Source organism: Chrysemys picta, chromosome 11 (assembly GCF_011386835.1).
Source record: "Chrysemys picta bellii isolate R12L10 chromosome 11, ASM1138683v2, whole genome shotgun sequence".
Lineage (NCBI taxonomy): Eukaryota > Metazoa > Chordata > Testudines > Emydidae > Chrysemys > Chrysemys picta.
Genome location: NC_088801.1, coordinates 72,186,537 through 72,258,303, shown reverse-complemented (window position 1 = coordinate 72,258,303; position 71,767 = coordinate 72,186,537). Strand labels below are relative to the sequence as shown.

The following is a 71,767-nucleotide window of genomic DNA, read 5'->3' as shown; positions in this document are numbered from 1 at the left end:
TCATGGCAAAAATTCATACAGAACCCCTTTTAGCAAACAGCTTAAAACTCAGCACCAGTCAACAGCTGGTCACAAGCCATCTAGCTGGCTATATAGCTTTAAATCCCCCATGGAGCAATACATTTCTCTCCTTAGATAGACTTTGTTTTTAAAATAGGATGGGCACCCTCAGCTGAAACAACTGGGCATTCCCTTTAAGCACGACAGCTACTGCAAGCAGTAGTGTATCATTCATTCATTCCAGGGCTTCATAGATTTTGTTGGTCTGATTTGTGGTGTGTGATAATGACCCACATATGGACTGAATCCGAAGCGGGTGGGGGGGGGGGGGGAGGTGCAACCTGAAAAGCAGTTCTCCCAGGAGGCTCACCTTACCGATCCACCATTCAGCAAGATGTATTGGCCTGTGATTTCCTACCGCAGTTTCCCAACCACAAACAGATGCCTCAGCATCCAGTGCTTCCTGAAGTAGTACCCCCCCAACACACACACTTTGTTTTGTTTTTAAGGATCCATAGACAGGAGCAAATTCAAGCTCAGTTTCACAGGGGCCAGCCCTGTTGCATCAAGCGCCACCGCAAATACTCCGATGTAAAAGGAAAGGCAATTCCCTCCCAAGCTCAGCTGCTGGCTGATCTGATCGTCGGGGGGCAAACAGCAGCCGCTTCACCCAGACGCCAGCCTCACCCACCTCCTAGTCCTGCCAGCGAGTTAAAAGCAGTAGCGACCCCAATGAAAGGCGCTGGGGGGCCGAGCGCCCGTCCGGACACAGGCGCCCATTGGGGGCGCCTAGGGAGGCCGGCCCGGCAATGTTTCAGGCTAGCGGGGTTTGGGCCCGGCCGTTATCGTTTCTTCCTCTGCTTGAGGGACTTCCTGCGCTTGAGGATCATCTCGTAGAGCTTGTCCATGCCCTCGGTGAGCCCCTCGCCGATGATGGCGCAGGCGGGCTGGACGTGGTAGGTGGTGGAGGGGGCGAGCTCATGCAGCGCCAGCTGCTTCTCCAGCTCGGCCACGGGCAGGGACTTGGGCAGGTCCTGCTTGTTGGCGATGACCAGCAAGGGGGTGCCTTGGTTCTCGGCGAACTTGGTCACCTTGTGCAGCTCGGTCTTGGCCTCCTCCAGCCGGTCCACGTCCACCGAGTCCACCACGTAGATGATGCCGTCGGTGCAGCGGCTGTAGGACTTCCAGAGCGGCCGCAGCTTCTCCTGGCCGCCCACGTCCCAGAAGTGGCAGCTGATGCCCTTGGCCGTGCCGTTGCTCAGCCGGATCTTCTCGGTGTTGAAGCCGATGGTGGGCACCGTGTTGACGAACTCGTTGAACTTGAGCCGGTAGAGGACGGTGGTCTTGCCGGCCGAGTCCAAGCCCAGCATGACGATGTGCAGGGACTGGAAAGCGGAGATGTTGGAGGAGATGTTCCCCATGGCCCTCCGCCGCCGGCGCAGCGGGAACCTGGCCAAGCCACGGGAGGGGTTTCAAATCGGGGGCTTTTTTTACAGCGCGCCCATCCCCGTCGCGTCGGGGCGCTAGCGCTGCAGCAGTCTCCCAGGGCGCGCTCTCGGCAGCCGCCCCGCGCGGCGCGGTGTCCCCGCCAGGGGCAGCCCAGGGGCCGGGGCTGCAATCAGCGCAGCCAGGGCGCGATCAGCCCGGGGTCCGCGCTAGCCGGGCTGGGAGCCTGCGGGGCCATCAACCACTCAGCCGCCGCCTCTGGGCTGGGTCCGGCCGGGTCCCCTCCTTCCCCTGCTCCGCGGGCGGACCCTTCCCGTGGGGGCGGCCGGGAGACACGCAGCCCCCAGCCCCGGATCAAGTCCTCCGAGCGGCGCCCGCCCCGCTCATTCCGGGGCTCCCTGTCCCTGGCCAGGCGCGCTGCCAGTCCGCTCGCTCCGGCTCCCCCTTCGGCTCTGAGCGAGAAAAGCAGCCGCAGTTCAATCCATCAAACCCCGCCCCCGACACACCCCGGCGCCGGCTAGGGAGGCGCCTTAAAAGGGCAACGACACGCCCCTCCGCCGCCACCTCTCCCTCCCCCCCCCCCCCGCGCCTGAATGTCTGGGGCCCGCCTCCCCGCCTCAGCTCCATGGGGCTGGATCGGCGCGACCGACACGCTGCTCGGGGAAACGGGAAACCCCGCCCCCTAAGCGGAGCTATTGAGCCGGGGCTGGTCTTGTGCTGAGCCTGGCGCTCCCCTGGAAATGGTGCCCCCCGCGATTCCCAGCGCGCCAGCCGGAGTGCCCCGGTGAAGGCGAAGCTGTACTACCAGCTAGTCCCCAAGGGACCCGTCTGATGAAGTCTGACCTTCTGCCTAGCACAGGCTGGAAAATCGCCCTAGTAACTTATCAGTCGGTACCATCGGCGCTCAAACCGTCTGCCCCAGGGACAACAGTCCAGCCCCTGTGAGCAGAGAGCCCATCCCCGTCTTGTATCAAGTCGTGTCCCCTCTACAACTTCCTTCAGTCCTTTCTCTGATCCGTTTTAACCGTGTGTCTTTGAACCTGGCTGAACGCTGATTATCAAATGTGCTGGTGCTTTATAATGTAATAGCATATTAGAGGCAGTCTTATGTTACAGGGCTTTTGCTGAGACAGGCAAGACCAATACAAAAAAGACTCAGGGACTGCTCGGGAGAAGATACTAACCTAGATGGTTGCCTTTCTTACCCATCTGCTCTTTACTAAAAAACAACAACCTTTTATAGCCACAGATGCTTTCTGCTGTGTTTTGATTGGCTTGTCACTTAATGGCCATTCCGTGTGTAGGGTGACCAGATGTCCAGTTTTTATAGGAACAATCCCGATATTTGGGTTTTTTCCTTATATAGGCTCCTATTACCCCCCACCCCGTCCCGATTTTTCACACTTGCTACCTGGTCAGCCTACGTCTGTTCAATCTGAGCCCTCCCTTAAGACTGCCCGACTTCTGAATTGCTTATGGATTGCTTTTATTCACCAGATTCCTGTCCCTGTGTGACGCTCATCACGCCCCTTCACCTTTCACTGGAAGGCAGCCTGGTCTGGTGGAATTAGTGCAAGGCTGGAGGTCCCAAATTCTAATCCCGTCTCTGCAACTGATCTGTGACACTGGCTGAGTTGCTTTACTGTTCCCTGGCTGTAAAGGGGAACAATAATAATTAGTCAATATCTGTGCAGGGCTCTATAACGCCCTATAAAATGCTGCATATTGGTGTGTTACACACCCATCCCTATGCAGGCAAACGCCGAAGGGAATCAGTGGGAGTTTTTCTTGGAAAAACCCCTATAACTCCTTGCTTGTTAGTTAAACAAAAGGCATTACATGGAGCTTCCCTTTCTCCTTAGTATTTCTCCCTAGGCTATGAGGTGTGTAGTTCCTGAAGAGTTTTGTCCTTGTTTGCACACACAGTTTGGAAGCCTGATCATCCCTTTGTACCTGTTCTCACTGGAGTCAACTGGAATTTCGCCATTAACCTGAATGGGAGCAGCAGTGCGGCCTTCATTCAGATGCTTTTAAACTTTCTCTTTCTCTTGGCTGAGTAGGCCTGGTCAGGGCTCCTTCCGGAGTGACTCAAGGGCCATTGCTGAGGAATTTGTGGCACCCCAGAGGCTGAATATATCAGATCCAGCCACCACCAGCCAGGGGAATCTCTTCTACACTCAGGCCTCTTAGATGGCAAACAAACCCCAGCAGCCTGCAAAGCATTTTCTATCACTCTGGTCCCCATTCAGCAGGGTCCTTAACATAGTGAAGTAAATGGGGCTAGTCCAGAGCACCTCAAAGTGTGGAATGTGCCCCCATAGGGGGGCATGGAGGACCATCCGGTGGGGCCTGGTCCAGCCTCCACACGGGCGGGGAGGGAGCGCCACCCAGCCCCTCCCTGCCCCCAGCTCTGCTCCGGTCCCGCCTCCAGCTGCGTCCCTGGCAACCGGCCCCGCATCTGGCCCCGTCCCCAGCCTTGATGCAGCTCCTCTCCCAGCCCCGTGACAACCCCCAACCTCAGCCACTGGCCGCAGCTCTCTTCCCAGCCCAGGGCCAAGGCTGGGGGCAAGGCCAGGAGCGGAGCTACACCTGATTGCTGGCCCCCACCAGAGGGGGGCGGTGTCGCAGACAGGGGTAAGGGGGGACATGACTTTCAAAAACTTGGGGACCGCTGGGCAAATCACATGCTTCGAGAACCTTGTTGAATCAGTGCCTATAACTGGCTCCAGGACTAGCCTTACGCACAGGTGCAGCAAGCTGTGGCTGGGAATCTGATTCTGTGTGAGTCACCATGTCCCAGGCAAGCGCTGAATCAGAGGAGAGCAGGGACAGCCCAGCCAAGGCTGCACAACCTGCAGCCATGGGGCGATTACCAGGCACACGCTATGTTGGCATTGTTGACGCTTCAGGGCTGTGTGCTGTGGTTTGGTGCTGGCTAGGAGCTCTGCTGTGCAGAGCGGAGTGCCTGAAGAATCAGGGGCTTCCCCCTTTTAACCCCTAATGCATAATGCAGTGTTCTGCCTCCTCCTTGGCCCCAAATCCCTTCTCCGGGAGCAGCGTGGATACTCACCCCAGTCTGCTTTCAGAACCTTGAGACAACTCATGAGACTGAGGCCGGGAATGAACATGTCAGTTCCTTACCATACCCATGCATCTGATATCAGAGGTTGGCCTAGTTCTGGTTTGGGAGTATGGGTGACAGATACCACAGCAGGTTTAGAGATGGTGGTAAATGTATAGACAGAAGCCCCTTGGTTATCAGCTCATAGACCTGATGGCTATTGCATTCATGGTTTCATGAGAGAGTAGCAGCTAAATATTATTTTCCAGCACTTGGGTAATAGGTGAGACCTTAGTTCACTAGAAACCCTGGGCCAATCCCTCAGCTGCTGTAAATTGATGTAGCTTGAATACAATCAGTGGAGCTAAGTGGACATATAAAAATCCCTTCTTTCCATGATCTTATGCAAATGACACAACGGATTCGTGCCAGACAAAAGTAATTGTAGGGATTGTTTTCTACCCACTAAGTAAAATACCATTAAAAAACCCCAGGAATCATGAAAACAACTAGCTGCTGTTGTATGTCTGGCTGCTCCACACAACTCTATTAACAAAATAAATCTGATTTCTTAAAGTCAGTAAAAAAGCACATCTCATATAGAGGGGACACGCTTTTCAGACAATAGTGCAAGGACACATAAGGAGACACTAACGCTCTTGTCTAGCCCCTCCTCACCAAGCCATTGGAGAGAAGAAAGGCCCAGCTCTCAGAGGCAAGGGAGCCACATGATGCATTTGCAATCCTGCCCTGACATGTAGAGCAGCTCAAACTATGTTGTCTCCTATTTACACAGTTTTGATCCACTGTGATCCATACTGGGAACTTGACCCTGATTTTTAGTTCAGCACATCTAATTTACCAGGCTGTAATAAAGATATCATTCAAAAAAACAGCTGTTTAAAAACGGTAATAGTAGCTAATAGGAGCTTTGAAGATGCCTCCATTTTTGGTTGGGAAATAAAAGAACTACCGATCTGATCACCAGTGGCAGGGCTGTATAACGGACAGGCAGTGTGCTCTAGTGGGTGGAGCACTGGACTGGGACTCAGGAGCACTCAGTTCTGGTCCCAGTTCTTCCACTGACCCACCAGGCAAGTCACCGCCCCTCTGTTTCCCCTCACACCCTTTTCCTGCTTAGATTGCAAGCTCTTCAGGACAGCCCTTAGCACAATGGAGCCCCTCTTCGATTTGGGGCCTTTGCGTATGTGATGGAGTGGGCACCCCACACCAGCCCGGATAGGGCTAACAGCAGCCTGAGAGGCCAGTTAGGTCACCTGGGAGAGGGAGGGCCAGGGTTAGCTGAGAGTGAAGCCCGGCCAGGGATGGGCTGGGACAGCTCTATAAAGCCAGGAAGCTGTGTGGGGAATGGGACTAAAGGGGAGGGAGGTTATGGTCACTCTGTGGAAGGCTGTCAGGGACAAGGAGAGAGTCCAAGGGATGAGTAAGCCCTGTGATCCTGCCCTAGAGTAAGGAGTCTGGTAAGAGGCAAAGAGGGGGGTGAAGTAGTCACAGGGAGCAGAGTTTGCTCCTGTGGTAAACCCAGAAACAGGCTGAGAGGGGCTGAGTAGGAAGGAGCCCAGCCCAGGGACACAGCAACAGGGAATGGGGACTGAGTTGACCTGGATTGAAGGCTATAGGGTCCCTGGGCACAGGAGTGCCACCAGCTTTTCTGCCGTCCTAGGCGGCGGAAGGTCCCGCCCCAAATTGCCGCCCCCCACAGAGGCGGCGGAAGGTCCCACTGCCGAAATACCGCCGCGGTCGCCGCCCCCCAAATTGTAGCGCCCTAGGCAACCGCCTAGGTCACCTAATGGGTTGCGCCGGCCCTGCCTGGGCAGGAACCCAGTGCAGCAGGTGGACCTGGGTTCCCCTGCCAGCCACTGGTAGGGTGGCCCAGAGCCTGAGCTGGGACTGAGCACTCCCTGGGGAAGGCATTTGGATAGTGGTCCTGTCAGGCTTCCCCACCCCGGAAAGGGTGCACTAAATGGGGCCCTGGCCCGAGGGCCAAGTTCCAAGAAGAAGAGATTATTGCAGAGGGCAGAAGGGGGGCACCCCATATTGTAAGGCCTACTTTCCCAGCCAGATCTAGACACAAGGAGGTACCCTCGTGGTGAGTGGGAACCCTGTTACAATGTGCTCTTGTAATATTACTGCTAATTATTGTATTCTCTTCCCTTGCAAGCAGGCGCTGTGGCAACTTACCCTAGCAGAGGACTTTTTGTCGTGTTACTTCTCTCAAATGGTTGAATGATTATTCAAATCCTACCTCTGCACATTAGCACTCCCCTTGCAGCCCAATCAGTGTTCAATTAGCTCACATAAACAACCGGCTGATTTTGAATTCCTGCTGTAGGGGCTCATGGAAGCCATCCCACTTATGTATTTACCTTTCTCCTCCCACTGAAAAGCACCACAAAAGGAAATGCACCACCAATTAAAATAAATATAAATACTAAAGGGCCTTAGCAAGATCCCAGCACTCCAGTAATGGTTAATGGGGGTAGCAAGTGTAACTATGGGGCTCATCGAAGAGGTGCTATCTCTATTATTGTTTAAAAGCAGGTTTTAGAAGACACAACATCTGTTTGGCTAGTCAGACGGTTATTCTTGCAAATCCAAACCGCTCAAGTCCCTTCCATTCAGCCTCCCAAGTCGTCATTGTTACACCAGAGCACCCTCTGCTGTGCCTGGGTGGAATAGACCAGAGCTGACACGTGGGCCCCAGACAGTGAGGTGGATTTTAAAGCTGGTGCGGTGCACAGTGGCTGGGGAAAGGACACTTTGGGGTGGGTTTTTTGCTTTATTTCAAAGCGCTACTGCAGCGCACAAAGGGGAAGTGATCAGCTGCACACCATTTCAGACTCAATGGTCCAGATCCTCAGAGACATTTCAGTGCTTAACTCCCAAAGTATTTAAGGTGAGATTTTCAAAAGAACCCAAATGACTTAGGCTCCTAAGTCTTATTACAAGTTAGTGGGACTTAGGCTGTCAAAGATATGAGTTGCCTGAAGATGCAGGCGACTTGCAATCAAGGCTTAGGCACATTTGTAAATCTCAATTCATAGAATCATAGAATATCAGGGGACCTCAGGAGGTATCTAGTCCAACCCCCTGCTCAAGGCAGGACCAACCCCAACTAAATCATCCCAGCCAGGGCTTTGTCAAGCTGGGCCTTAAAAACCTCTAAGGAAGGAGATTCCACCACCTCCCTAGGTAACCCATTCTAGTGCTTCACCACCCTCCTAGTGAAATAGTGTTTCCTAATATCCAACCTAGACCTCTCCCACTGCAACCTGAGACCATTACTCCTTGTTCTGTCATTTGCCAGTAGGGCCGCCGACAGCGAAGGGGGGCAAAAGGAGCAGCAACATTAAAGTGCTGCCGCAGCACTGCTTTAACGTTGGCTGCGTACAGGCCGGTACCAGCGGCTACTTTTTACCGGTAGCCGTACTGCCTACTTTCGCCCCTGAGTAGGCCTCATGCATAAACTCTTCTGAGCCTGCATTTCCCATTTGGGATTTAATCCAGGCCCTTTGAGTATGGGTAGGACAGGTTTGGAGGGGCCGGAAGCTATAACCAGAGGGGGTTGCTACCAGCCCTTCCATCTGCAGCATTCGTGGAGACGAGGAACCCCAAGCTCCTGGATGTTGCTCATTGGTAACAAGACACAACACAGAAAGGTGATTATCTGAATTCAAAATCCTCCTGAGAGGAGGCCGTTGTGCCATCTATGCAGGGCTTGAGACCCAGATATAGGCAGAAGACACATTTGTTTAGCAACTAAATCCCTGATTCTGCAGGAGATGCTGTCATTGAAAACAGGAAATCCCAAAGTAAGTCACCTTTGGGGTACAGGCCTGGCTAATGAGGCAGTTCCGACCAGAGGCAGATTAAGATTTACTATATTGGGGGCCCTGGGCACAAAGAACATTTGGGCCCCCCCACACACATACCCTGCCACATGGCCCCGCCCCCTGCCTGACCAGAAGCTGGGTGGTGGTAAGAGCTGCCCAAGGAACCTGGGCTGCTGTGGGGAGCCCTTGAGCCTCCACTTGGTCTGAGGGGCACCCCGGCACCTCGCCCAGGGCAGGTGGAGGGTCTGGGGCTCCGCACAGCTGCCCGGGCTACCTGGGCAGCTCTTACTACAGCCTAGGGGTGACCATATGTCCCGTTTTGGCTGGGACAGCCCCTTTTTTAAACCCTGCCCCAGATGTCCTGACTCTTTTGGTGAAACTGGGCATTTGTCCTGTTTGCTCTTGCCAATTGATCATCAGCTGGCAAGAGCAAACGGGACAAATGTCCACTTTTGTGAAAAAGGGGCTGGGGGCTGAGCAGTGGGGCTCAGGGGGCGAGCGGGGGAGGAGGAGAGGCTCGGGCCAGGTCATTGCAGGGGGGTGGTGGTGGAGGCAGGCCCAGTCTGACAGGTGGGCCACCTGGGTGACTTCCAAGGGATGCCATGTGGTAGTGCAGAGGTGGGCACTGCTGGTGTAAAGTCAGAAACTGCTCCTGACTGGCAGGGGAGCACTGTGGGGGTGGGGGTGCCCAGATTCCTCCCAGTGGATGCAACGTGGGCCCCCGTAGGTGGATGTGAGCGGGGGAGTGAGGAGCAACACCAAGTGCTCTGTGCATCCAGATCACTTTCCCATCTGGGCTGGGCTGTGAGGCGAGCATCAGGAGCTGCTGCTCTCTTCTCTCCCCCTATGTAGTCCAGGTGGGGAAAGTGACCTGAATGCCGGGAGCCCTGACATCGCTCTTTGCTCCAACCCTCACAGCCCCCTAGGGGTGCATGAGGAGGAGCAGCGTTTGAGGGGGGGACGAGCAGGAATGCCAGCTGCTCCATGCACCCCAGTCAGTTTTCCCACGTGTGCATAGGAGGGGGGTGCAGGGGTTAGGGACGAAGGGGGAACAGTGCAGGGGTTGGGATGCAGGAGGGGGCACAGTGCAGGGGTTAGGGACAAAGGGGGAACAGTGCAGGGGTTAGGGGCTCAGGGGACACAGTGCAGGACTCGGGTGAAGGGGGGATGGGGAGGCTGGGGAGCCCATGGGGGCCAAGGGCAATGGGGGGGCGCCCTGTCCACGGCTAGGGGGAGGGGGCAACAAAATACAAGTTCGCCCAGTGTACTGTTTTCCCTAAGGCCGGCCCTGGGCAGGGGAGAGGGGCTCGGGTGAGGTCCATGTGTTGGGGGGTATGAGGAGAGGGGTTTGGGTGAGCAGCTCAGCCAGCTCTGCATGGGGGGGAATATACTCCCCCTACTATGGCTGGGCTCCAGCTTCTTGCCTGGCCTGGAGGTGGGACCTCAGAGGGAAGAGGAGGAGCAGGGCAGCGGGCCCCTGACAGGTGGGGGGGGGGCAGGGGAGAGGAGGAGAGAGGGCATGGGCGGAGTCCTGGTGATCCTGTGGGAGGGGGACCCCCAAATTGGCCAGAGCCCCTGGGCATGGGCCCCATTGGCCTTTGTGGTAATCTGCCACTGGCGCAAGCCCAATGTCCTTCTCATTGCTCCTGGGTGATCTGGCTCCATATATCCCAACAGTTCGGGGAGGCTGAATGCAGGTTTTTGGATCAGCGCCCTCACTGACCCAAAGCCAACGCTAAGGCAGAGTGTCATAGTAGCAGTAAGTAACTTCATTTCCTGGCCTGCTTGTATCAAAACTGGGAGCAAAGTGGCTCTAGAGAAGATAGCTATTAACGCAAGGATGGGAAGGTCAAATGGAGAGATAATGCATGGAAGCCCCAGAGATGTGACAGTGGGCAGTGGAACAGGAGTTGCGGTTCTCAGGGCCACTACCATTGAAGTTAGTGGAATGGGACCAGCCTAAGCTGTCAGTCTAGTACCTAGCAAGTAGGCTCCATGTAATCAAACCACCACCCTAGCAGCTGGCACCTCTGTGGACACCCTCAGCAGACAGGAGGAAAATTCCTCAGCCATGTAAAGTGCTCTTCCCCCTGAGGGGAGGTCCTGCCTAGTCAGGCTGAAGGACATTTCCAGTGGTGTGACTGGCAAGAAAGTGTCACTGTCCGGGGCTGCCAGTCCAGTCCTCTTCCCAAGCACTAACGTTTGCTATATGCAGACATCTGACTTCCCATTTTGGCTCGTGATGCTATCACAAGTCTTGTGACACTTGGAGGTTTTTCTTAAGGGCTCAGCTCCTGGAGTGACATGATTACATGTGTCTCTCAGCTGTCACTAATAAAAAAAGAAACTTTCTAGCCTTCTTGGTGGCAGAGAAAAGGTTGCAAATGTGCTCTCTAAAGACTCAAATATCAGAAAGACCCGCAACCGAAAAACACCGCAATTTATATATATTAAAAAAAAAAAATCTCATGCTTTTTAAGCCAATTTTGTGATGTTTGAAGGCCTGACTCGTCACTTTTTGAAAGTGAGGGCTTGGCAATACTGGCAACAGCAAAGATTGTGGAAAATAAGGGAGCCTGGAAGGGTAGTTGTGGAGTGGGTTTAGAGATGGGGTAACAAGGACCACTGGAGTTTTCCAAGTGGTCTCGGAGTTCCTGTTGGAGGTCAGGTCTCAGAAGAAGGGGAGAGAGGGAGTGTTAAGGTCTGCATTGAAAGCCTTAGCCAGTGTAGTATTGTTGAGTGGAAGAGTGATTTTTTTTCTCTCTTTTCCTCTCCCCCCAATATTTCTCTACTGGTAAAAGCCCCAGCGTGGCCTCAGTTACACTGGCATTAAGTGCTCTCTTGATATAGCTTATTTTATTCAGGGAACTGGTATATGCTAATCTACAGATGTGGGGGTTGTTTTTTGTTTTTTGTCAGTATAAGCTGCGCCTACCTGTGGAGGGATTGGCAAACCTCCTCTAATATAGACTAGGCCTGAATGGATTTGGGAAGGGTAGAAAGGGATCTGGGGGAAGAAAGCAGAACCTGTGTGGGTTTCATCTGTTCTCAGAGTTTGGATAACCATTGGGAGGAATGTTGGAGCCAGCTTCTCTGAACGGATCTCCCCTTCTTCCCATGGTCACTGATCACTAATTATAACACCCTTGATTCTTGTAGGAGTTCATTCCTGTTCCACACTGAAAAGATGGCTACCTGACAGCAGCAGCACCTGTGAAGCTGGAAAACAAAAGCTCATGATTTTCATATTTATTTGCACTGGAGATCCTCTGAGATTCCCAATGTGCCCCTCTGGCGCGATCCTGTTCAGCAGCAGGCAGCACCACAACTGAGTTAAGAGTCCTTATGAAAATAGCCAGTTAAGCATGGCTGATGTCCGACGTGTAATTCAGTCAAAGGTGGTCAACGTATGCCTCTTGTCTTGGATATCGGCCTTCAAGGTCTCTTTGTGATCCCCAAATGGGGACAGAATGAAGTGAGTTGCATTGTATGCTACGGGGAAAGCCTTGTTATGTTTGACACTGTATTTGTTTCTGGTATCATTCCTGAGCAGAAAACAGTGCAATGGTTAGTCTTAATCTGATCTTATATCTCTTCTTTCCTGCATTTGCGAAATACATATCAACGGTTCATGACAGCAAGAATATAAAGCCCTGGAGAAATAATTTTGCTGCTGAAGACAGCGACTGTTGAGACCTGTTAACAACCCTCACTGCAGACTGTTACTAAGCTTAGACCTTTATCATTTCTCATCTTCATATTTCATACTGAGTGTGTGTTGCTGCTCTGCTTGGAGATAGGATTACCTGCTAACACATGCCATCATGAACAAGAAATTGCAGACATAGCTCAAAAAAACTTGCCTTTAGGCTATTGGAAGTGACACTGGTGTAACACTGATGGAATTCACTCGGTGGTGCTATTCCAAATAGTGCTGAGTTCTGTGTATCTGACTGTAGGAGCAAGAACTTGAAGAAATACTTGTTGTCCACTGTGATGCAGTATTCTTTAGCTGTTGAGCACAGAATTATAGCTAACCCCAAGCATTCAAAACTCATGTTATAAGTTCAGAATAACACAAGATTGGTTAGGAACTACTTAGATCTAAAAATACAATACATTTGTGGGAGGGGTTTGTATTTGCCTTCTAGTTTTTGGACCATTATTACAGTGCACTGGTGTCATGTTTCAAGCTTTTTTCTGCAACTTTGAGGGTTAGAAATGTATTTTCTTGTCTAAATGAAAGTGGAGAGTTTCATGTTTAACCACTTGACTCCAGGGGCTGGAGCTTTGAAAAAAACACCAAATATGTGTTGACAACAGAGTATCATCAGTAAAATCTATTTTGTTTTACGCTCTTACCAAAAATTATTCTTAGATGTGGCTGCTGCCTAAAGATCACACCCAAGCAAGTGTCATTCATGTTACTCGGGGACACCCTGTAGTGGCCAACCCATGTAAAGAGGTTTGCGTCTATTGTTAAGCTTCAACTCAGTGGAAAGGTCCATGTGTTTAGATCCAGAGTTCTCAGTTCAATCTCTCCATACAACCCACCCAAAGGTGTAATTTCATAAGCAAACTAAATGTTACACGGTGTGAAAACATTCCTTGGTTTCATATGCCTTGTATCTCCCTAAATTTCAAAACTGCTGGTGCTCAGAGCTAATTGAATAACTCGACCTTTATTTATTTATTTGCGCAGTGTTGTAACTGTGTTGGTCCCAGGATATTAAAGAGACAAGGTGAGTGAAGTAATATCTCTTACTGGACCAACTTGTGTTGGCGCGAGACAAGCTTTCGAGCTTACACAGAGCTCTTCCTCGGGTCTGTGAATCACTTTTCTGATTAACTTAGCCTCATTTTCTGCTTGTGGAAGAATCATGACAAATGTGATTCCCTCACATTTATTCTTTGTTCAATGTTTATCAATGAATTGTGGTGTGACTCATAGACATGTAGGGCAAGAAGGGATCTCCAGAAGTCATCAAGTCCAGCCACCTTCACTGAGGAAGGACCCAGTAAACCTAGACCATCCCTGACAGGTGGTCTAACTGGTTCTTAAAAATCTCCAGTGATGGGGATTCCACAGCCTCCCTATTCCAGAGCTTAATTACCCTTAGAGTTAGAAAGATTTTCCTCATAACTACTCTAAATCTCCCTTTCAGCTCAGTACATCTTGTCCTACCTGCAGTGGACATGGAGAACAGTTGATCACAGTCCTCTCTAACATACATGAAGACGGTTATAAGGGCTGTTATCAGGTCCTCCCCTCAGTTATCTAGTCTCAAGACTAAATATGCTGAATATTTTTAACCTTTCCTCAGAGGTCAGGTTTTGTAAATCTTTATCGCTTTTGTTGCTCTCCTCTGGACTCTCTCCAATTTATCCACATCTTTCCTAATGTCTAGTGCCTAGAATTGGACACAGTTGTCCAGCTGAGGCCTCACCAGTGCTGAATAGAGCAGGGCAGTTACCTCCCATGTTTTACATCCAACATTCCTGTCAATACACCCCAGAACAATATTAGCCTTTGTCACAACTGCATCACATTGTTGACTCTCATTAAATTTGTGATCCATTATAACCTCCCGATCCTTTTCAGCCATACTATGGCCTAGCCATGCATCCCCCTTTTGTAGTTGTTCATTCGATTTTTTTTCCTTCCTATGTGACGTGTTTTGCACTTGTCTTTATTGAATTTCATCTTGTTGATTTTGCATCAATTCTCCAATTTGTCAAGATCATTTTGAATTCTAATCCTGACCTCCAGAATTTTCTGAATGCTATGTAGACCTACCCTAAAGGGCTGAGTGCTCAGGCTGAAGTCAGCTCATTTACAAATTCAAACCACTATTCCCGGCATTATGATGATTTATTTAAATTACAATAGCATCAGTGGCACCAGTTGTAGATCAAGAGCCCATTTTTCTGGGGGCTGTACGAACAGCAAACGTAGTCCCTTCCCTGAAGAGCTTACAGACTATAAATAAATTAAATTAATGGAGCTATCCTATCTCCTAGAACTGGAAGGGACCTTGAAAGGTTATTGAGTCCAGCCCCCTGCCTTCACTAGCTGGACCAAGTACTGATTTTGCCCCAGATCCCTAAGTGGCCCCCTCAAGGGATTGAACTCACAACCCTGGGTTTAGCAGGCCAATGCTCAAACCACTGAACTATCCCTCCCCAAACTGCTGCATTGTTCATCCATCTCAACTGATGGCAGCCTAGCAGCCTGATCCAAAGCCCACTGAGTTTGATGGAAACTCCCATTGGCTCAATTTTTTTCTTCTCTCTCTCCCCTCCCCCCCCCTCCCCCAGGCAGCAATCTGGTGTGTCGCACTTCAGTCACTATCTTGAATATCTCTGCTCTATAAATGCACCCAGGAGAGAAGGGGTTTCTGTTAATGTCTCTCCTTTATTGTGAACTTGTAAGGATTTCTGTTCATCAGGCCACCCAGATTCCATCTCCACGGTCTCCTTTCCAAGATACTTGAATAGCTCCAAACCTCCTCCAGGCTGCTGCAGTGGGTCCCATCCCTTGGGCTCTCAAATAGTCCAGGATCCACTTTTCTATCTTATACTGTACTCCTGTTTGTCGTTATTTCTGCGCTCCTGGAGCAGTTTGGGATCAAGTGAATTTTGGAATACACTGCAAGGAATGGTGGGAGTTTGATCCCTGTTCCTGTAATTTTTCTGGCCTCCAGGAGATATCCCACATTTCCCTGAATACAGTTTGCCTGGGGCACCACCACCTAATGCAATTAACTAACATCAATGTAACTTAGGGCCGCGTGGAGTGTGTGCATGGCTCAAGTATGGTGCCTCTTACAGCGGAACCACAATGGTGTGAACATGCATAATTGGAGGGGGGTTCATTGGTTCATTGCTAATTAATTTGGGTTACCCTGCTGGCACTTCCATGTGTAGACAAACTCATAGTGAAAGTGTCTGTTTAAAAACTCTCCCATCCCCTGTTTTATTCGCGATCCTTTAATTTAGTCTCATTTGGGCCATCACGAACTCAAGAAAACCCGGGACGGGAAGGCATACACTAGGAAGTAGTGGGGATTTTCCTGTTCAAGCTGCCCATATCTCTTGGTGGGGAGAAAGAGACTGGGGGGAATTGCATGTTCTGATACCTTGTTTAGTTGCTGCTGATCTGCAGAAGAAAAGGAATGTCTGCAGAGAGAGGAAAGATAATTAGATGTCACAGTGTGGACAAAATGATTCCAAAGCAGCTCTGATTGCTTTTGGGTCTCTAGGGCAGGAGTAGTTGTTTTTTCTATTTAATTAGAACTAGTTCTCAGAGCCCAAGAGAGAGAGAGAACAATCTGGCTTTTTGCCTTTATCCAGTCTAGTGACTTTCATTTCAGCTGATAGTGTCTTGCTTGTAAACTCCCTTTTGCTCACTTTCCTGGTTGGCACTTGCAGTTTCTTTTCCCTTGCTGATTTACAAAAGGCCTGATAGAGAGGGAAGGTGCCCTGGTGCCAGGGCACTAGCCTATAACCTGAAACAGCCACGTTCAATTCCCTGATCCACCACTGGTGTGACCTTGAGCAGGTTACTTGGTCCCAGATCTTAAAAGGTGTTTAGGCTCCTAATTTCCATTGAACTTAGCTCTCGTGTGTTGCCTTCTCATCTGTAAAATGGATATGATAGCCCTGCCTCACCGGGATGTTGTGAGGGGAAATACATTAAAGCCCCTGGGCTGCTTTGAGATATAGTGCTGAGACATACTACATAAGAGCTGGGTATTATTCTCATTGACACCATGGCCCCTGGACAGGACAGGATTAGAATTCAAAATTATTTTGACAAAATGGTCTCAAAGAAATAGGATGAACTTCAATAAGTACTTCGCATTTGTCCTACTCTTAGGAAGGAATAATAAATTGTACAAAAACAAAATGGAAAACAATTGCCTAGGGAGCAGTACTGAAGAAAAGGATCTGGTGGTCATAGTGAATAACAGACTAAACATGAGCCAACAAAGTAGTACTGTTGCAAAAAAAGCAAACATCATTCTGGGATATATTAGCAGGAGTGTTGTAAGCAAGACACAAGAAGTAATTCTTCTGTTCTACTCAGCACCAATAAGGCATCAGCTGGAGTACTGTGTCTAGTTCTGGGCACCACACTTCAGGAAAGATGTGGATAAGCTGGAAAAAAGTTCAGAGGAGATCAACAAAAATGATTCAAGGTCTAGAAAACATGACCTATAAAGAAAGACTGAAAAAATTGGGCTTGTTTAGTCTGGAGAAGAGGAGACTGAGGACAGGGAGGTGGGAGAAAGAAGTCTTCAGGTACACAAAAGGTTGGTATAAAGAGGAGGATGATAAATTTAGACAAACACCTGTCAGGGATGGTCTAAATAATACTTAATCTTGCCTCAGTGCAGGGGGCTGGACTAGATGACCTTCCAATCCTACATTTCTATTATTACCCTAGCAGTGCTAAGGGGCCTTGGTGTTTCTTTTTGGCCACTCTTTTCAGTGTTACCATCGTGCTCTCCCACTCTCGGGTGGCTGGAATTAATGTACTTGCAGGATTCCAAGTGAGGACATGGCCCAGTGGCTTGAATGAGATCTGTATATGAATTACTGTTTTTTCTTTATGGTGTCTTGAGGGTTTATTCTTCCCTCATTCCATGCTCATAAATCTCCTCTTCTTCTTTCTTTTCCTTTATGCCACTTTTCCTGGTGAGGGTCATGGCGGCAGCATGGAGAGTAGGGAGAACCAAACCTTCTTTTCCTCCGCAACAGGTTCCACCTTCTGGGGAATTCTCCAGCATTTCCACACCAGATGGGAGATATAATCCCTCCAGCCTGTTCTGGGTCAGCCTTGGGGCTTACGCCCAGTGGGACATACCCGGTAGAGTTCCAATGGAAGCCTCCCAGGGGGCATCCTTATCAGGTGCCCGAACCACCTCATCTGGCTCCTCTCGATCCGGAGGAGTAGTGGGTCTACTCCGAGGCCCTCCTGAAAAGCCGAGCTCCTCACCCTGTCTTGGTGAGTAAGCCCAGCCACCCTGCAGAGAAACCTCATTTTCGCTTCCTGTACCTGTGATCTCATCCTTTTGTTCATTACCCAAAGTTCATGACCATGGGTGAGGATGGAGACATAGAGCGACCTGTAAACTGGGAGCTTTGTCCGAGAACTCAGCTCCTGCTTCACCACCATGGATCGATACAGTGCCCGGATCACTGCCACCGTCACACCAATCCGCTGGTTGATCTCACACTCCCGCTTGCCATCACTCGTGAACAAGACCCCTAGATACTTGAACCAAGGGCAGCTGCTCCCCCTAACCTGGAGAGAGCAGTCCCCTTTCTTCCAGGAGAGGGCCATGATCTCTGATTTGGAGGTGCTGATTCTCATACCAGCTGCTTCACATTCAATATTCAACAGCGAAATGTTCAAGTGCGCGTTGGAGATCGCAGTCTGAAGAAGCAAGAAGGACATCATCATCGCAAACAGCAGAGATGCCACCTCCGAGTCTCTGTACCGGATACACTCCACAGCTCGGCTGCGCCTTGATATCCTGTCCATGAAAATCATGAACAGGAGTGGGGACAGGACGCACCCTTGGCAGAGTCCAACGCCGACCTTGAACGAACTCAACGTAATGCCAAGAATCCGAACACAACTCTCACTCCGAGAATACGGGGACCGGATAGCACACACAAGTGGCACTGGCACCTCAGACTCCCGCAGCACTTCCCACAAACATGGTCAGATGCTTTCTCCAGGTCTACAAACAAAGGTGGACCGGATTAGCAAACTCCCATGACCCCTCGAGTATTTGCAAGAGAGCAAAGAGGTGGTCCGTTGTTCCACATCCGGGACGGAATCAGCATTGTTCCTTCTGAATCCGAGGTTCAACTAACAGGCATAATCTCCTCTCCAGCACCCTCCAGCCTCCCCAGCACATAGGCGTTGCTGGGGAGGCTGAGGAGTGTGATCCCCCTATAGTTGGAACACACCCTTTGGTCTCCTTTCTCACCTGGACTAGGGGTACTGTGACCTACCCCTGTGGGTGGTGTCAGGCAAGTGTCTGGTGGTTGGGGCACTCATGTAACCCGGCCGGGCCCAGCCCGAAAGGCGATGTGGCCCCGTCTCTTGGACTCACCACCTGGGAGACGAAGGCTGAGGGTCAGGGGCGATGCTAGAATGGCAGCAGGAGGGACGGACCATGACAGACTGGCCCTCTGCAATGGAAATGCCTCATAAATCTCATTACTGCTAATAGCAAGTTGTGTGTGCTTACAGGAGGCGGGAAGAGCTGGGAGCAGATGCCGCTTGTGCTGGAGGTTGCTAGAGCTGCTCAATTCTTCAGCGTCTCTCCTCTTTCAGTCCCTCTCTGCCCTTCCACGCTCACAGAGACGGTACATCCCGAGCTTGTTCCTGAGAGGTGCCCAGCGCCAGGAGCTTCCATTACCTTGAAGTGGCCTGTTCTACCTTTGGGTGAACCGAGAAAAACACAGGGGTGGGAGCAGTTGTTAAAGGGAGGATGGCAGGGACAGGAGCGGGAGGTCTCACTGCAGCAGCTGAGGGGGTGGGGAGCATTGCTTAACCAAGCCAAGGAGCTTTCTGTGCTTTTAGCAGAGATGGGGCAGGGGCATGCTCCCCCACTTTAACTCCTGACTGGTCCTCTCCTATGCTCCACCACATAGCAAGCATAACCCACATCAACACAATGGTGCCAAGAACAATGGGGCCGTGATATAAACTGGGGCTTTTAGTATGCTATAATAATAATACCTAGCTCTTTACATCAGTAGATCTCAAAGAACTTTACAATGGAGGTCATCATCATTAACCCCATATTGCATATGGGGGAAACTGAGGCAGGGAGAGAAGGGATTTGCCCAAGATCACCTAGCAGGCTAGTGGTAGACATGGAAATAAAAATCTCCTGAGTCAGAATTCAGTCCTCTATTCACTAAACCACTACTGAAATATGGATCATAATAATATGCTCATCTTGTTCACACCCTCTTCTTTCACCACTAAAACAGCCCAAACAGCTTTGCTCTGCTTTAGAACTTCGATAAGAAGACTTCATTTGGTAAGTAGGTAAGAGAAATATTTTTGACAGCTAAACAACTGAAGGTAGAATCTTTCCCATTGTTTAAATTGATTTGATAGATCGATCCCAGGGGCTGTTCTAAGAAATGGCACTACAACTCCATGCATCTGAAGAAGTTAGGTTTTTTACCCACGAAAGCTTGTGCCCAAATAAATCTGTTAGTCTTTAAGGTGCCACCGGACTCCTTGTTGTTTTTGGAAGGAACAGAGATATTCCCAAATGTTCTGCTTGTCAATTACACAGCACTCATGGTCAGCTATCCATAAACAAGTCATTAAGACCACACTGACTAACAAGCACAGGAGTAATCTCAAATCTCAGCTGAAATACAGAGTTCATCGAACCTGTCCAGATGGAAATTTAAGGGGAGAGCCAATTTTTTTCGGAAGCTATTTCTTCTCCCCTCCCCACCACCGATGCTTCAAGGTTAGGCAGACACGGTTAAAGCAAACATTAGCATTTAAATGTGCGTCTGACAAAAGGAACAGTGGGCCCCAACTCTTCACTAGAGAAGCAAGAAGAGCGCTGCTACCATAGTAACTGTTTTCAGACGTGGCAATTATTTTCTCCCCCCCAACTAATCTTGCGCTTAAAAGTATTTTTCATTTTCCTAGTGGAACGCAGATGAACAGAAAACACACACCCAATAGCAGTGGCTGAAGCCAATGAAAAGGATTTTTTTTTCCAGCCCCATGTGGTCACAAATTATCCTTAATGGTGACACTTAATCTGCATTCGCTTAGCGTTTTATCATGCAGGAAATAAGTGTTGGAGAAGCAGCTTTCAGACCCTGCATCAATATGTGGCGAGTTATGTGGCTTTGGGATAAATAGGTTTGTAAGTAGCCGCATGATCTCTCGCTCTCTTTCACGGGCACCCCGTTTTCCTTTGTTTCTTACTCGCATCACTCTTCTGCTTGCCTTTCTTTCCAAACTAAAAAGAGAAACATCACAACGTTAACAAGAAAGAGCTGTAGTCGTGATTGCTCCATGTCTTGTGGATTGCTGCTCTGAATTGAATTGATAATATCCTGGCCAAATGACACTCTGAATGCATTTAATAGGTGCTAATAAGTCTCAGAAGTCTGATCTCTAGGCCATGTCAACATTAGAAAAGGTTTGCCAGGCCAGCTATCTCCGCCAATCCCCCTAGTGTACATGCCGCTTATATCAGCAGAAGAGTTGGCATAGCCAAAGGGGCCATGCACCCCCAACTTTGACATCAGCAGTAACCCTCAGCCAGCGTTGTAAAACAGAAGGGTTTATTAGTCCTCTGGAACACAGCACAGAACGGTTCTGAGCACAGAAAGTAGGAACATTCAGCAAAGACCATCTTGGGAGAGATCCAGAGCCCTGCCCCCCTCCGAGTCCCAAACCGGGAGACTGACCAGCTTCCAGCAGTCCACCCTCAGGCACGCGCAGTTGCCCCTCCTCCATCCTTTGTCTCTTTCCGTGGGCAAACTGGTCACCTGGCCTCCACCTCTCTCTTTGTTCTCCAATTCCTTCGGCTGGCTCTTGCAGAGAATGGGCCCCAGCCATTAGTTGCCAGGCTACAGAGTGTCTGGCCATTGTCTGGGCCCAGGCAGCAAGACAGCAGTCACACCTGCCTATAGGGGTCCATGCAATGATCACACACCCATGTCCCACCACCTAGATACTTGTGCAACACATAGGGGAAACTGAGGCACACACATTATTCATACAAAACATTAATACAATTCCCAGTTTGTCACAATAAGAACCTATTGACTTTAGTATTTAAGTCATATGTATATATGTTTAAAAGAAGAGGAGCTAGACTGAATCCTTGTGGGAGTCTATTACACAGACACCTAAACTGGCTGATTTGGTCTTCGGCTTGCAAGGTGAAGATCTGATGTGCTATCATTTCCATAATGAACTGCACCATGGGCTTACAAAGAATCATCTGCAACAACTTGATGTTTGGCCCCACATGCCAGACAATGTCATAGAGAATATCAGGGTTGGAAGGGACCTCAGGAGATCATCTAGTCTAACCCCTGCTCAAAGGAGGGCCAATCCCCAATTAAATCATCCGACAGATTTTTGCCCCATATTCCTCTCAAGGATTGAGCTCACAACCCTGGGTTTAGCAGGCCAATGCTCAAACCACTGAGCTATCCCTGCCCCAGGCCCACTAGAATGGCACCAACTTCCTTGCCCTTCTCTATGGTATCTTCAATGTCTTGTGTTAGGTGGATGATTTAATCTTGGGTACGCTGTCCTCATCTGAAGTCAGCCTGAACAAAGGCCAGTTGCAGTTCAAGAACTTCATTGATGCGCATCAGAATTGTGTATGTGACACAAATAAAAGAGATGAGGCAGTAGCTCTTAGAATCTTCCAGTGGCTTTCCTGGTTTTGGAATGGTACAAGCTTGGCCGTGCACCAGATTTTTGAGATGCAGTTGTCCTGGAAACATTGGTTGAGGAACCAAAAATTCCCAGCTTTTGGGCCCATGTGAAGTAAGATGTATGTGAAGTAAGAAGTGAATGTAATCCAGGCCTGGGCCCTTTCCTAAACGTTGTGGCCTAGCCAAGTTCTTTGAAAAAGAAGCCATCACGTTTGAAGCCATCCTAGGAGCCTGCCACCTCTCTGTAATCTCAGTTGTGACTCTACGTCTGAAAGACTTACCCAAGTTCTGTGTCTGGCCATTAGTCACAACCAGCTAGGGTGTTTTAAAACCTGACCTAGTTCCCTAGGCCATGGTGAGACTCCTCAACACATTGCCTGGACAAAGTGCTTTAAACTTGGCTTGGTGGGGTCCTGTGAAACAGGACACTTTGTGCTCCATGTCCATTCAGGTCCCGATTCAGCAAAGTAATTAAGAATATGCTTCACATTAAACTCATCAGCAATCACATCCTTTCTCTGCATAGCGTTTGAGCCCAATACTTCATTTTCAGTGAAGCCAATAGGATTACTTACATGCTTCAAGTTAAGCATGTGCTTAAGGGCCAGCTTTTCAAAGGTATTTAGGTGCCTAAAAATAGAGTTAGTCACCTAGTGAAATTTCCAAGAGTGCCTACCAGCTTGCACACCTAACTTCCATTGATTTCAACGCCCATGGGAATTAGGCACCTAACGCGTGTAGGTGCATTTGGAAAGCCCACTAGGCAGCTCTGCATATTTTTTAAACATCCTTTCCATGCCAATGTTGGTGTGCAAGTGTCACGGAGTCCCCGGGTGATGCTCTGGAACTGCTCCCCGCAAAGCCAGTCAGGACTTTGGGGAGCCTCCTCTCCCATGGAGCAGACTGTCTTCAGGGCAAGAAGCTTACACGGCTTCACCTCCTGGGGCTGACCTTGGAGCATTTAGCACATGCCCCTCCGTGTGCGTCCCATAGCGAGTCTGCCCAGGCGGGGTCCTGGGGAAGCCAGAGGGTCCTGTACGCACCCCCAACTTCGCAGTCAGACGTGACTCTCAGCCAGCCAGTAAAACAGAGGTTTATTAGATGACAGGAACACGGTCTAAAACAGAGCTTGTAGGTACAGAGAACGGGATCCCTCAGCTGGGTCCATTCTGGGGCCCAGCGAGCCAGACAACCCCGTCTGCCCTCACTTCCCGTCCCCAGCCAGCTCCAAAATGAAACCCCCTCCAGCCCCTCCTTTCTGGCCTTTGTCTCTTTCCCGGGCCAGGAGGTCACCTGATCTTTTTGTTCACCTTTAGCTATCCCCTTGCAAGGGGGGAAGGGCCCTGGCCATTTGTTGCTACGAGACAGATTGTCGGCCATTTATGCACACTGGAGACTTAAGAAATGCATAGGGGAAACTGAGGCACCCACACAATATTCAGAGGAAACATTAAGAACAGTCCCACTTTGTCACAGCAAGGTGGAAAGCAGTCCATCTACCCAAGCTATACCATTGTTTGTGTTGCTAATACATTATCCAGTCCATGGCGATGCCAAACAGTGGAGATAAAATTTAGCCCTGTTTTGTGCTAGTGTCCACAGTGCAGCACTCTCTTGTTTGGGTTTTCATCCTTACAAAGCACTTGACTTCACCTTGATGATGTTGATGACTCTAGCTGGGATTCCATAGGACTGTAGAATATTCCATGATGTATGAATGTGCAGGCTGTCAAATGCCTCTTGAAATTGGCAAGCTCCACTCTTCATCATTCTGTACATTCTTCAGCGTTGGTCCTTAGTGTGACTATGTGATCTACACAGGCTTTCTTGAATCAGAATCCAGTCTGTTCACCTTTAGGCGCCTCAATAAAAAGTCTGACCCTAAGTGCTTTAGTAAATCAGGGTCTCTGTCACTTGGTCCTTCTGCTATAATTACAGTTAAGTGCAGGAGGCTAGTTTAGGCAGTGCCAGCGTGAGAGAGACCCTTTACAGACAGGTAGGTCCTTGTAAAAGATGGTGGTTTTCATGCAATGGAAAAGCAACCTTCTGTCAGTAACCTTATTGTTCCCTCTCTCTTTTCACAATCTTCCTTCAGCTTCCAGTGGTTCTACCTTGGCAGCATCCCCCGGCATTGGCAGTTGCAGTTTTGAGAGCCACATTTTTGGTGGAGCAAAGAAACCCTGTAAAGAAATGCCCCCCCCGCCCCGTTCCTTTTGTTGTTCTTGAATTAGGATAGAAGGAAAACAGGAGTGCTCCAGCTCCCTTCTCTATCCTAGTCATTAATCTGTACTTTTTCCTCATGGCCCCTCTTCATCTCCTCTAAGACAAATGTCTCGCTCTTTTCACTTTCTCTCAATATGAGTGTTTTCCAGGGCCCTTTCCCACCTTTTCCCCACTGCAGGCCAGAATGTGGGCCTGTGTCACCAAAGAGGTCCCTTTGTCTAAGCCAGGAAAGGCTATATTGTGTATCCACAGCCCCCAGTCCCCTCTCCTTTTCCGCAGGAAATGATGGTGCTGACAGTGCCTTATAGGAGCCCTTTGTCCATGACAGGCACTGGAACATTCAACAGAGCTGTGTGGGAATTTCACAGAGCAAACCGAAGGGCTTTGGCATTTTCTCACACACACAAAAAGCAGAGGTAATATCCATTATCTCCTCAAAACAAACAAAAAATGGATGTTTGTGCTTTGTTTTCTTGCTTTTTGGAATACTTTAAACAGGGGCCCCCTATCAATGAGCTCATTAAAGAGCCTGGAAAAAGCAGCCGCACAATATGCCCTTGGAGCTTTTTAAGCAATGCCTGGACTCACAAGCCACGGGGAAAGAGGATCTCTAGTGCTCGCAACAACAAAGCCCTGGTCAATATAGCGCCTAGGTCGATGTAGTTAGGGTGACGTGGTGTCTGTGTAGACGCTACATTACTTACTGCACCTGTTGGCTGACAGCCCCGGGCGAGGGCACCAGTTGAGAGCCTGGTGCGGGGCTAACGGCTCTGGCTGTGACCCTGGTGTGGGGCTGTCAGCCCACCACACTGCCCCTCTGAAGTCAGTGCAAGTGCTCCAGGTGAGGATATGCACCGCCGGCAGAAGGAGGGTAGGGTGGACATGAAAAACCTCATTAAATACTGTGGTGGCTGGACTTCTACCCTAACTTAGGTTCACATAGGCCTTGCGATGCTGAGTGCAGCAACACCTACATCCTTTAAAAATCTGTGCCTTTAAACCCCATCTATCATCAGAAGATAATGACATTCTGTTTTCTCCATAGCTTTGGGGCAGGGACTATCTCTTGCTATATGTATGCACAACACCTAACACAATGGAGCCCTTATGTCGGCTGCGGCCTTTCCACCATGATTTAAATATTATTAATCCATCTGGAACCTCAGGATATCCCAAACCCTGCCTGTATAGTGAGAAGCAGATATCTAAGCTATGGCATTCCTAATGCACTCCTCACTGTAGTATCTAGATGTCAGATGTATTCTTTGCTCATCTCACAGCTCAGCCCTATTTAATAATTTCCGATGCCTGGAGACCAAATCAAGGCCTTCCATTGGTCAGGCCACCTTTCAGTTGATCCACAGACTGAGTCAGAGCTGCAGCTGTGTGGAAATGAAAAATTCCTCCAAAACTATGGAGATTCAGTGGCCAAAGGAGAAATTTTGCAGAAGAAAAATCTTGGCAAATGCTGTGAAATAATTTGGCTTTGCCAAGACATTGAGGCAAAGCAAAACCCAGAAGCCCATCACAGATAACACTGAAAGACAAGAAGACACAAGATTCTTGATTTGCTAGGTTGGGTTGTTCAGAAAAGCTTCATGTTTTGGTATTATATTTGCATCGCTGCTCTAACTGGGTCTGGCACTTTTTTTTTTCTCCTCAGCTCCTGAAATTCCATGGGAGGAACAAAACATTTGCTTGACGTGAGCAGGCACAGACAAAAGAACAGAGCTCTGCCTTTGTTCATGTAATTTGCCAAGGTGAAAGTTGTCAATCTGCAATGAAGTTTGCTGCAACCTACTGCTGGAGCTGACTGCACAGTGATAAGGAGCCAGATGTGCAAACTGGGGCAGCTATGTTAGATGCCCAGTGCCACATATGATATGTCAAATTTAGCACTCACCTCCCTCAAATTGGAATAGCTAGCAGCCAGCTGCCAACGTGAGTGTCCCAACTGCCGGCCTCAATGCCCGGGCTTCAGAAATTAAAACCTATGTGTACAAACTTAAGGTAAAATGCTCCAGGAATTCCCTCTCGTGAGACTTTTAGCATTTAAGGGTGGAATTTTCAGTGCCCTAACTCTGCTACATATCCTTTGAAAAACCATCCCTAAGCGACCAATTGGCAAATCTTTGTGCATACCAGTCTGTGTGGGCAGAAAGGCTACAAGTCAGCTTTCAACGGCACTTGTCTGGTGCTATTCCTGTAGTATCTGATAATCTTCAATGTATTTACCACCACAACACCCATCAGAGGCAGGGCATTGTGATTATTCCATTTTACAGATGGGAAGCTGAAACAAGGAGAGGTTAAGTGACTTGCCCAAGGTGGCACAGGAATTCGCATACAGCAGGGCATTGAACTCACATCTCCCACAAGCTGGGGTAGCACCCTCTTTGTTGGGCCATGTGGCCTCTCTGTGTTATATCAGATGGTACCCCAGAGGGCTATGTTACAGTGAGCTGTCACTATCAGGAGCAACACTTCCAAGGGGAGTACCTTGTTTGATGATAGTCAAGAAGGCGTAAGGGTTAGGTCAGGTTAAAAGACCTATCAAAGATATCCCATAAACACATGGAGGTAGATCTTCAAAAGAGCTCAGGGCTAGATTTTCAAGTGCCCAGCACTCACTCACTATCTGAGCTAGAAAAGAGGGCTCCACACCCAGTGTGTTGGATTCTTCTGGAAATCTAGCCTGTTACTTAAGGCTCTAAAAGATCTGAGCTCTTTGGAAACGTGGCTATGCTTGTACAGGCCGAGCATGCTTGCAGATTCTGGCCTCCATTCTGTGCTCTATCCCATGTCAAGGCAGGATGGGGTAGCTGCCTTGACTTTTCCCAGAAGGCACTGAGATTCAATATAAGATTTGGGCAGCGGACCAATCGGAGCATCCTCACTCACAGTGTTAACATAAGTCTCACAATATTTCTTGTTGTTCTTAAAGCCCCAGCTCTTGGAGTCAGGTGATTAGGGGAGAATTTTGGCTTTCTTTTAAAGAAATAAGTAAGTCTCTAGTTCTCATGGCTGTGATTTTTTTTTTTTTTTTTGAGCTCTGACTCATGAATTTTGATTGGCTGGAGGTGGCAATGCTGAAATATTACCCATAGGCCCATTCCCATTGTTAGCTTGAGCTAGCCAGAAGTGGTGACTGGCTAGCTGGGCTGCATGGGATCCCTTGGGAGACAAGCCCAGAGAGAGGCGCCACAGAAGCTGGCTATAAGAGCCCTGCTCCCTGGCACGTGTGGGAGAAGGAAGTGCTGAGCTGGACTTCGGGACAATAGCATGGTGGCCAGGACCCAAGGAGCGAGGCTGCTGTCCCAAGGGATTGTAGGTGGATTTTTCACCCAGTGCGATAGGTAGGCTCCGTGGCTGGGCTGTTCTTCAGGCAGCCGGGCTTGTCCTTTTACACGTCTGACTCTCCCTGCTTGCAAAGGGAGTGCCAGCTCTGAGTGCCGGCTGCCTAGGCCCATAGGACAGTGCAGAGAGCTTTCAGTGTCATCCATTTAACTCGCCCTTGTGGGGGAGAAGCTGAAGAACAAGAGGCAGGTGCTAGTGTAACCCACACAACTCCTGGGTGTGGTGCTCTGCCCCCCTCCAGTGACACGGAGATCACTTAGAGATTAATGAGTCTGCTTCCGCCTTAACTAACCACGGGGCTTTTAGTTCATGCAGTAGAGGCTCATGCATTTAGCTCCAGAGGTCCCAAATTTGATTCCACCCGCCGACAACTGGGGTCTGTCGGCGTTACACTGGTAGGGCACAGAGAGGCAGAAACCAACTCTGCAGCATCCCAGGAAATGACAATTTCCACAATTGCAGAACCACAGGGTGCTGATCCTGTGGATTGCATTAGCAGCAGGAGGCCTCTGCCACGATGAAGGCCCCCTTGTGGTGGGTGCTGTACAAATACAAAGCAAGAGCCAGTTCCCTGCCCCAAGTTGCTTACACTCTGAATGGCCAACGGAAGCATTTTTATTATCCCCATTTCACAGACTGGGGTCTAAGGTGCAGAGAGATTAAATGACTTGTCACCCACATCTACCATCCTTGCCCTTTGAAGAGAAAGGCCTAGTTAGACACCATGAGGCCAAAGAAAGACTGAAGGACTGACACTGACTATGCCCCATAGGAAAAGAAAATACAGTACAGCACACGGAGACAATGAGCAGGTAATGTGGGATTGTGCCAGTAGCTTGGCTCACTGGTTTGTGGACACAGGCCTCTAGGCCTGATCCTTTGTTAACATATCCATCTCCAGCCACTTCTTCTGCAGTATTGACCCCTAGTCTTCAATCAGTCCTTATAATGGCATAACGCCTGTTGCGGCTAGTGGAGGTTTTGCCTGAGGAAGGACTAAGAGCATCAGCATTTGGCCGAGTATTTTTCCGAAGTTCTCAAAGAAACGGAAATTAGTCCTATCCTGACTGAAAAGCAAGATGTCTATAAAAGCGCTAACAAAGCAGGTGTCAATTTTGCTGCTCCGGCCAATACTAATCTTACTTACAACCTATAACTCTACAGTGAGCAAGCCAATGCTGTGCCAAACACCCATTTCAGGGGCCAGTAAAGCTTGCCATATGCATCGGTGGAAGTGAGAGAGAGAGAGAGAGAGAGAGAGAGCGATTATGTGGCTTCAGAGTGCGATTTACAGCTCCTGAATTAGTCAGCAGTCTCAAACTGTATGTCAGTGTTTCACATTATCGCCTCATCTGCTCCTGATTATCCCATGCCACAATTTTGTGCTTCAAACCAAAAATAGTCAGTGCACTTTATTTTTCTACTGCATTCTTTTTCAAGTACCTGTCCACATGCAGAATTGCATAGGTTCAATATAAGACATTATTTTAAACTGGCCTAACTAAGCCAGGGCAGAAAGCTGCGTGAATTCTCTTATTTCAGTTTAAAACAAATGAATGCCAGTTTAGCTGAAGTCAGTTCAATGCAGTGCTGGCTCACAACAACAAGATGAATTATGAGATATTGGGAAAGGCCTCCTGGGAGTTTGCAAGCTTGAACCAAGTCTCAGAATTCCAGTTCATTTCAGTAGCCACCCCATAATGCACTGAGAACAATCCCAGAATGCAGAGCCTAGCAGCGCCTTTGCATCCCGGGATGCCAACACAGAAGTCAGTGCGCTTATTTTGAAAAAGAGCAGGGCTATGTGGACACTATGCTTCATGGGGGAAGGGCACTTGAGCCAGTTTTGACTCAAGAACTTTTGAGTTCTGCAAAAGTGGTGTGGATACACTCTTTTGGTTTAGTTAGACTTTTATAATTAGTACACCTCTACCCTGATATAATGCTGTCCTCGGGAGCCAAAAATTCTTACCGTGTTATAGATGAAACCACATTATATCGAACTTGCTTTGATCCACCCAAGTGCGCAACCCCGTCTCTCCCCAGAGCACTGCTTTACCGTGTTATATCCGAATTTGTGTTATATCGGGTCGCGTTATATTGAGGTAGAGGTGTATAGTGAGAAAACTAGCCCCAAAAGAATTGCCAACGTCAGGAACCACCCTTCAACTGAGCTAAGCGTGTCCACATAGTGATTTGTACCAGTCTATACCTAGGGGTATGGCTACACTGGAATCCCAGGTGTGATTGGAGCGCATGTAGCCATACCTGTAACTTCCCTGCCCTGGTACCTGAGCTAGCTAGATTAAAGGTATGTCTACTCAAACTGCAATCACACCCCATGATGGCAGGATTGACGCACTATATGTTCACTGACAAACCCTTTACATTAAACCAATGGTAGACGAGGGCTCAGGCTTGGTCAGCATAGCTACAGGCATGAAAAAAACACAGCCCTGACCAACACATCTATGCCCCTCTAGCCCCAGATGTAGATGCAGCTATGTCGACAGAAGAATGCTTCCATAGATGTAGCTTACGTTGTTCCTACACTGATGGAAAAAAACCCTGCCATCGGTGCAGGCTGTGTCTCCATTATAGGGTTAACCCGGCATAGCTGTGCTGACAGAGCTAGGCCAATACAGTCTCCATAGTGTAGACTTAGCCTAAGAGTCTCCACCCGGGGGTTAGCATCAGTTTAGTGGAAACAGTTTAACTAAACCAGCACAAGTTAATATGCGGACCATGCCTAAATGTCTGAAGCGGGGGATGTGTGCATTCCCCAGGGCCAGATGCCAGAGCAGAAATGAGGAAAGACATTTTGCATTTGGTGATTTCATTTCATTGTTGCCCTCTGTGTCCTCTGCTTTGTTCCACTGACTTGAAGCCTTAGCAACCCCCGCCCCCCTTCCCATTCTCTCCAAGCAAGACTTGCCTGAGAGACTCAGCTGTAGAATCTATCATCACTTCTGTCACAGGGAGATGCAGCAAATCCTCTGCTGCTTGGGGAATTATCACTCAGTGTTACTGCTTACATGGCCTGCAATAAATTGTCTGCCATGTTCCAATGGACACAGATATAGTCACTGCACATTACCTACAGGATAATATGGGGGCAGCTGTGTAGGAGCAGAGCTGGATCTGTCTGTCTACGTTATCAGGATCGAAACACAGCCTGAGTGATGCTGATCAGCCACTGGCTGAGGAAATGAATCCCGCAGCACATTCTGACACGTTTCACCCTCGGAGTGACCCGGTGCAGCACAACGGGCTGAGCACAGCTCACATCACAAAACAGGGAGCTGTGCCAGTGGAAGGAGTCTTAGGCCCAGCCAGCTGGGGTCACTTGATCCAGTGCCAGCCCTGTGAGCAAACCGCTGTCCTTCTGCAGGGAAGCAATAGGCACATTGCTTGAGCATCCCCCTGGCCTGTCCAGTCCCTGTTCCACCGGACACTCCCAGAATTCACAGATCTGCTACTCCCAAAGGAATAAGACACCCCAGCTTACCAGTTTGACCTCAGATCACCAATCCGCTCAACTCATAGCCTTTAGATATGGTTATAGCGAAAAGAAGCATATGTTTATTTAACAAAGAACAGAGAGTCAGATAATAGCAAGTAGAAGTAATTGGAAACAAAAGGATATATGTAAAATAAAAGCCTACCATGCATTCTAGAGCTTAGACTTAATTGACAAGATACTTTCATGTCTAACTAAATATTGTTCACCCAAAGAGCCTTACGGGTTGGCTGTGACTTTCCATTCATGCGGCAAACACACCGCCAGCTTGCTCTTGGGGGAAGGAGACTCTTTGCAACCCCACATATATCAAAATAGTCCTTTGTTCTTTATTCATAAACCAGACACGCTCCTGCTGTGTGTGCGCCTTCCTGTAGATTTTATCATCTCTTGTTGATTATGAAGTCTTGATTAGCTGGTTTCTCCATATGCAAATAGACTGACATTATGCGACACACAATACACACTGAGCAGATAGAGATAAATGTCTCCTACCCCTCCCTCCCGCCCACCAGCTGAACAGAATCTATCTAAGGCCTGTCATCTGCTGGTGGTCTTTTACTTGAAGTCTTTAAGAACACAAATTCCAGTATAGATGCTTCACGATGATGATGACCAGTGGGCTACTGGCTCTTGGTAGTCCTTACATGCCACCATTTGACCCAGGGAAGACCTGTAAAGCTTTGTGCCTTCCTGTGCCCTCTGCCAGTTGGGACAAAGAGGTTCCTGGGTCACAGAGGCCATGTCAGAATCTCTGCTTCCTGGGGTGATCACGCCCGGGAGAAGCAGGGACAAAGTTCCTGCAGCCAGAAATGACTGGGGCCCGGGTGAGGCTGTGGCAGAACCCCTGCCACCAGTGGGGCTCAAGCCCAGAAGAGGCCATTTTAGAATTGCTGTTGATGCCCAGTGCCCTGGAATTTATGGCTGAGGAATAAGCAGTGTATGAGGGGCACCTATAGTTCATTGCTGTCTGCCAGGCAGTGGCTAGGATCCCAGCAGAGACAGGGTGCTCAGTCCTGCCATGTGGTTCTGCAGCAAGGCCTTTGGCTTATCACTGAGTTGTATTAGTGCCTTCCTAAGCAAAGATGGTCAGTCTCCACCTTCAACTCCCTCCGCAAAACCAGGAGAGAACCAGCATAAGTGCATCAAAGTCTAGCAATGATTAATCTCTAGGCAGGAGCTGACACTTTCAGATATGCTTAAATACATCTTAACATTCCAAAATCTATGGATGATGAGAGCATAGCCAGGATAATGGAGGGCTAGCAGGAGAAGGATTCACGTTCTGTTTGAATCCCACCCACCCTTTTTGCTGATTCGCTCTCAATTTAATTTTAAGTAGTTTAAATTGGATGGTGATGTCATCCCCAGTTCTAATTGTATAGTAATTGTTCCCCAGCCTGCCAGGGAATTGTTCTGTAACGTGCAATGTGATGTGTCTGCTCTGAGCAGCAGGTGCTGCCCTGTTTAATATTGACATTTTTTTCCATTTGACAATCCCCTTGATGTTCAAAGCAAATGAGTCATGGCTTAGCCTGGAGGAGTGCTGAGGTTGCATTCTGGTATCGGAAAGCCTTTTTACAGTACCAAGTGATCTGTCAGCAAAGAGGGTTTGTCTAAACTAGAGGTATTTGCACTAGTGTGACTACATCAATGCAGTAGTATTAGTGCACATTGCTCTAATGTAGCCCCACTGGTCTAGTGCAAAATGGGGCTTGCACTAATGGAATTTACCATTTTACGCCAGTGCTGCAGATCTCAAATGAAGTACTACCTGAAACCTGCAGGTACGGTGGGTGAAAGGGAGCAAAAGCCCAGTCCAGTGACCTCACAGTTGCCATAGGCATCAGAAAAGTACCTCCATTGTAGTACCATAGTGAATAACAACAGTATTTCATGCTTATCGAGTGCCCAGCATATACAAAGCACAGTGCAGTCAGAGACCACCAAGCAGTAGGATAATGCACAGATGGACCCTAATCACAAGTGACAACACAATCCCCATCCCAGGCCATGCTGACATGCATTCAAAGTGTCCCTTGTAACCCATGTCATCTTCTCTTTATGGCCCCAGTCCAGTCCCTGGCAGCTCTGATTTAAGTCATACAGGGAGTTTGTAGCAGAGCCAGGAATTGAACACAGACCTTCAGGGGCCTCATCCAGTATCTTAGGTGCAGGACTGTTACTTATTCCTAATTTAAAGATAAGGAAGCTGAAACAGGGCAGTGACATGACTTGCTCAAGGCCATGTATCAAATGAGATTCAGAGCTGGAATTAGAACCAAAAGTTTCTTTTCCCGATCTCTGCTTAGCCATTAGACCACGCGTCATGGCTCCACAGGTCCAGTGCTCTCACACAGCTCTGGAACAGTCCTTGGGAAGATCACCCTGAGTGTATCAGCTCCCTTAGGGTCATACTCTCGCTGGGGTAAGCCCCTTGGCTTCACCGCCTCCTGGGATCAAACCTTCAGCACCCCTGCTTCATGCCATGAGCTCCCTGCAGCAAGTCCACCTGAGTTGGACACCTGAGGGAGACTTACACACCCAAAGGGAGCAATGCATCCCAACTTCCTTACTCTGGTGACTCTCAGTCAGCATTGTAAAAACAGAAGGGTTTATTAGATGTCTGGAAGGGAACACAGCATAGAAAGTCCTTAGGTAACAGAGAGAATGGAAAGTTACAGCAAAGTCCATCTGGGTCAGACCAGAGCCTTCTCTAATCCCAGTCCAGAATCATGTCCTGTTTCCAGCAGCCCACACTTAACAGCCTCTCCTCAATCTTTTGTTCTTCAGCTGGTCACAACAGGCTGGCTTCCTGCAGAGGTGTCGGCCATCCATGCTGGTTAGTTGCTAGGTACCAAATGTCCAGGTAATTGGAGTGGCCATTGTCTTCTGTGACAGAGGTACACAAAAATCCCACTTTGTCACACCATGTCAGGCTTAGCCACAAGGAACCATAGTTGGCTCGGGGGGTTGGTAATGGGCAAAATGTGCATATCTTGGAAGAACCTGAACTTAACTGACTTCTCTAGGTTAGGAATAGAGAGAGGACTAAGCAATGAAATTCAGATCATAGTTGAGTCTGAATTTACCTGAAGTTTAGAGGGGCTGGAAGATTTTCCTGTTGATGTTTCTTGAGCATCTTTTTTATCACTTGGGGCTATAGCAGCACTGGGCCAGGATGCTGATGAGTGCACACTGTGTGTTGGTTTGGGTGCTTTACACTGCTACTGCAGTCCAACAAAGAGGGGTGGGGCTGCTTTTGTGATACCACTAATACCCTAAAGAGAAGAAGAATGATCTGGTAGTTAGGGCACAGCGTACCTGGGTTTCAGTTTGTGCCCTGCCACAGGCATCCTGCATGACCTTGGGCAAGTCACTTAGCCTCTCTGTGCCTCAGTTCCCCAGCTGTAAAATGGGCCTAGTCTTGAGGTGGCTGGCAGTCTAAGCACCAAAGCCAAGAAAGCAACAAAAGTCAGTCTTACCCAACCTTGACATTGGAAATAGGAGAAGATGACTAATACCCGAGGGAGATCTGTAGTTCAGTATTCACCCACCTCTTGCCAGCAACTATTCAGTAATACAAACTAGTCAGTCTCCTCAACCCTGTTGTTCAGTTTGCTCTCTGCTGTTTCTCTGCAATTTGAAGTGGTTTCTACAGAAATCTTCGGCAGTTAGCAGGCTACAGGGAAAAGTGTTTTCCCATTAAAGATTCTGTAAGAGGATGAGAGGAGAGATACAGTCAGGCCTCACACACAAATCTAGTTACAGGATTGGGACCGTAAAAGTCATGGTTTGAATTAAGATCTGAATATCTCCAGCGTTTGCAGCACTCATAAATCTGAGAGTTTCAGTTCAGGGCATGCCTATGTCTAGAATCACCCTGGATGATCACCCTGTTATCTCCCTGGCCATCTGTGTGCTAGGTTGAGTGTCAACTGATTCAGTATATATTTATGTACATGCTTGATATGAAAATGCTGGTTATCAAACAAGCCCACATACACTGAATGTACCATAACAACAGTGTCTGGAAACCAAAAACTGGGTGCTGTCTTTAGAAACAGCCATTTCTCCTCTGTAGCTTGTTTTTGTCATAAGTGCCAATCTTTTGGCAATATCACAAGACTCAATGATTCCCCACCCCCACCTCTCAATTGGGGGGATACAGGTCTGTCTCATCTTACGCCCATTTAAATGCGCAAATTCAGCTTTGCGCAGTTGGCAAAAACAAAAAATAAAAAAAGAGAAAAACAACAATTTAATACTGTACCTATAGTGCGGGCGATTCCGCCCGCCATTACACTCAATGGAATTTTGACTATACGTGATTTTTGCTTTACACGCTGACTGCGGAACGTAACCCCAGCGTAAGATGCGACAGACCTGTATTGATCTTCACACGGACAGGTATATTTAAAAGTAACCTGCAAAGAGTTTTGTGGGGGTTTTTTTAAATGGGGGGAGGGGAGTACGCCCTTTTTTGCTCCTTTGTGTTGGATAAATGATTTTTTTTTAAAGGGAAAACTTGCTGGGGAATTTCTCCTTGTGTTTTACCTTAGAAATGGCAGGAATGTCAAGTCTGGGTGACCTATTGGCTATCACAGTGCAGCTTTTCTTGTGAACTCTCACCTCTTCATTCAAAGGGTAGAAGTAATACATTTTGCCTTTTTTAAAAGATTTATTTCGCAAATGAAGGAGAGCAGACTGGCCCGGTATACATCATAATAGATCTGGCTGACAAAAATGCTCCAGACACCTAAACAAAATACATAGTACTCACAAATATAGCTCTCTTTTTTGTCTGTATTCTCACAGAGGTCCTGAACTTGTACAGCACAGCTCTGAGCAAAAGATTGTCTACAAATAGTTTATAAATGTGCTTATGCATAGATCCAAAATCTGCCCTGCATCCTCCCAAATCTCTGAGGACTTGAAGTGCCAGACTTCAACTCCTGCTGCTGACCTTTGTGTGTTGTTATAGTTGCATGTGAGCAAATTATTTTTTTCAGTTCTCACCATGTGAATTCAATAAACCCGTGCTTCTTTTTTTAAAAACATCCTTTAAAACAAGGTTTGTATATTTTTTTAAATTATAATCGGTCTGTGATGGTGTAACACAACAAAGTATAAGTGTTGCACATTCTGATTGCTGGTGTCACACACCAGCAGCTTGAAAGGTAGGGAGGTACACTCAACATTGAAGTGGGAGAGATGTAGACTATGTGGTGCGTAATACAGATATATCCTTTGGACTATGGATCTGAAAAATAGATGCCCCAACAGTGAACCATATAAGTACACCGGACCCTCCCTACAGCACACGTCTATATAGCGCAAATTCGCATATAACGCGGTCGCGGCCATGGATCCCAAATGTAATTACTTTAATTGCAATTCATTTTAACGCGGTCCCCGCTATAACACGATCCCCACGTTAACGCAGTACCGCGTATGGATCCCAAATCCCATGTTTTAGCGAGGGGCCGGTGTATCTACATGGGGCACACATATTTAATAATGGGCTCTTCTATCTTGCAGAGAAAGGGATAATACAATCCAATGGCTGGAAGCTGAAGCTAGACAAATTCAGACTGGAAATAGGATGTACATTTTTAATGGTGCGAGGAATTAAGCATTAGAACAATTTACCAAGGTTCGTGGATTCGCCATCACTGACCATTTTTAAATCAAGATTGGATGTTTTTTTCTAAAAGATCTGCTCTGGGAATTATTTTAGGGAAGGTCTATGGCTTGTGCTATGCAGGAGGGTAGACTAGATGATCACAGTAGTCCCTTCTGGCCTTAGAACCTATGATTCTATGCCTTTCTAGCTTGCTTCATTTTTTCTCTTCTATGTGTGGGGAGAATTTTACATGTACAGATTACATATTCCACACACTCCTGATCCAGTGCATACGATCTTCTGTGTGCTACAAAATCTGCTTATGCCAGTTCTGAGTCTTTGTGTTGCCATAGCAACCCGGAGCAAGATGGCCGCTAGCTCTACAGCATGCGCTATTCAGAGCTGTACTGTCACTGTCACTGACTCTCAGGGGCTTGAGACAAAAAGGGCTGAGGATTTTTATAGGCTGCAATATATTCATACCTAAAGCAACCCTGATGTAAATCATGCCAATTAAATTTCATAGCAGAAGCTTAATAAATTGTCATGAGAGCAGGCACTGACAAGCATGGGAGTGATTGCTATGAGAGCTCTTTGCAAAAGAAACTCACACCCTCTCTCTAAGGGGGAGGGGAAATGTGCTTTTATCTCACTCCTGCAGCAAAGGGATATACAAAAAGCACATCATGTTCTTCAGTGTGGCCAGAGCAACCAGACCATGCCTGGGTGGAGGCTGCCAGCTGAGCAGTGGGATGCAGGCTGCAATACCAGCAAGGGCTCAACAGGATTTTAAAACATCAAACCAAGACAGGAACTGCGGAGGCTGATGACATCACCAGCAGTGACATCACCAGAGGGGGTGGAGTCTCCGGGGAGTTGGGTGAAGATGACAGTTGGAGAGCAGCCCTCATAGATTCATAACTCCCAAGGCCAGTAGCGGCCATTGTGACCCTGAGCTCCTGTATAGCACAGGCCATAGAGCTTCCCCCAAACAGGGCTGACCTACTGAAACACCAGTGCTGATTTAAAGCTCATCAGTGAGGGGAATGCACCTCTCTCAAGCGGGGGAGATCTGGGAACGTGACAGGGCCTCAAAGGGCACAGGGAGCCAGAGGGTCAGACAAAAGTCTGGCTAGACTTGCCTGAAAAGGGGAGCTAACTTAAGAAGGGATAATAGAGCTCTGAGGAGAGCTCAGCTTGGTGTCCTGAGCCCCAGATACTCCCCACAGAGGTCAATTGTGGTGGGCTTGGAAGAGAGAGATTCCTCGGAGAAAGTGAGGGACTTCCAAGGCCATCCCAGTACCCCAGTAGCAAGGGTTGGTGCTGAGAGGTGACATCAGACATGAATATTTGTAAATAATGAAGAAGCTCAAGCTAGTTTTAAAACAGACAGAGTAATATGAGCGGATTCTGTGAATACAAGTATTTCTTTCATGCTTCCAGTTCCATGGTAGATTATATTTAGTCCTAGCATAATAAACATGATCTATTATTTTCACTAAAACTAATCCTGGTCTGTGCTGCTAAGTTATTTAGACCCCTGACTGCAGCTTCCCAAAGTGACACTACATAATAATTACCACATGCAAGAGTGTATCTCTGGGTTTTCCAGTTCCTGGGGACAAAAGCCTAAAACCTTTTAATTCCAAGTCTAAAAGAGACAAGGCGTGAATACTGGATGGTGGCAGAAATGGTACCAGATAGAATCACCAAATATATATGTGTTAGCTGTTCACCAGATGGGTCATATACTGGACATATGCTTGTGTGATGTTGTGTTTTAATTTTTTAGGGTCAGTGGTGTGACCTTGTCAGGGGAGATTTCCTGTCAGGAAACAATTTCACCACAGAAAGCTGGTGGACTATCACTGTCAGGAACAGGATTATATCAGGAGGGGAAGTTCTGACAGATAGGAGAAAGTGAAAGCAAAAGGTTCTGGCTGGAAAAGTTAGCAAACACCCAGTCTGAGGTGATGCTAACAGAGAAACTTGGTGGATGGGTCAAGCGAGTTTCCTGAGGCAGCTCTCAGGCCTGAAGGGGTCAGGGACTTTCAAGATGACAGTTGGAAGGTCTGGTTAACAGACTTGGCCAGTGACCGTTGGGAATGTGAATATAACAGTTGAAAGGACGGTTTACTTGAGTGACCAGCGGTATGGACAGTTGGAATGTGTGAAAATTCAAAAAGCAGGGGAGTGAGTGAGTCAAGATTTCCTAGGCGACCAAGATCAGTGGATGTCTAGGCACATGAGACTCTTATCTCATGCTGGATCCCTGAAGTTCTCCTAGGCCTAGATGAGAACACCCTGGACACCCCTCCCAGGATCTTGCAGTCCCTAGAAATGCCCTCACCTACCACTTTGTTCTGGGCCCAGCTCACTCCTGGATCACCTGCACCTTTGCAGATTCCAGGCTTAGCTTTCTGCTGCTCACTCTAAATCCCAAATAAGACACCTCAGACCTTCCAAGTTGGCCCTTGCTTGCTTTGATTGAGAGTCCCGTCACCCCTAACCTCTGTAACACTTGTTTGATGTGGTTCAGGTGTTCACCCTACGTATCACTAAATATGGCAATGCATCCATACAGGCTGCTGTGAATCCTGACGTCCCTTCCAGAATTCGATTTACCATTCTCTGAAATATCTTGGGTCCATTTTTAGGCTAAAAGGCAATACAAGGAACTCGTATTTGTCACAGTAGTCTGGTGCCAGAGGTAACTGCCAGCATCCCTGAGTCCTTACTAAAAAGAGCATGCCTGATACAGTTGTACAGACAGGGAATTGTGACAGGACTTTTGAATATCTTTTTGAATATCTGCCATGCTCCAGCACTATACACTCTGGACTATAGTCAACAATTTGTGTACACTTAAATGCATCTAAGTTTGGGTTGAGGGCAGTTCTCAATCAAGTAGATTCTAGGGAGAGGGAGCAACCAGTGGTTTACTTGAGCAGAAAGTTTCAACTGTGAGAGGAGGCATATGCCATTGTAGAAAATGAATGCTTAGGCATTGTATAGGCACTAAAGAAGTTAATGACAAGTTTCAGAGTAGCAGCCGTGTTAGTCTGTATCCGCAAAAAGAACAGGAGTACTTGTGGCACCTTAGAGAATAACAAATTTATTTGAGCATAAGCTTTCGTGGGCTACAGCCCACTTTATCGGATGCATAGAATGGAACATACAGCAAGAAGATATTTATACATACAGAGAACATGAAAAGGTGGACGTAGCCATACCAACTGTAAGAGACCAATCAATTGAGATGAGCTATCATCAGCAGGAGAAAAAAAACTTTTGAAGTGATAATCAAAATGGCCCATAGAAGGTGTGAGGATACTTAACATGGGGAAATAGATTCAATTAATGTAATGACCCAACCATTCCCAGTCTCTGTCCAAACCTAAGTTAATGGTATCTAATTTGCATATTAATTCAAGTTCAGCTGTCTCTCTTTGAAGTCTGTTTTTGAAGCTTTTTTGTTGCAAAATTGCCACCTTCATGTCTGTCACTGAGTGGTTAGAGAGGTTGAAGTGTTCTCCCACTGGTTTTTGAATGTTATGATTCCTGATGTCAGATTTGTGTCCATTTATTCTTGTGTGTAGAGACTGTCCGGTTTGGCCAATGTACATGGCAGAGGGGCATTGCTGGCACATGATGGCATATATCACATTGGTAGATGTGCAGGTGAACCACCCCCTGATTGTGTGGCTGATGTGATTAGATCCTATGATGGTGTCCACATAGCTATTCAAGTGACAGAGTTGGCAACGGGCTTTGTTGCAAGGATAGGTTCCTGGGTTAGTGTTTTTGTTGTGTGGTGTGCGGTTGCTGGTGAGTATTTGCTTCAGCTTGGGGGGCTGTCTGTAAGCGAGGACTGGTCTGTCTCCGAAGATCTGTGAGAGTGAGGGATCCTCTTTCAGGATAGGTTGTAGATCGTTGATGATGTGCTGGAGAGGTTTTAGTTGGGGGCTGAAGGTGACGGCTAGTGGAGTTCTGTTACTTTCGTTGTTGGGCCTGTCCTGTAGTAGGTGACTTCTGGGTACTCTTCGGTGGAGCACAGTCCTCTACAGACCCAGGGGGCACCACTTAGCCAGGAGAAGAGGAGCTTGTCTCAAGTGTATCTGATTCCCAGCTCTGACTGCATCCCTGCATGGCCCGGCCCAGCCCACAGCCCCTGCAGCTGCAGATCCCATAGCCTGTTGGAGCCAACATTGCCTACACCTGGGGTCAAGAGCCTGGGGGTCAAAGGTTACTTATGTCAAATCCTGGGAGTAGGTTGGTGTATCGCAGGAGGGTGGTGCTGGTCCTCATGGCCCTGACTCTCCTGGGTATCTCTGGACCATACCCAGAAGCCAATGTGCTGTGGAGGAAGGAGGCAGGTCATGGTCAAAGGGTAGGCGCACATTCTGTACAAATGAGTCCTCATGGGGCTGAGACTATGTTCAGGGGGGACTCACTGATCTTAGAGCTTTACAAGGGGTTTGCAGCACCCAGGACACTGCCTGTGTCCTGCTGGTCACAGCTCATCATTGTAGATTTGGACAATGTTCACTCTCGGGGCTGGTGCCACTCTCTCTGGTCCCCTGACTCAAGAACAGCTTGTCAGGAAAGAGAAAGACCCCTGGCCCCCTCCCAGCTCTGAAGTGCTTGGAGGGATGGAGGTAGTAACAGTGTGGACAATTCTTCCAGAGTCTCAGTGTCCATGGGAGAGAAGGGCTGATTCCCCAAGGACCCAGCGAGGAGCCAATGACTCTCCTCTCAGGACCATTCCCTGGATCTCACAGGGATTTGAGGCTCTCATGCCCCAACTCAGTCTGAAGCTGTGAATGGCTATACTACATCCAGCCAAAAGGAGGCGCTCCCCTTCACATAGACCCAACCTTGACAGCCCAGCTCCTTCTCTCCGTTCCCCGCAGGAGGAGGATAACACTGCATGTCACTGACTGCCCTAGCCAAGGTGGCTCCGTGGGGTCCCAGCTAAGGGGATACCATGGAAACGTGGAACTTCCAGTCTCTCCTTTGTAGCCCCCATTGGGTTCAGGCAGAATCCCCTTCATGCCCAGGCCCGTCCCCCTCTAAGATGTGCTGGAGCTTGTCAGTATTGTGGGACACTGCCAGCAGGCTTCTCAGCATTATATCCAGGTTCTCTGCCAAGGTCTTGTGCAGATCCTGCAAAGGAGAGGGAGAGTCGTGGGTCAGCGTCATGGAACCTGGGGTACACCTGTCACAGCATGGGTGGGGGGGTTGTATGGGGAACCCTGGTGAGACCCCACACTCAGCCTGGCTGTCCCATTCCGATCCCTCACTCTGCAATTAGCAAGAGTTCATGGCAGGATGACAGCTGGCCCCTCAATCCTTGCTCCTAGTGATTCTTTGCTGAGAGCCTGGCACATAGCAGGATATGGCGGAGCCAAGCTGCTGTCGATGGGAGCTGGGCTTATCGACAGAATCCGGGCTCCAAAGCACAGAGTATGGAAGGAAGGGATTCCCCCATGGAGGTGTAACGATCTCCCATGGAGGAAGGCCCCCCTCCCGGCCCCTCTGTTAACCCCCCAGCCTCTTCACATCTCTGTCCACCACACCCTTATCTCAGCAGCTCCAGCAAGCTGAGAGAGCAGGGCCCAGAGGACACTCTGCTCCTGGCATGGAGGAGTAGGATGAGGATCTACCGGGATGTGAGGGTCCTTGTCCATGCCCACGGTGAATATGCCACGTGTGGTGGCCTGCAGGAGGCATGATTCGAGCTTTGGATGTATTTTTGCTTTCAGCAGACAGGAGCCAGTATTTGGGTTTCCAGTGCAGGGCTCAGAATGGCACTAAAAGGGGCATGAAACTGTGAGGAAATAGGCACTGAGTGGCCAGACTGGAAACTGAGGGGAGTGAGGTAGCCAGTGGGAGGGCTGGATTAGAACCTGTTCCCCGTTGTCCCCCTGTAGAGGAGTCCGGACTCACCCCTGCGGCGCCTCCTGCTGGTCGTCCAGGGAATTAGCTCTCCAGCCTCTGGAGCGCCCTCTGCAGGCTAGTGATCCACCTGTCCTCTTCCTCAGGCTCCCGTGTCCCTCCCAGGACCCCCGTGCCCCTTGCTCTGGGTGCTGCCCCCTGGCAGTACCCACACACGCTAGGTCTCCCCTCCCAGGGGAACCCCCACCCACTAACCCCTCCTCGCCTCAGAATAAGGCCACTGCCAGTCACGAGCTAGCCGCCACTCTCTGGGGCAGACTGCAGTATAGGCCACTCATCATCGGCAAGGTTGGGTTCGGACCTGCTGCCTTGGCCTAGCCCTGGGCTGCCCTCTGCAACCCCCAGTACCCCTTGGCCTATTACCAGGCCGCAGCCTGGGGCTATCCAGGCTGGAGCTCCCCAGCCTTTCCCCAGCCCTGCTCCACTCAGGTACCCTGTCTAGCTCCCTGCAGCCAGGCCCTTCTCTCTCTGAAGGCAGAGAGAGACTCTTGAGCTCCAGGCTCCTAGCCTCTTATATAGGCCAGCTGAAGCCTGATTGGGGCATGGCCCCAATTGCAGCCACTTCCCTCACTCAGCTCAGCCTTCATGCTACCTGCTCCCTGGGCTATCTCAGGCCCTTCTAGGCCGGAGCAGGTGTCCACCCTGCTACACCCCCCACGCTGGGCCCTCCTACCTCTCCTGTGTGACCCCTATAGTGATCCTCTCACCAAGGCCATCATAGCATCACTGCAGTGAAATCCCCAACCCAGCCAGGAGAGAGGGACCATCCCCCACTCTGCCAAATGAGAGAATGGCCATAGCTGGGAGGTGACCTCAGGGGTGGAGGTGCGCAGTGACTCCCGGCTCTGGGCCTGAGCAGCACCAGAGCTGGGGGATCTAAGAGGGAGGTCCAGGTACCTGAGGTTGCACACAGCGACCATGGAGCTGAAGAGGATGGAGCTGAGCGCAGAGTCCAAGGGCAGCTCTTAAGTCAGCTCCTGGGAGACTCAAAGGAGACAAAGCAGCATGTGAGATTCAGGTCCCACTGACCCCAGGGCACTTCCCAGAAGGGAGGCTGCCCAGCGTCCAGCCACAGACAACAGGATCCAGTCCTGCTGGGCCCTGTCTTCCCAATTTCCTTCTTCTCCTCAAATTTGCCACGCATCCTTCAGAGCCACCCCATACCTCCCTACCCCGAGCTTCAGCTGCCCTCCAGCCTCATTATTCCCCACCTGCCCCCTATTGATTATGCCAGAATTTCCCCTTCTCTGCTGTCCCGTCCTCAGCCCCAAGAATTCCTGCTTTCTGCTGTTCCCTCCAGCCCCCCAGCCTACGGAGCCCGCTCCTCATCCCATGTCTCCTGTTCTCCCTCCACATGCTCAGAGCTATGTTTCACTCACTGCGATCCTCTCCGCCAGGGCTGCTTTGGAGTAAGGTGGCTCCAGAGAGTCCTGCCCACTCTTCTGTGCAGTGAAATACATTGAGTTGGGGGATGGCACGCAGGAACTGGATCTGCTCAGCCACACCCTGAGCCCTGGATGGGAGGGGGACAGAGAGCCTGTTAGCCAGAGACGACACCCCTCCCCCCCCATGCCATCTAAACTGGCTCTAGGGATTACTCCCTCCATGGAGAAGGCTGGGAAGATCCTCATCTCCCCTTTGCTGTAACGAGTGCCTCCTCTGGTCAAGAACTGGGATAGGGTCTGTGGAGGGAGGGGAACCTAGATTGGGTCAGCCAGCTGCCCCCTTTTGGGGATCCCACATCCTAGTTGGTAAGTGTCCCTATTAGGGACTATGGATCGTCCCAGACAAACTGCCCTGCAGGGATCTAGGATGGAATGAGGAGCAGGACGGACTCAGTTCCCACTTAGCTGAGCAATGTTTGTACCTTGCCTCCACCCTGGAAATGCTCCATGACAACCTTCCAGGCAGCTTCCTCCGTGGTCAGATCTGTCTCCTCCTCCTGCTGCAACTGGTCACTGGGGGTCACTGCATCCGAGAGAGAAGGGGAGAGGGTGATGCCTGCTGCTGCTGGGGGACAAAAGGGAAGGACAGAGGCACAGCAGAGAGAGAAGGGTTAAAATGTTCCCCCCTCCCACATAAAGGCCCATGGCAGAAAAAGCCCCACAGTGCCCCTCCAACAGAGCCCCAGGCTTCCATGGAAGAGAAGGCCCAGCACTGTCCCAGCCTCCCTGGTAGGTGCCCACCCCCAGAGCATCAGGGACCCACTTCCCAGCAGCTCCCCCTCATACCTGCTGTATGGGGCAGCTGTGCGATTCCTGCTGGCATCATTGGGCTCACATGGCTCACGTGAGACCTCTGGGCTGGGATCCCCCCAGGAATTCGAACAGTGCCATGGGGCACATGTGAACAGCCCTTTACTCCTCCCCATGCTCAGGGATCTCCTCACCTGCAGCCTCCAAGCTTCAGGGAGCTGCTGCTATCCCCTTGGGAGCAAGCTGAGCTGCTGGTGCAGCTGCTGGGGCAGGGATTTCCCCATCTCCTACCTGGAGAGGTCTCCAGGGAGTGGGCAGAGTAATGCTGGCCCACAGGGCGGGGTTCCTGGGGCTGTCCTTCCAGCAAGAGAAGCCTCAGAGATGCATTACCCAGCTCCCATCATGCACTGGTTCCTGCTTGGCCAACTGCAACTTGTCTTGGACCACCTCCATCTCAGCCTGGATGCCGCCTCTCCCACCTCAGCACTTGCTCTGGGAGCTGGTCTCCTTCTGGTGACGAAGGTCGGGAATGTCCACCTCCTGGACTGGCTGGGAGCTGCTTCCCCTCAGCAGGGACTTAAGGGCCACTGTCTGACTGTGGCCACTGACAGCTGCCTCACTCTGGCTCCAGGGCCACCTGCTGAACTTCCTCCTTAGAATCCTTCTTAGTATGTCCATCCTAGAACCATGAGTTGCAATGCATCCCTTCACCAATGAACTTCTCTGCCCCCCAACTGGGCAACTTCCCTTCTCCCCATGCCCACCAAGTGGCCCCTGGACTGGGATCTGCACAGACTGGCAGGAGCTCATAGGACAGGCTGCTCCCAAAGCTCCACTGCCATCCCTGGCGCTGGGACACCAGGGGAGTCTCACCCATTCAGAGCAGTGGGGTCAGGGACTGAGACCTGCAGTTAGCTTGGACAAACAGCTCCCTCCTGCAGCCCTAGGCCACGCTCCCTCCCCTGCCTGAGAAGGAAGAGAACCCAGGAGTCCAGACTTCCCCTGGGAAACTTCCCTGGCTCAGGTTCAGAAGGTCCCAGTCATGGGGAGTGGCAGGGCCATAGCAACAAAGAACGTGGCCCCCTCCGAACATATGTCCGGGCGGGGCCCCTTACAATGCAGAAACTGGAATGCGGTATTTATTTTATACAATATACAGGGTTCATATTATGTATACATAGGCCTACAGTGTACATGTATTCCGTATTTACACAAAGCGCTTCTTTCGAGCCTTGTTCTCCGCAAATTGGTTAATCAATGCATCACAGTCCAGAGATCTGGCAATTTTGTTTTCGATTGAGATAACTGCAAGCGCAGAAAGCCTGTCATCTGTCATGGTTGAGCGTAGGATATTCTTAATCAGTTTCATTCTACTGAAGCTCCTTTCAGCACCAGCAACAGTAACTGGTGTGGTCAGAAGAATTCTGATGCAAATGCAAAGATTCGGATATATCTCCTGAAGGCTGTTCTTGTATATGTACGTTAAAAAATTGTTTGCCGAGACAAGTCCTCTCTCTTTCTCGATGACATAAATAAAACGATTCAATTCCATTATGAGTTCGTTGGCATCAATGTCTCCCATTTTTCTTTCAAAATTTTTGCTGTGATTCTCCAGTTCATTTTCTCTGTGACACTGCTTCAGGCTGTTAGTGTTGTACAGAAATCCAAACAACTTATACCACTCCACGAGTTGGTCAAATCGCGACGAAACAGAAGATATGGCCTGATCAGTGAGAACAAGAAAGAACTGCGATTTGAATTTTTCTTCGGCAGAAAGACTACTCGAATCATCAGCACATTCGTAATCAAACATTCTCTTCTTACGTCGCTCCCTGGGTTTCTGGAAACACCTGCTCAATACCCATATGCTCTGCTATTTCACGTGCATTTGTGACCACAGAGATATATCCTGTATTTCGATAGTCTTCCAAAAACTTCTTTGTAGCACCGACTTCTGCCTGCAGTACGTCAATTGACACATCTGGTGACTGAATTAATTTGCTGGTTTTATTGACGTGAAATAGTATATTGTACCACATGTACACAGTCAGAACAAAAGGCCACGTAGTAACATGGTCTAAAAGCACACCGGCTTCTGTTGCTGTATTGCCATCTTTCTTTTCGAGCGCATATTCTCACAAAGATGACAAAGCATTGCACAATTCTTCAAGGTGATAACGCAATGGCTTCACAGCATCAATTCTCGACTCCCAATGAGTGTCCGATAACCCTTTAACAGATATTGACATATGTTCTTGAAGTATATCCCAATGTGAAGGTGAAGAAGAAAAGATAACGTATATTCTGTTAATCAGACCGAAAAAGTCAACGGCATATTTCGATGACTTTGCCGCGTTTGAGATCACAAGATTCCAAGTGTGAGCTCCACATGGTACATACAAGGCACGGTCATTTATTTCTAGCATGTGGGCTTGAACGCCTTTATTCTTTCCTCTCATATTTGCGCCGTTATCATAAGCTTGGCCTCTCATGTCAGCAATGTCTATTCCTAAATTGTTTGCATTTTCAAGAAACGCTTCCAATAAGCCCTCGCCAGTTGTATCATGAACATTAAGAAAACCAACAAATGCTTCACGAATATTGACACCATCTTCACCGTTGCATTCAACAAAGCGTAACACCACAGACATCTGTTCTTCATGTGACACATCGGGAGTACAGTCCAAAATAACTGAATAATATTTTGCTTTTTTAAGCTGCGCTATGTTGGCCTCTTGAATGTTACTGGCAACAAGTTGAATCAGCTCGTTTTGGATCTGTGGACTGAGGTACTGAACATGTGACTCTGCCTTCTTAATCCTCTGTAAAAGTTCGCTGAGGACAGTATCATACTTTGCAAGCAATTCAAACAGTCCCAAAAAGTTGCCATTCGAAGGATCGCCGAGCTTTTCATTACTTCCTCGAAATGCCTAGTTTCTTTCGGACAAGAAAATAACGACATCAACCATGCGTTTGATAACATTTCTCCAGAAATCTCTTTCTTTCAGAAAAGCCTGCAATTCGAGTTGGTCAATAGATGTACGGTTTACTATGCCTGACCGAAGGTCAAACCATTTCACCATACAGTCTTGATGACCTTTGCCTGTTTCATGCTGCTGAAGTCTTTTTGACATTGCTTTCCAAGCAGATGTTCCACGACGTAGCAGTATGTCGCCAGTGCCAAATAATTTACAACAAAAACAAAAAATGGCATCTTTCTGAACTGAGTACATTAACCATGAACGTCTTATTTTCTCGCCATTTGCCATGGTTCGATAGAAATGAGTACTTGTGAACCTCCGTCTTTCCTCGTTAAATGGAAATTCGTAACTTTCATTCTGCTGCGGTGGGCCACGTGCAACAATGTCACACACTTGCCTGTCCGATATTATAGACGGCCAATCTCCTGGATCATCAGTCAGTGGTTCAGATTCAGATACTTCTTTCCCGGCAGCAGCTGGAATATCTGTCATAGTTTGTTTGGTAGAACAACTGGCTTCACCTTCGACCTCACTTGAAGCACTTCTGGATACTTCTGGATACGATTCGTCACTGCTAGCGCTGTCTGTTTCATGTGCCTGTACGTTGGATTGCAGCGCAAAATACGTTGACAACTTTGGAATTTTCTCAAGTTCCTTCTCGGCATCTTTTGCTGCCTTTCGTTTACTAGCTCCGCTCTTATACGTTCTCTTAGACATCACAAAGCACACTTCTGCGTTGGAAACAAATCATTTCAAACGATAAAAAATTAAACAACTAAATTAATAACATTTATCCGCCGACCGCCATTATGAACGCAAATACACATTCTTTGAATGGGTCCAACTAAAATTCGAAACTGACCGACAGACAACTGATGTAGCCAATAGCATTATGATGTATCATAATGACTTCACGGTTTTGTCAGTAAAACCGACATGGATTGTGCAATAGTGTCAATAAATGTCACTTACCTAGTTATACCTTACATTTTTTTTGCCACTTTTAGGGGCCCCCTTCCTTGCGGGGCGTCCTCCGGTCGGAGGGTACGGAGGGCACTCGCTACACCTCTGGGGAGTGGAGTGCCTGGGTTCCCATTGATTTCAATGGGGGTTGCAGGTTATCATCCCTCCCAGGGTCTGGCCCCCCAGAAACTCCCAGCCTGGGGAACAGACTCCTCCATGGGCCCAACCCCCTCAGTTCTCCCCAGCCCCTGCCTAGGCAGAATGGGAGTTGGGTATCAGGTCTCTGTGGGGTGGTACTGCACTGTACTCGTTGGCTGGCTTAAAACTCACAAGCAAAAAACAAAAAACATGGGGATTCTTACAAGTCCTTCACCCTGGGAGGGATGGTCTTGAGGGTCCCTGCTCTACAGTCCAGTGGACAATTCGGGTGGCTCTCGGCAGCCTGACCACGAATCGCTCCTCAGACCCTGGGTTGCTGGTCTTTCCTGGGCTGACACATGTGGCCCAGTAGTCACTAGTAGGGTTCAAAGTCTCCTTGTGTGATAAGAGTGGGAAAGTCAATGGGCACCTCCCAGGCTGTGATGCTTCGCTCTCTGCTCCACTCCATCAACAACCAACAACCAAATGTAAAACAACCCCTTTGCCTCTGAGTCCTGGCTTCTGATTGGCTCTGCTGGTAGCTTCCAGCGTGTTCTATCTCCCCATCCTGCATTCCAGGCCTTCTGGGAAGTGGGATCATTAGCTCTGCAGCCATCACTGCTGTAGCCCAGGGGCAAGTCCCCTCCAGGCTTAGTGCAATATGTCAGGAACCACCAGCTCCAGAGGGGTTACATGTAGATGGGTTATGTGTTACTCAGGGAGAAACTCCAATCCAAGGTGCAGATTCTTGCCCCCATTAGAAAGTGCAGGGGGAGAAAGGCTATGTCTCTGAAGCTGCAGCAGTGTGCAATGGCTTTGCAGCCTACTCTCCCAGAACCATCAAGCCTCCCATCTCAGTTCTGCAGCATTCGAAGGGCAGAATCTGGATTGGAGCAGGAGAACACCTGTAGGCCACCGAATCCTCCCCTCAGCTCCTGAGGATTTCCTGAGAGAAATCCCCATGGGAATTAATGTTGCTCCAAACAGAGCTGCCAAGTGATGCGCAGCTTCTTGCCCCATTACACAGAATTATCAGCCATTTTGGTCCGCCATGTTAGATTTTCTAATGTTAAACTATCATTAATTTCTACTTATTTAAAACCTTAAACTTAGAACCAATTACTGTTTTATGCTAGTCAACGTGTCCTGATACTGTCACCACCTTAATTATGTCAGTTGGGAGAAGTGAAATTTTACAGTGTTTTTAAACCCCTCTGAGGTTTTTCTGCAAGCTTCTGTTAAGATGCTGCAAGGTATCTCCGAACATTCAAAGCAAAATCTCTCATTACAGTACGTGGTCCTGCCCAGTCCACAGAACCTGCTGTGCTTCCCCATAAGGGGACAGCATTAAAAAGGCAACTCTGCAAGGTGATACGACTGGTTCCTTGTATCCCACTCTGACAACTAGTACACAGAGAGGGTCAGAGCCTACTGTGACACATGCCAATTTCCTGAAGTATTGAGGACAAACGTTATTTCATTACATTTCAGTATTTTAGGAGCCCATTGTATTAAAAATGCAAATGTTTAGTATCATTGGGGGATTGTAGCCAATGTCTGTAAGAGAAAGCCAGGATTAGTGCAATATCTGGGCCAGGGCCGGCTCCAGGCACCAGCAGAGCAAGCACGTGCCTGGGGCGGCACATGCTAAGGGGCAGCATTCCGTCCATTCTTGGGGCGGCAGAGTCCGGGCAGCTTCTTTTTTTTTTTTGCGCTTCGACAGTTCGGGCGGCGGCAGTCCGAGCAGATTTTTTTTTTTTTTGCTTGGGGCGGCAAAAATGGTAGAGCCGGCCCTGATCTGGGCAGCACTGTGAACTTGAAAAGACTCTGTGGAACAATGTGGCAGACAAGGATGATCTTTTGGGACAGTATGTGTGAAACAGAATTCCTAGGAAGTATAGGGATTCAAACTTCAAACTTTGCCTTGAGGGGGGAACATTTTGTCTGCTGGCCTGAGTTGACCCATTCCTTGGCAGGAAGGCCTGCTCTTGTTTTCACAGACATTGTCATTTACTCAGTGTCTGCACCCCACCCTGCTGGTCAGGCAGTTTAAGCCCCCACCCAGGGACTAAGCCTTTCAAACTTCGACCTGAGGGGGAACATTTTGTCTGTTGATCTCCTGTTAGAAGAAGACAGTTCAAAGACCCAAACTGGAGTCACCAGGGACCAACAGACAAAGAAAGGACTTTGGAATCAATAGGCTGAGTTTAAGCTGATGATCCAGTAAGCAGACAGCCTCAGGTTCACACAGGGCCCCAGTCCTTAGGGAAGGGTTGCACCAACCAGATCCGTTGTAGAGATGGGGGATGGAGTGAGGGCTCAGGTATGCAGCAAACATATCTGGAAAGCTTATTACCAGACATGTAGGTTCTTTTATTATTTGTAATATGTTCTCTCTAATGCTTTCACGGTCAGCATGAACTAGGCTTGCTTAGAAAGAGCTGCATGGTAACTTAGAACTGTGGACAGTTACACTGTTCCTAGTCTCTGCAGAAAAAACAAGCGGGCCTGATTCGGCTGGGAACACCACAGTGAGGCACGGACCTGTTTAGCCTAGCAATACCCCAGTCAGGAGGGAGAAAGACGAGGGTCTCCACCCAAGAAAGGCAATGACTAGGAAGCCAGAAACTGAAAGCAGGTGCCCCGGCTGGACCTCCAAGGGGAAATCCAGGGGCAGCTGCTCTGAACTGTGACACCTACTACTGCTGCCACAGAAGGAAACTATTTGGTTGACTTCAAATGTAGAACCAAGTGCTTAGGATCGTTTCTGAGACTTAAGTTCCTACAGTGAGTGATTATGTTTCTAGATCCATCCTGAAATTGGAGCAGAATATTTTCAAGTTTAGTTTGACAGTCAAGAGACATTTTATAGACATCATCACACCGGAGAAAGCTCCTGATTAATTTCATATTTATTTCTAATGATCTAGCTGCCAAACTGCTTTTTCTCAGCACTGCTCCCAGCCACTGGAGAGAGTTTCGCATCTTCTGTCTTCCAGCTGGGATCCCTTGACTGCAGCAGCTCCCCCTAGCTTTCCTCTTTTCCTAAATCCTTCACTTCCTTGGATGGAGCTGCGCTAGCCATTGGTTTGCTGCATCTGAGTCCTCTCTCTATATGCCCTGGCTCCAGCAGCTAGTTACCCAGGCTACACTCCCATTGCCGCCAGTGGGGGGTATCCTGGGCTGTCAGAGCTGCAGGTTTTGGCCCAGGGTCAATGCAGGCACTACAGCTGCCATACACCTATGCGGTGACTCCTGCATCCCATCAACAAACTGCTGGGCCATATTCTGCAGGGTGGCCTCCCTGGCTGAGAATCTGGGAGCAGAGAAACACTGTGTTGAGGCCATTTTCCTTCTCTAACCCAACACTCTGTAAATGGCTCCCAGAGACATCTCAGTGACACCCGACTGTGCAGCCCTGGGGTTCTCTCGCAGGAGTTCTCCTGCTCCTTCATTGTCACTGCAGGCAACAGTCTGGCAGTGGGATTGGAGAGGGGGTGTCTGCAGACAGAGCCTTCCATGGCTTCCTGAATGGGAGCCTGACAGGGCTTGTGCTGTTGGTGGTGAAAGGCCCAGATTCACTCCCCACCTGTGCCCATGGTGTCTCTGTGTGGTCATGGGTTTCCTTACCCATCACTGCAGGCTGTTTAGGAGGTGGAGGAAAACCTGACCACAGAGGAGATAGCGGCTCTGGGCCTGAGTAGCACTGGTCTGGAGGAGCCGGATGGGAGACTCTGGTACCAGAGGTTGAACATTGTGAGCCTAGAGCAGTAGAGGACAGAGCTGTGTGCAGAGACCAGGGGCAGCTTCTCAATCAGCTCTGGTGATACCTAAAGGAGGGAAAGGAGCATGTGAGATTCAGGCCCCACTGTCCCCCAGGGGCACTTCTCATAGAGGCTGCCAGCACCCCGACAAACAGCAGGATCCTCAGGCAGCACAGCTGGACCCCATCCTTCCCCTCAAACTTGGCCCACCCTCCAACCTCTCCCAGCTGCCCCCTACCTCTGTACCCCCAGCCTCAAATCCTCCACTTTCCCCCTATCGTTTAGGCCCAGAATTTCCCTTTTTCTGCTACTCAGTCCTAAGCCTCATGAATCCTATCTTCTGCTTCCGCCTCCAGCCTCACCAATCCAACTCCCATCCCAGGGGAGGATGCTCCTTGTCCAAGGTCTCTCACCCTCCCCCCGGTGCCCAGAACCATATCTCACTTACCGGGGTCTTATCTGCCAAAGCTGCTATGGAGAGGGTGTCCTGCCTACTCTTCTGTATGGTGAAGCAAAAGGTGGGGATGGCACAGAGGAACTGGATCTGCTCAGCCATGTCTTGAACCCAGCAAACTGGGAGGGGCACAGAGAGAGCCTGTCAGCCAGCGATACCCCATGTCATCCAAATCAGCTCCGGGGCTCACACCCATGCGGTAGACCAGAAAATGCCCCCCCTTTAGTGTAAACAGCACCTCCGCCAGCACAGGTAGGGTCAGGAACTGGAAAGGGCCTGTGGTGAGAGGAGACCCTGGATTGTGTAGGATAAACACCCCCTTCTGGAGATCCCACATCCTAGGGGAGAAGCATCTCCATTAGGGGCTTTTGATCATCTGAGACAAGCTCCCTTCATTCCGCCACAGGGAGCTGGGATAGGATAAGGGGCAGGACAGGCTCAGTTATCACTCAGCCAACCATGGGAGAGGCTGGGAAAAGCTTCCCCCCTTTCCTGAAACCAGAGACTCCTCCAGCACAGGCAGCGTCAGGAGTTGGGACAGGGCCTGTGGTGGGAGGGGACCCCAGTCTGAGTGGGACAAAATGCCCCTTTCTATGTGGTCCAAAATCCAAGAGGATAAGTGTCCCCATTAGGGGCTGTAGATCATCCCAGACAAGCTGCCCCACAGGGAGCTGGGGTGAGACAAGGAGCAGGATGGACGCTTTTCTCGCTCTTCTGGGCAATATTTGTACCTTGTCTCCACCCTGAAAATGCTCCATGATGACCTCTTCTTCTTCTTCTTCTTCCATGGCCAGGTCCTTCTCCTCCTCCTGCTGCTGCTGCCACTGCTACTCCTACTCCTCTTTGTCTTCCTCCATTGTCAGGTCCTCCTCTGGTTCCATGGCCTCCTCTGTGGGCAGGGATTCATCCTCCACCCCTTCTGTGGCCAGGTCCTCCACATCCTCTCTGTCCAAGTGCTCCACATCCTCCTCAGCCAGGTCCTCTACCTCCTTCACCAGGTCCTTCTCCTCCTCCCACATGGTCAGGTCCTCCTAACTCCTTTATGGCCAAGTCCTTATAGTCTTCCTCCTCCTCCATGGTGAGGTCTCCCATCTCCATTTCAAGGTCAACCTCTTACTCCATGGCCAGGTCCTCCTCCTCCTCTATGTTCTTACCCTTGCCCCCTCCCCCACCGTGGTTAGGCACCCTCCTCTTCCACAAACAGGTCCACCTCCTCCTCAGCCGACAGGTCCTCCTCCTCCTCCAGGGCCAGGTCTTCCTCGTCCTCCTCCATGGCCAGGTCTTCCTTCTTTTCCATTTCCAGGACTTCCTCTTACTTCTCTGTAACCAGGACTTCCTCTTCCTGCTCCTCCTTGTTCTCTGTGGCCAGGTCTTCCTCCTCCTCTTCCTCCACTGTGGCAAAGTCCTCCTTCGACTGGTTAGTGGGGGGCACTGCATCAGGGACACAAGGATAGAGGGTGACTCCTGCTGCTGCCGGGGGGAGAAAAGGAGGGACAGGTGTGGCATGAACAGAAGATTTAATGGTTCCCCCTCCCCTGGCAAAGGCCACCCCACACTGCTCCTCCCACAGACCCGCTCAGCCTCAGGGACCCATGGCAGAGAGAGCTCCATATTAGCCCTTTCCATAGACCCCTCATCTTCAGTTCCCCATGGAACAGAGAGCCCTACACTAACCTTCACCGACATACCTTAGCCCCAGGTCCCCATGGCAGAGAGGGCCCTTCACTCTCCTGTCCTCCCAGGGAGGTGCCTATCCATTTGCAAGGAGCTCCTCCCATACCCTGCTGCAGGGGATGGCTGTGCAACTCAGCTGGTGTCATTGGGCTTGTGTTGCTCAGGCCAGACCCCTTGCCTAGGATCCTCTCAGTAACACTAACAGAGTGAGGGAGCAGTTGATGTTGACGGCCCCTTACTCCTCTGCATGCCCAGGGGGTCTCCTCACATGCAGAGAAGAAGCACTCAGCCATCCTGCCCTAGGAAGACTCCAGGAGTAGCAACAGTCCCCTCTGACATTGGCTGAGCAGGAATCTCCCATCTCATGCCCTGAGGAGATGGGGAGGTTTCCAGCGAGTGGGCAGAGTGATGCCTCCTGCTAGGCCACAGGGCTGGGCTCCTGGGGGCTGTCCTTCCAGCAGAAGTAGCCCCAGAGACATGTTGCCCAGCTCCCAGCCTAAGCTGGGTTCCACTTGCCCAGCCAGAATTTGGGCCACCTCAATCTCGACCTGGGTATCTTCTCTCCCCTTGACACCTGCTCTGGGAGCTGCTCTCCTCCTGATGAGGAAGGTCGGGCACGTCCACCTCCTAGGCTACCTGAGATCATGGACAGAGGGACCGCATTGTGCCTGGGGATGCGGCAACTGCCTCCAGGGCTACCTGCAGAGCCTTCCTCCTGAGATACCTTCTCAGCACATCCATCCTGGAACTGAGCACAGAGCAGCCATGAGTCTAGGGCAACATAGCCTCTCACCAATGAACCTGTCTCCCTCCAGCTGTAAAATGGGTATCTGATACTTACCTGCTATTATATAAGGCTGTGAGATTTACAGAGGGAAAACTGCTCTTCATTCCACACCTAAAGTTGTGTTCTTATCGGCTTTGGAAGGTGTCCAGCAGGAAATCAGTAGGGATTCTGTATACCATCAGCAGTGTTTTCGTACCTGCCCCCTAATTAATCCCCTCAAGACTTTTAAGCAGGTTAACTCTTCCTGTATATTTATCTTTAATATAGTTTATATGTAACTTTAGCGCCTGTGGCCAAGATGGAGTCTGCTCTGCAGGCAGTTTTGGCTAACAGATGGCATGTGCAGGAATGCAGCAGGAGAAATCCCTTCCACCCTGGGGCACCTGTTCAGAGTGAACACCCACACCCACAGGAAAAGAACAATGGATATAACAAAGGGAAATATTTATTTACAGAGGGATGAGAGGAGAAAAACAACAAGGGGAAATATAGGGGAGCGGTAAAACAGGGTTGCATCCAAACCAAGGCCCCACAGGCCCAGTGGTAGCACAGTCTGGAAGGGCAGACACTGAGCAATGTGTCTGCACACAGAGTTCAGAAGTCCTGAGCAAAGTTCCAGTCCAGTGGTGAGGCTTGGGTGCTCCTGGTCGTCTTCGGCGCCAGTGAACTTTCCCCCAACAAACCCCTCCGGTGCCCTCTTCTGCTGCTCTCTGCAAAGCCACACAGAGTGACCACCTCCACACTTAACTAGCTACAGCCTCCCTCCTTGTTCCCAATGCAGAGTCACAAGCCCCAGTACTTACAGCCCCATGCAGCTCTGGGCAGCCGTGATACTGGGTCCAGATCCGGCCTGTCTTTCTCGGGCGATTCCTCCCTGGCACAGTGCTGCTCCTGGCTCCTGTCCTGGGCTGTCCCCGATTGGTCACCCTGGCCTTCCCAGGCTCCAGGCAGGTTCTCTGCTGCTCCCTTTGTGAGGGCCTGCAGGCCGCTCTCCCTCTCCCTCTCTGCTCCAGTGCCACCCCCTGGAGTTTCCCTCCTTTTTTCTTACTCTCCCCCTCCCCCCTAGGAAAAAGATTTAAAGGGGCCATGCTCTCTAAACCCCAAAGGGATTACATATATGATCTTTCCAAAGTAGTTTAGTCTCAGATATTACCTCTAAGGATTTGAACTTTAGATCTGTTTCTTCTCCTTCCAGATACGGTTTACATTCCTTTGGAACTTTCCTTATTGTAAAGATCTATCCTTTGGTTTTAGCAATGGAGGACTTGAAACCCCATGCATTTTCCCACTCAGAGGTCTCTCGTAACGCTTTGTTTAGGGTTACCATATTTCAGCAAGCAAAAAAGAGGACGGGAGGAGCCCCGCCCTAGCCCCGCCCCTGCCCCTCCCACTTCCCGCCCCCCCAGAACCCCCAACCCTCCCCCCGTTCCTTGTCCCCTGACTGCCCCCTCCTGGGACCCCTGCCCCTAACTGCCCCCCAGGACTCCACTCCCTATCTAAGCCTCCCTGCCTCTTGTCCCCTGACTGCCCCAACCCTTATCCACACCCCCACCCCCAGACAGACCCCTGGGACTCCCACGCCCCATCCAACCACTCCCCACCCCCTGACAGCCCCCCCAGAACTCCCAACCCATCTAAACCCCTCTGCTCCCTGTCCCCTGACTGCTCCGATCCCTCTCCGCACTCCTGCCCCCTGACAGCCCCCCCCAGAACTCCCAACCCATCTAAACCCCTCTGCTCCCTGTCCCCTGACTGCTCCGATCCCTCTCCCCACTCCTGCCCCCTGACAGCTCCCCCCCAGAACTCTCAGCCCCCCACCCCGCTCCTTGTCCCCTGACTGCCCCCTCCTGGGACCCCTGCTCCTAACTGCCCTCCAGAACCCCATCCCCTACCTAAGACTCCCTGTTCCTTGTCCCCTAACTGCCCCCTCCTAAGACCTCCCCAACTGCCCCCCAGGACCCTACCCCCTACCTGTACCCTGACTGCCCAAAACTTTCTCCACTCCCCCCAAAAAGCCCCCCCCCGTTTCTTGACTGCCCCCTCCAGAACCTCCCTGCCCCTTCTCCTGCCCCCTGGCCCCCTTACCCTGCTGCTCAGAACAGGGTGTTGGGCTCTGTGTGAGCCGGACACGTGGCTGAGCTCCCCAGCACAACAAAACCCGGTCCCTGGTCCGGACCGGGTTGCAGGGGAGAGCTGCCCTTGTATCAGCACAAAGTGCTCTCGCTCCCGTTTTGCTACGCTGCATGGCAGAAACCGCTCCCAGGTGCAAAAGGGGAGGGCTGCACTTTGTGCTGATACACTTGCTCAGAATGCAGGGCGGATCCGAGGCCCCCCACTTTGCCCAGGGCCGCATCCAGCCCCGAGTCCGCCCCGCCACCGGCCAGGCCCTGGTCGGACATTCCCGGCACTGACCGGAAACGCGCTTACCCACAGCCGGCGCCTGTCTCCTACTGAGCATGCGCGGAAGGTGAGCGCCGGAAACAGCCGCGCGGGGACGAGAAAATGCACACCTCGCTGCCTGTTCAACTGGGCATGCGCGGTTCTGCCTGTGCAGTCCCTGGGGTGTGGCCTCCCAGTAGGGAAGCTCGCCGTTGGCGCATGGGCCATGCCGGGGTGGAGCTGTCCTGCGGCTTCAGGGGGGGTCTCGTGGGGCAAGGCGGCTGCTCAGTACTGCACAGGCTAGTGCAGTCAGGGCCAGCTTTAGGGGAAACGGCCCCCATGCCTCTCCCCCCATTCTCCTGGCCTCCAAGGGCCACCCTGTACATACCCCAGTGTATTGAAAGAGATGTTGGGGCTCAGCCCCACCACCAGTTGAGTGCTGGCTGGGGGGTGCCCCACTGTGAAGGCAGCACTCCTAGCAGCAGAAGTAAGAGTGGCAATACACCATATACTGTGCCACTGCCTTCCAGCCACCCAGCCCTGAAGGCAAAATAAAAAATAAAATAAAAGTACAGAGAACCATTAAGTTACAAGAAATTTGTCACAATACACGAGGTGAGCCCCCCCCCCCCAAATACACTCCCAACTGCTATACTGAACAACAGATCTGTCTGTACATCATAAAAGAGCTAGAGCTTGTCTCATATCTGCTCGGTTTGGCTGGTTTAATACAATGCCATGAGAAAGAATCATTTATAGATCGGCTTTCCTTCGTGCTAGTTTGTTATTGCCAAATTAATATTTTCAAACAAACCGGATAAAGACTTAGTGTACCGGTTTTGTTTTTGTAATTTTTTTTTTAAAGTAGGGGTAAGTAATCTCTTTCACACATTACAGTAAAATAGGATGGACACTGCATCATCTAGTACAGGAATTTCCATAATGCATAGCTATGGAAATAGAGGCTCAAGAGATTAAGGCTTAAAAAAACATTTGCAATAGCCAGTCAACTAGAATACAGAACACACAGCACTTGCTTCGCCAGGATTCTGTTGTTAGAATTGCATAATTTAGCAACCAGGGTTGGATTTAGGGCCAGGCGACTGGGATGCCAGGCTCGGGGTGCTATTTTTGTTGCCACAAAAGGGAAAATAGAATGTTTGAAGTAAAATGTTTCAGGTATTCCAAATATGGATTCATTTTTCATTAGCCTAGAATTTTCTGGACCTTTGTAGAATCTCATGAAAACTTGCAGACTTTCTGAGAACTACATTTTCCTTGATCCTCCTAGAATATTGTCAGCTATGCCATCGCAGGTATATAAGGGGTGAGATGTCACCAGTCAGTGAGAAAGAAGAACGAAGTGAAGTGAGCCCAGCTGCGATATTGTGAACCTTGTTTGATTGTGTAATTGTGAAAGTGTACTTGTGCTCTAAGACTTGAAGACTGTAAGTATCAACTAATAAAGGACATATTTAATGAGACGCCAGAGATATCTATCGAACCTCTATTTATGCAACAATATGAAAGAAATACTGTTTTTGTATTACCTTAGTAAGCTTCCAGCAGACAGGAAAACACTCTTGAACAATAGTATGGACCTTCACGGGACGCTGACACATGGGGAATGTTCGGACATCAATGATAAAGACCTCAATGTCAAACTGGACAACATCCGTCACATTTTGCAACACAGGAAGCATTCTCCACTCCAAGATTTCCAATTAATTCATGATGCAGAGCTGAAGGACGCTTTTCCAATGTGTGGATACCTTTGACCGTTCTGCTCACATTGCCGGTCACAATTGCAAGTGGCGAGTGCAGCTTTTCGGAGCTCAGGCTCATCAAAACATATCTTCGATCGACGTGGCCAACGAGAGATGACATCACTTGCTGTTTTATCGCTTGAAAATGCCATTGGCCAGTCTTTGGATCTCTCTGATGCTGTGCTTCACTTTGCGAGGGCAAAGGCAAGAAAAGCGACCTTTTGAACTGAAGGACGAGCATTAACATTCTAAGGCTGCACCTACTGTAACACTGTTTAATACTGGTCCACCCAATGTTGGTGCACAGTTCAATTTCTTCATGTTAGTACATTTCAGTTATTCTTAAAATTAAAAAGTTTCTATAAGCTCAGAGGAAATGATTTTTTATTGGCTTATATATGGCATGAATAAATACAGATTAATGGATCCTAACATGCACATTTATTGTCTTATATGACAGGAATAAATCATGCATCTAAATTGTTCATCAAAGTTGTGAAATGGGCTACAAATGTAATAAAAATAAGGTATTCCAAAGTTTTAAGAAATGGAGGGGGCGGTGCTGAAAACAGTCCTCACGTGCCTTGCCATTTGGTCTAGGGCTGGCCCTGTTAGCAACTTCTATGTTCACTAAAAATAAAAAGCAATAATATATAAACAAGTGCAAAACTGTGGCATAAAGGTTATATGTGACAGGTTGGATCACAGAAGCCCCCTGGGGGCTGCCAGCTGATGTGCCAAGACTACTTCTGCCCCTGCTTTCTTGGCCTCGCAGCTTGGGACTTCAGTGCCCTGCCCGGTTTGAGCCAGACCCGCTAGCCTGCTGCAAACCCAGACCCAGGTCTGAACCACATCCCCTAACAGCGGCGGGCTTAAACTGAAAGCAGCTTAAGAAGTGTTCCTGTCTTTAACACTCAAATGCACAATTCCCAGTGGGGTCCAAACCCCAAATAAATCCGTTTTACCCTGAATAAAGCGTATCACAGCTGTTTGCCCCCCCCCAGGTATTAATACATACTCTGGGTTAATTAATAAGTAAAAAGTGATTTTATTAAATACAGAAAGTAGGATTTAAGTGGTTCCAAGTAATAGCAGACAGAATAAAGTACATTGCCAAGCAAAATAAAATAGAACACGCAAGTCTATGTCTAATACAGTAAGAAAACTGAATGCAGATAAAAACCTCACCATCAGAGGAATTCCAGTAAGCTTCCTTTTACAGACTAGTCTCCTTCTAGTCTTGGTCCAGCAATCACTCACACCACCTGTAGTTACTGTCCTTTGTTACAGTTTCTTTCAGGTATCCTTGGGGGGGCCGGGGGGAGAGGCTCTCTCTTTAGCGAGCTGAAGACAAAATGGAGGGGTCTTCCAGGGGTTTAAATAGATTTTCTTGTTGGTGGAGACTCCCTCCTCTCTCCTTTGCAAAGTTCAGTTCCAAGATGGAGTTTTGGAGTCACATGGGCAAGTCACATGTCCATGAATGACTCAGAACTTACAGGTAGCAGCCATGGTTCACATGCTGCCTTGAACGTCCTCAAGTAGACTTCTTATGTGGAGTGGAGCCTTCCAAGATCCATTATCCGTTAAGTGCTTCTTGATTTGGCACTTAACTTGCACATTCCTTTCTCAAGAAGCTGACCAAATGCTTTACTAAGGCTACTTAGAAATCAAGCAAGTAAACAGCCAATATTCATAACTTTGAACACAAAAATGATGTATGCATGCAAATAGGAGGAATGGATTCAGTAGATCATAACCTTTACATAGATATGGCATATGTAGCATAAACCATATTCCAGTTATGTCATATATACATTCATAAGCATATTTCCATAAACCTTATGGGGTGCACGGTCACAGTATACATTTTGGAGTTGGACATACATTATCTGCTATTAAACAGTCTTTACAAAAACTAATAATTTGTTTAGGCTAATCAATATTGCAAAAGTTGATTCCAGTACTTATGCTGAAGAAATTATCTCTGTTAGGAATTAATTTGTAGGGAAATTCCTCCTGTGCAAACCCCATACATTCTAGCTTTAACAACATTACACTTCTGCAATGTCTGTCTCAGAATCAGCAAGAAAATATGCTTTCTCTCTCACAACATGTGCTATATATAGCCAACAGGAGTCTGCCACATGTGATTTTACTTCAGGATACAAAGACTGTACATGGAATAATTCTTTATTCCTCATGACAGCAGCAAAACATTAAAATGTTTGCAAATAAATCAACACAAATATAGTGCGGCTCCAAAACTTTGAATTGCTAAGCTACAGCAGGACCTGGGGACAGATCCTTCAACCTTCATGAGTTCAATAGGATTAAGTGTCTGATTAAGTACTCCTTGGTGAGAAAAGTTTTCAGGATCAAACCTTTGGCTCCTGCTGATAGGTTTCTGCATGCTCCCAAGAATAAAGTAAAGGAAGGCGAGAACCCAGGCAGATGGAGGGGGAGAGAGACCCATATTAACATAGTGTAGAGAAGCTGAGAGATGGTAGGCACTGCTGAGCATGATTTCAGGCATCTAATCTGAGATGTATGTGAAATTATTTGTAAAATATACAAGAAGAATAATGAATAACCCCTGCTGCACCTCTTCTCCACAACCCCTCCTGCTGTTACCCCAAAATTCAGCCATAAGGCATCCCACAATGGCCTTCCTACCCTAATAACCTAGTTGTACACAGTTTTGTTCATTTTGGTATGTAACAGGAGGTGGCCTGCCCTAGAGGAATTGCCTGACTTATACCAGGGAGTTTGTCTCTGACCTGCAGAGGACTCCCTAGAACAGACTAGCTTTGTTAACCCTTAGGAGAACACGGATACAGCCTTCCATTCTAAAGGATTAACACACAGGCAGTAATTTCTTTGAAAACAAAATAATTTATTTAACACAAAATATTCCCTAATACAATAAATATAAAATGTATATTAAATATATAAATATTCCCTAATACTAAAAGAATAAACCATAAACCTTTTAACATAACAAGTATATATTAGAATACAAACAAATTCTAATAGCCTATATGCATATCCAAATACCCAATATTATGCTACTATACAATTAAACACAGTTTTAAGTTATTACACTCTGTATGCAATGGCCAGTCACATGCAGAATGCTGACAGCAGTGCTTTCAAACATAATAAACAATGAACACACACATACACAAACATCCAGCTTTATGAACTCTCATACAAATACACGCTTCAATTACAGTCTTCTACTAAAATCATCATGCTTACTTTCTCTGATGTCTTCTTTTCCTTTGCTCTGTCTAGGTCTTTCTGTTCGGTCTCCTGCAGCTGGTATCAGCTTTGCTTCTTCAAGTGTTTTAGTTCTTTTAGATATTCTTCTTAATCTTCTCCTCCAACGACTCCTCTGCTGTTCTTCTCACTCACTCCAGAGCCTTCCACTTGTGTGACACAGACTGACTGAAGCCTGTCAGCTCTGCCTTATATACAGTTAACCCACCAATCAGCTTCAAGCCTTTTATAATCTGGATCTGACTGAAAACCTGTGCCTTTAGAGCCAGACCTATTTGAAGACCTGTGTTCCACCTGACTGACCCCCTCCCTTCAGGAGTTGAAGTGACCTTTATTTCACCCCAGTCTACCTGTTTGCCATTGGTCAAACCATTCTAAGGCCTCCATTTTGGTTTTCACAGCTCTGATTCCTTGCAGCCGTCATTTTATTTTCCCTAACTGTGACCGCGTAAAACTATCTTTATTAACTATTAAAATCTTTATAATTACCAAACATATTACATATTTATATGCACCTTATCATGATGTTTCACTGTCACCACTCCAATTTCACTAATTTACATAAGCTCAAATCTCCATCTCTCCCTGCTTCAGCTAATGGTGACAGCTCAGCACCATTGATATTGGACAGCACCTAGTGCTGAACAGCGTTTTCAGCACAGAGAGTGCAGCTGAAAAATGCTCTGAATCACTGCGTCCCTTCTCCCAAACCCTTCCTGGTGCCCCTTCGCCACCAATCCCTTCTGCACCCCACTCTGCGCCCACGTGGGGAAACTGAACTGGACACTCTGAGCACCCGACCTGGCGTTGCTGCTCAGCTCCCCTCGAACATTCCTTCGTGCCCCTTGAGGGGGCTGGGAGGGGAGGAGCAAGCTGCAATGCCAGGCGCTCCCGTACATCCAGGTCAGTTTCTCCAGGTGGGCTGCATAAGGGGAGAGCAGGAGGGCAGCACAGCCCAGGTGGGGAAAGTGACTGGACACCCAGAGCACCTGGTTCTTTGTGTTTTTAACCCTCACCTCCCCCTCAAACATTCCTCCATGGGCAGGAAGCAGGGAGAAAACTGGGTGTCCCCCCATGTTGTTGGGATAATTAAAAGTAAGAAATACAAAATGGAGTTTGTGACATGTGACTTTAGGATTCAATCCTTGTTTACCTCAACTCGCCCCAACTGGTTAGAACTGGATTTTCCCACCTTTGGGCTCCGGACATTCCATCTGTTTTCCCGCCCAAATCCCTGAAGGTTCTATTACCTCAGATTTACCTCAGACTTGTTTGGCATGGCCATTTGGAATAGTTCACTTTCCCCCGCCTTGACATCTAAAAGGACTGACTCCTGTGCGAATGAGGCTTTTCTCCATCTGAGCGGCGGCCTGTGCGCGGTGCGGGTCTCATCGTGGTTCCGACCAGATCGACGAGAGTAACATCTGTCCCTGGGTACCTCTGAAAGCCGGGAAACACGCTCAGCAAAACAGAAACCCAAACACTCAACAAGGAACTGCAGGGTTAAGGTCACACACCTCCCCCACCAGATCACACGTGGGGGGTTATTACTGACAAGCTAAACTGAAACCAAATTATCTTAACTGACACAAGAGTCTTGTACCTTAGCCAAAGGTGCGAATTCAAACGGATTTTATATTGCAGGGTCAATCTGTGGGCAGAGAGGCCCTTAGCCTGTTTGGAAATTTCACAGACCAGCCTAGAGAGGGGAAAGAACCAAGGAGAGACAGAGACGGGACGAGTGTCTGGAGCCTTCCCTGAGTGGGATTCTTGACCAGAAGAGCACAGGCTACGAGTCCTCTCCCAGCAGGGGCGTGACTCACAGGGCTTTGGTCCGACAGACTCACGGGAAATGCCCAAGAGCCACAGACAGGAACTGAGGTTAAAGGTCTAAGTTGAAAATTATATGTAATTCCCCACCTCACCCCCCGTGCTTCTCTTGCTGTTCCTTTTAAACAGTAGTAGCCAGTATTGGTTTGGTTCCTGCCAGAAGGGTGGAGCAGCTGTCCACTGACTCCAGCTAGTTGGGGACTAGCCGGTAAACAAAGGAAAAAGTCCATGAGCCCTCACAGCATGTTCAGTGGGGCATTTCCAAGGGTGGGGCCAATTCCACGGCCAAGTGTAAAGAAAACAGGTGCCAAACTCTTCAGTTCGGGCTAGTCTACACTCGACGCACGACAGCGGCATGGCTGGGCTGATGCAGCTGCGCCACTGTAGGGTGTCAGGTGAAGACGCTCTATGCCGGTGGGAGAGAGCTCTGCCGCCAGCATAATAACGCCACCTCCATGAGAGGCAGGAGCCGCTCTCCTGCTGACACAGTGCTGTCTTACATCGCTCAGGGGTGTGGGTTATTTACCCCTGAGTGACATAAGTTATAGTTTTCAGAGTGGTAGCCGTGTTAGTCTGTATCAGCAAAAACAAGGAGGAGCCCTTGTGGCACCTTAGAGACTAACAAATTTATTTGGGCATAAGCTTTCGTGGGCTAGAACCCACTTGGTCAGATGCATGGAGTGGAAAATACAGTAGGAAGATCTATAGAGCAGTACATGAAAAGATGGGAGTTGCCTTACCAAGTGGGGAGGTCTAGACAAATCAATTAAAGTGGGTTATCATCAACAGGATGAAAAATCACTTTTGTAGTGGTAATCAGGGTGGCTTATGTCAAACAGTTGACAAGAAGGTGTGAGTAATAGTAGGGGCAAATTAGCATGGGGAAATTCGTTTTTTTTTTTAGTTCTTGTAATGACTCATCCACTCCCAGTCTTCATTCAGGCCTAATGTGATGGTGTCCAGTTTGCAAATGAATTCCAGTTCTGCCGTTTCTTGCTGGAGTCTATTTTTGAAGTTTTTTTGTTGAAGAATTGCCACTTTAAATCTTTTATTGAGTGTCCAGGGAGGTTGAAGTGCTCTCTGACTGTTTTTTGAATGTTATGATTCCTGATGTCAGATTTGTGTCCATTTATTCTTTTGCAGAGAGACTGTCCGGTTTGGCCGATGTACATGGCAGAGGGGCATTGCTGGCACATGATGGCATATATCACATTTATAAAATCTATTCACAGTGCTCCTCAGTTTCCCCATCACTCCCCCCCACACTCACAGCTTGGACAATGAGGGCTGGAGCTCCACACAGTTGTGAGGTTTTACCTTTTAACAATAAATAAATAAATAAAGGCGAAGGTTTCTAATGGGACAATGTTTTTATTCTGTGTAACTTTGCGAGTAACTGTACTGCCATGTGCAATGTCCTCACGACAGCTAACAGCGCATAGGAGAGAAGTGCGGGATCCATCCTCTCTCACTGCAGATGCTGAGCAGCCAGGGAAGCTGGGACCCCCAGGGCTCTCCCAGGATCTGGGCCCCTCTGAGCTGGGCAGTCACAGTGCTCTGAATTAAGCGCTGATCCACGAGTAATATGAGCCCAACCTGCTGGGCCAAATCCCTTCCCCTGCCCTGCTCCAATACAACGAGAGACAAACCCCCAGCAGCGCCCCTTACCCAGGAATCCCGTAACAGCCTCCTGGAGATTGTTCTCTCGCGGGAAATCCCGGATTCTCTTTTCCAGTTCAGGGGACTCGGGCGCTGGATGAGGTGACGTCGCCTTCTCGCCCCTGCAGAGACGTGCGTTTATTCCTCCCCCTCGTCAGCCCTAAGTTCCTGCCCCCCAGAGCCAGACGGGGAGCGGGTGAAAGCTGGACCATAGGCAGGGCTAACGGGGCCATGACCTCTACTGCCCAGGGAATTTAGGGCCGGCCTGGGGACTGGGGGCCTCTCTCCATCCAGAGAGAAAACCCAGCCCGGACAGGGCCAGCCCCGGCTCCCCTCACACCCGGCCAGTCCCACGTCCCCACTAGGGCCTGGAGGGGCCGATCCCAGGGCTGAGAGAGGGGCCCATTCTCCTGGCCCAGCCTCTCCTCAGCTTCTCCTCTCAGCCTCCAAGGCGCCTGTCACTCCCCATGGGGTGGGGAGCTCTGGGACGGGGACTCTGCCCCACTCGGCCCTGGGGGCAGGGGTTTCGGCGGCGGTGCTCTTTTTTTTTTTGCCTGAGGCGGCAAAAAAGTTAGAGCCGGCCCTGCACAAGGTGCCTGCAACAGCTGCCTCCCAGGACACACTCACCCTCCCGCCCCCCCCCCCTTGGGAGTGACATTTGTCTTTCACTCAGATAGCTCCTTATTAGCATCTCTAATTATTGCTGAGCATAGCTTTTATTCCTGCAGCCTTGAGTAAATGAACTCTGGGAGCCCATTTCAGATCCAATTCTGTCCACACGACAGGATGGACTTCGTTTTAGCCTCGGTCTGGTGAATCAGAATAGACTAGGGACTAACTGAAGCAGAGCAAAGGCCATTTACTGAAGTAGCATTACCTCTGTTGCTGGTGTTGTATGGGTCACTGTGAATCAGACAGCTGCTGCCTGGTTTAGTGGCTATGGGAGCTGCTGTTTCTCTAGTGACTTGAGAACTTGGAGCAAATATCCCCCTGACCTATCCTCATCAGCTTCCTGTCCACGGAACTGAGGGCCAAGAATTGTCAGTTAAAGGCAAGGCAGATCTCACTGTACATATTGGGGCCTCAGCAGGGGACACCCCTTTGTGGTCACTGATATGGTCCAGTTTGGGAGTAGATTTTTGTAGACTGGAATCCGATGGCGATTCCATGTGCGTAATCAAACATCAGGGTGAGATGAAGATTGTGCTGAATTACACACTAACACCAATGTATCAATTTCATCTTCTGTGACTGATACAACAGTGCCCTTGGAGGATGTGAATATCCTGTTGTCCAGTTACAAAGGCATCTTAATTATAGGACTTACCGCCAAGCTGGGATGGGCTCATTTGACAGCACTGTATCGATACATCGAGATATACACCCCATAAACAGAGACCCTCTTGCACAGCTGTGCCAAGACAGTAGAAAACCTGTTACAGGTCAAAAAGAGAGTGATTTGGCCACCTCATGGACATCACCAGTTTTTCTAGTCACAAGGGAAGATAAAGTACACTGCTTTTGTGGGGTTGTTAGACAGCTAAATACTGTTACAAAAAACATACACCGCCAATCCTACGGATTGATGATGTTCTGGACCAATTTGGGGGTGCTCAGGAATCCAGTACTTTGGATTTGCCCAGTGGATATTGCCAGGTTCTCTTACGGAAGTTCTGCATAAAGATAACCTTCACTATTGGGCTGCGTCATTATAGTTCAGTTCAGCTTTTTGGGATGACCCAGGGCCCTGCTGCCTCTCAGAGATTAATGACTTAAGCAGTTGTTTCTTCTACTTGGATGGTATCATTGTGTACACCATCCATCTGGATGGAGCATCCGCAATGTCTATGAGCAGCATAGGAATGTCGACAGTTAGAACCAATGAGGCCACCATCTTCAGGGGAAGTTCTGAGTGGCAGTTGGGCCCAGAGTTTTGCAGGTATTTATGTGCCTAACTCCCTGTCTGAGTAAAGGCCAGAGTAAAGGTTAATCCATACTGGTTAACCACCTGCTCATAGGGAAAAGCAGGAATTTATGCCCCATTTTAGACAAAACCTTAACCTTAACTGGAGTCGCCACCAGGCACCTCCATTATACTTTATGTCGCTTATATGGTTAACAACCCTTGGTCTTTCCTTTATTACCCGCCCGTGTTCATGGCAACAATGACATAAGAGCTGCAGTGTGACCTCACAATGCTGTGATTTGAACACTGGGTCAGTTGGCCCTCAGTGTCAGTTGCTTTTACTTGGACAGAAGGAGAGGCTGGGTATTGTGCTGGCTAAAGTTGATTTCAGATCCAAGATCGAATCTATTACGGAGGGGAAAAAAGTAAGTGGGCTTTCTTACTCCCCATGGCTGTCCTACCTCTGACCAACAGAGACCCACTTTGCTTAAATTCTGTTTGAAAAGGGTCACCAAATTAAATTCGTTTTTTTGGCCCAGAACCTCAAAGGTATTTAGGCACTTAACTCCCACTGAAATCCATGGGAGTTAGGAGCCTAACTCCCTGACTGAGTAAAGGTCAGAGTAAAGGTTAATCCATACTGGTTAACTACCTGCTCATAGGGAAAAGCAGGAATTTATGCCCCATTTTAGACAAAACCTTAACCTTAACTGGAGTCGCCACCAGGCACCTCCATAATACTTTATGTCGCTTATATGGTTAACAACCCTTGGTCCTTCCTTTATTACCCACCCGTGTTCATGGCAACAATGACATAAGTGCTGCAGTGTGACCTCACAATGCTGTGATTTGAACACTGGGTCAGTTGGCCCTCAGTGTCAGTTGCTTTTACTTGGACAGAAGGAGAGGCTGGGTATTGTGCTGGCTAAAGTCGATTTCAGATCCAAGATCTAATCTATTACGGAGGGGAAAAAAGTAAGTGGGCTTTCTTACTCCCCATGGCTGTCCTACCTCTGACCAACAGAGACCCACTTTGCTTAAATTCTGTTTGAAAAGGGTCACCAAATTAAATTCGTTTTTTTGGCCCAGAACCTCAAAGGTATTTAGGCACTTAACTCCCACTGAAATCCATGGGAGTTAGGAGCCTAAATATCTTTGAGAATCTCTCATTTTATGTCTCTCTCGCTCTGGCATGAAAAGTGCCATCCTAACAGAATCCAGGAGGGAATCCAGCTGTCTGATCAGGGGCTACTTGTGCCCTACCTCTCTCTTACACTCAATTCTTTAGTTCAGCTGTAAAAAATTGTGGCAGATAGGGAATAACTCCAGAGTTGATAAGGCTGCATGGTAAGGTTATATTTCATTAACCCAGCAGGGACTTCCGGAGATCACTGAGATCCCTAGAAAGACTTGCCCCCTCTGGGAGTCTCTTCCGCTGATCCCTCTCTGGGACCCTGTTCTAGGATCTCACACAGGGCCCTTGTTCCTTAAGTGGAGAATGAAAGGAAGTGGGTTCTGTTCCAGGCCTCCATTCATCTGTAGATGAGCTCCATACGCACAGACCCCAGAGGACACAATCAGGGGAGTCGCCCACTAACTTCAGTGGGCTTGGATCAGGCCCAGATATAGGCCCAATAAAAATGACTCCTGCTGTCCCTGCAGCAGAGTGTGGAAAGGAGAGGTTCTTTGCTGTGGCATTATTTCCTCCAGGTGCAGAATGGACAGTAGGGGATTTCCACTTCAGTTCCTGGAGATTTAGGGAAGCTGATCCCCATTCTGTGGCCACACCCTCACAGCTGGCATGAGAGACAGCAATTGGGCTCGAGACATGGCCCTTAAAATCTGCCTTCAAGTTGATTCTCCATAATTCTCCATCTTGGATGAAGAATAACATTTCCTTTCCCCACTATGGCAGATCATTTTGGTTTTGCGCTGCCCATTTCAATGTTTAAAATTTTCCAGGATTAGGAAGGAATGAGGAGATACATATACATGTTCTTTAATGCTTTTGGGGGTGTGTTAAGGCTGCTTCCCCACTTTGAACTTTAGGGTACAAATGTGGGGGCCTGCATGAAGACTTCTAAGCTTAACTACCAGCTTAGATCTGGTCCGCTGCCACCATTCCCAAATAGATTCCCTTCCCTGGGAAGCCTTGAGAAACTCTTCACCAATTCCCTGGTGAATACAGATCCAAACCCCTTGGATCTTAAGGCAGGGAGAAATGAACCATTCCCCCTCCTTCTCCCACCAGCTTCTGGTGAATACAGTTCCAACCCCCCTAGGATCTTAAAACAAGGAGAAATTAACCATCCCCCCTCCTTCCTTTCACCAACTCCTGGTGAATACAGATCCAACCCCCTTGGATCTAAAAACAAGGAAAAATCAATCAGGTTCTTAAAAAGAAGGCTTTTAATTAAAGAAAACGGTAAAAATCATCTCTGTAAAATCAGTATGGAAAATAACTTTACAGGGTAATCAAACTTAAAGAGCTCAGAGGACCTCCCTCTAGCCTCAGGTTCAAAGTATAGCAAACAAAGATAAACACTGTAGTAAAAGGTACCTTTACAAGTTGAGAAAACAAAGAAAAACTAACACGCCTTGCCTGGCTATTTACTTACAAGTTTGAAATAGGAGAGACTTGTTTAGAAAGATGGGGAGAACCTGGATTGATGTCTGGTCCCTCTCAGTCCCAAGAGCGAACAACTTCCCAAACAAAGAGCACAAACAAAAGCCTCCCACCCCCCAAGATTTGAAAGTATCTTGTCCCCTTATTGGTCCTTTGGGTCAGATGCCAGCCAGGTTACCTGAGCTTCTTAACTCTTTACAGGGAAAAGGATTTTGGAGTCTCTGGCCAGGAGGGATTTTATAGTACTGTACACAGGACAGCTGTTACCCTTCCCTTTATAGTTATGACAGGGTGCAATTCTCCCCCTGGCTGAGGGTCAGCAAAAAATCATGTACCTCTTACATCCCACTAAAATCCAGAGCCTTGGAGAGTGCAATGAAATTTTGCAATGAATGTGAAGAGCTGTAATTTTTCCTGCTGTCTCCAGTGGAGCACAAGCAGCGGCGGCTCCAGGCACCAGCGCTCCAAGCGCGTACCTGGGGCGGCAAGCCGCGGGGAGTGCCCTGCCGGTCACTGCGAGGGCGGCAGTCAGGCTGCCTTCGGCGGCGCGCCTGTGGGAGGTTGGCCGGTCCCGTGGATTTGGCGGTAATTCGGCGGCGGGTACGCCAAATCTGTGGGACCGGCGGACCTCCCGCAGGCGCACCGCCGAAGGCAGCCTGCCTGCCGTGCTTGGGGTGGCAAAAAAGCTAGAGCCTCCCCTGAGCGCAAGCATGTAGATTAAAATGTAAATCTTTGACAGAGGATTTAAGTAATATTGGAGCACAATGTGATATTTTGAATACAGCTAAACTTTGTGTTGCCCACTAGACTAAGAAGTATATTGTGATATTGATTGATGACCATCAAGCCTGTAATCTTAG

At 48.9% G+C, this 71,767-nt stretch overlaps 1 protein-coding gene and 1 long non-coding RNA gene across 2 annotated transcripts in view; both read right to left on the bottom strand.

The window, feature by feature from the left end:
- Positions 1-1,949, bottom strand: part of ARL4C (ADP ribosylation factor like GTPase 4C) — a 4,039-nt gene extending 2,090 nt beyond the window's left edge. The window contains exon 1 of the mRNA XM_005292119.4: positions 1-1,949. This exon is cut by the window's left edge and continues 2,090 nt beyond it. Coding sequence (XP_005292176.1) covers positions 843-1,421 — 579 coding nt within the window. The 5' untranslated portion in view covers positions 1,422-1,949 and the 3' untranslated portion in view covers positions 1-842.
- A 37,718-nt stretch (positions 1,950-39,667) lies between these two features.
- On the bottom strand, positions 39,668-53,382 carry LOC101932427 (uncharacterized). Its single transcript, XR_010591658.1, has 5 exons — positions 52,996-53,382; positions 44,374-52,613; positions 43,886-44,019; positions 43,404-43,491; positions 39,668-41,714 (listed from the first exon to the last, which is right to left on the bottom strand). It is a non-coding gene; the product is annotated as an uncharacterized LOC101932427 (long non-coding RNA).
- Between the last annotated feature and the right edge of the window lie 18,385 nt (positions 53,383-71,767).